Source organism: Schistosoma haematobium, chromosome 1, assembly GCF_000699445.3.
Source record: "Schistosoma haematobium chromosome 1, whole genome shotgun sequence".
NCBI classification, from domain to species: domain Eukaryota; kingdom Metazoa; phylum Platyhelminthes; class Trematoda; order Strigeidida; family Schistosomatidae; genus Schistosoma; species Schistosoma haematobium.
In genome coordinates this window covers 37391715-37463803 of record NC_067196.1, presented here as the reverse complement: position 1 = coordinate 37463803, position 72089 = coordinate 37391715, and the positions used below count along the sequence as shown (strand labels likewise).

The following is a 72089-nucleotide window of genomic DNA, read 5'->3' as shown; positions in this document are numbered from 1 at the left end:
TCCGTGTATTTGTTAGCTATATTCTTCTAATCAGAAAGGGGTTTTGTGGATATTATAGTAATTTAATAGTTGGATTCATGAGTCAGTTAAAGCTAGACCACCAGGTAAAACCTGCAAATACTGGACGTCCATTTCGTTCTATTATGGGATGCGCACTGCTGAGAAGTCCCATATTAGAACAAAACGGCCATCCAGTGTTTACAGGTTTTCCATAGTGGTCTAGCTTCCATTGACTTAAATATTTTTCTAATTATTAGTAAATAGGAATAAATTAAATATGAATTAATTGGAAATCAAAACAATCCAAATGGTGAATTAATATACTTGACTCGAAATACATTAACTCAATGAACTATTTCTTTGCTTAAACTGCTGAACTACAATATTAGTTAACTTATATTTTGAACTAATATTTACAAATAGACTGTTCGTTATTCAGTAGAAATAGACAATGATTTCATATATATATTGAAATGATTAGTCAATGTAAGTTTGTGATTTCGGAATATGGAATAGGGATTATTTCAAATTGACTGATCACTGTATCCTATGTATACTTTTTCTGATTTCTGTTTAACCTAGAACTAAAACTGAATATTTGAATTTTCGGGATAAAAAACCTAAGTAATATGTGATGTTTTTGCTTTCTTCCTTACTAGTTTATTTGAATGTTTTGAGAAATAGCTATATTTGTTTAAAAAATTTTCTTTGGATAATGTAAACAACTAATTGTCTTAGTAAACTATCAGAATCGTACAAGGTAAATGGGTTTCCACGTTGTCTACTAAACATTTTAGTATATTTATATTACAGTTATTGAACGAAGTATTTCAAATACTGTATTTGTATGAATAAATGAATTACACCATTTTCATGAAATATCACCAACCATTTAATGTTGTTTTATTCATACAAACAATAATTTATTTCCTCTTTACACATTTCATTGACATGTAAAAGTTCTTTCAGCTTTTCACATAAGAGCAAATTATCTGGAATCACCTTTGAACTTAATTATCAATATCGTTATTGTTTTGATTTCTCACTTGTACTTTTTTTCCGTAACCTCGATTCCTATCACGGGTGAAATTGTTCACCTCAATCCAACATTTCTAATGTTAAATAGATAAATTCTAGGTTGACTGAACTAAGACATTTTGTTTTTCTATACCAGCTTATCAAATTTCTTGATAGACAAAAAATAAACTTTCTGTCTGTCTGAATGAACTGGAACTATATCATATGTTGTTACGGAAACAGTGTATGGTATATGGCCTTTTCTCTGTTCGTTCAGTGATTAATTCAAGTGTATTAAAGAATCAGTTTTATTAAATTTTCTAATTCATTTCAAGGTACGTATTTTTTATTTCTTTTACGATACATCACACATCTCAACCTTGCTTGTGCCGTGTTTGATTGGTTAGTGGTAGGGTGAGAAAGTCTAATGAAATGGCTTGTAGGGAAATTTTGTGTATTCTCGAAGCTTTCTAAGAAGTTTTAAAGATATGTACTGTTCATTTAGTTCTATGACATGCACATGTAAAACCAAATTATCTATCAATATAGGTAATCGGTAGACAAATATGCTTAGCTTTGCCATAGCTTAGATTAATGAGTAAAATATAGGATTGGACAAATGCTATTACGAACATAACAATAGTAAAGATTGAAGTGTATTATTGTTCTTCTATAGTTATTACTGCAAGACTTCTATCTCATTTCGCATGTTATGTGAAGATTTTATATTAATATTCACTCTAAATATATAATTACTAAACCATATAGTCTAAAAAAAGATCCAAATAAGTTGAAAAGCTTGGTGGACATAAAAATGCATGTAATAGGTCAAACTTTGATGTCTTACAGCTCATAACAAGTTTGTTTCCTTTTCATCACATATGTTTGTGGTTAGTGAAAGGAGGTTGGCCTGCTGTCTTATGCCCACGTGAAGATAGTTAACGGTCAGACAGTGACGGCGGCGATTGTTTCTAGCCAATCAACAAGCCATCTCTTGCATATCAGAGATGACGTTTCTTGCTCTAACCTTTTAGTCGACACAGGCGCAGTGACCAGCACAATTCCGACAGCATTATCACGGCGGCGGCACACTTCAGTAACACAGTGTTACTGCAGACGACTAGCGAAACTGTAACTAGAACAGTCGTTAATATTAGACTTCGGACTTCGTCGACATTTCTCATGGATTTTCACAGTCTCATTAGTGAAGCAACAGATTATTGGGGCGGATTCTCTCAATGCTTATAATTTACAGGCGGATATGAATGAAAAGAAACTGGTAGGTAGGAACACTGTCATGCAGGCAAATGGTACTACTGCTGATTGTGAAATTAACGGTATTCACGTAGTTAAACCGGCAAATAAAGTCCTCAATGATGTTGTTTTAGAGTACGAGTGTATTAAAAAAGCCGATTATCAAAATGGACGCACTTCACACCATATTAGACACCACATAACTACCACAAGTTAACCGATCAGTGCCAAATCACGTAGAATACCTCCGGATAAGTTAAAGATTGCAAGAAGAGAATTCGAACAGACGATACAACTGGGCATCAAGCAGTCTAGCAGTCCGTGGGCTTCTCCTTTACACATGGTGCCCAACAGGGACCAGGACTTATATTTATGTGGTCGTTACCATCATCTGAGCCAAACAAACACCCAATTTACATTGGATTTCTCTTTGAATCTGAATGAAAAACAGGTTTTTTCCAAGATGGACCTCATAAGAGCATATCATCGAATTCCGGTGGTATCAGAGGATATTGAAAATACATCCATAATTACACTCTTTGGTTTGTTTGAATTTTTGAGAATGCCATTTGGACTAAAAAATGACTTCCAAAAGGTTTCAAAGATTTATGGATGAGGTCGTAAGAGGCCTGGACTTTGTATTTGTTTATATCGACGATGTTTTGACCACAAGCTCTTCCATAGAAGAACGTGTACGACATTTACACATTCCTTTAGACCGCTTCAAAATGCAAACTTGGCGTTCCAGCTTTGAAATTTCTGGGACATTAAATCGACTCGCATAGTGTTGAACCACTTCAAGAGAAGGTCGAAGCATTTATTAACTATCCGTAACCCATTCAGTAAAATCTCTACGAAGATTTCTCGGAATATGTAATTTTTACCACCGTTTCTTGCCCAGTTGTTCGGCAACGCTACAACCTCTAACTGATCTTCTGAGGCTTGAACGAAATGAAACGAAGACGGCGAGGAACGAAATTTTCACCTTACCGCTCGGTACAAAGTAGCTTTTCGTCGTCCAAAGTCTATGATGGCAAGTGCTTTCATGTTGTAACGTTAAAACTCTAACCCTACAGTCCACGAAACCGCACTCGGAATTCGAACTCAGTACCTTCGGTCTCGTGCGCAAACGCTCGACCTCTAGACCACTGAGCCGGTATCCAACGGCATTAGTGTCTAACATCAATCAATCCATGATCTCGCGCGACCATCTCTCATTGTCGATTCATGATCACAATAAAAAACCCACAATCTCCACAACCCTATACTGATAGTTATCATGTGCTCACTGGTGACTAGCTTCGACAGGTAACTCTCCGAGTCCTAGCGAGAAGCCGTGACTAGTGAAGCTTAAAATGTATAATAATTCTCAAATTAAGAAAGAATAAATATCGTAGCAGAATAACATGAATTCATTTATTTTGTGGACTCTACTCAGCTTCGTACAAACTAAAACCATAGTATTAATCATTAAAACGAAACAACTTTACATACTTTATATTGGAACCATCTATAATAAATCGATTTAATATGTAGAGACAGAATAATAGTAAGAGACAATAATAAAGAAGAATCAACATTATTCAAACGTTCAATGATTATTAGACTGAATATATGAATATTCTCGAAGGGCATAGAAACAGAAATTTCGTTCGAAACCGAAAATAGATTAAACAATATAGAGTAGTTGAGTAGAGCTCAGAATTAAGAATTAAAATATTAGAAATTTTAATTACAGTTTATGGAAAAAGGTCACCAGGGTAAGAAAAGATTAACAACTGTTTCGTGTGGGATACATAAACTGGATTTAAGTTTTTCTTAATTTAACAGCTTAGGTAAAGCGTAACGATTTTAGATTCCTTTGTTTATTAGTTATTTTGAATGATTTCGAAACATCAAAATGATAGTCATCGCCGAACAATTTCTTAGTTGAAAACCTTATGTTCGTTGACTTTCGACTTTTGTGAAATACGTTCGAAGATGCGGACACAAACTATGAAATATAATAAGTTGGCTAGGTTTTGTATAATACTCTGCTGGATAATGTTCCATTTGTTACGTACTAATTAGTGACAACTGCATATTATATGCCTAATTGTTTTGAATTAAATTTTTTTCTCCGCAATACTGTACCCTATCGCTTGTCATTATTTTTACTCTTTGAATAAACTGAAGTAGCTAAAAGTGAACCTATGAAAAATGTAAGATAGCATTACCTGAATAAGAAAGTGTTTTCGAGAATGTTTTCAAAGTTCTGATTTTAGTACTATGAATGAAGCAAAATATCGTAGAATAATCTTGTAATTCACTACATGCATAATACCAAGACAACCTAATTGTATTTAAGCGGTGCTTAGTTATCTATGCCTACATCTAGTAGAAAAGCTTTCCACTCCTACTTGCATTTTCTGTTATGTCACGTTTGTCTCTAAATACAGTCATGATAACAGTAGATTAGCTATACGAATCCTTGTTGAAAAAAGATATGATCTTGGGCCAAAATTAACTAGCTATATCAAAAGTATATTAGCCTTTGTATTATTGAATACAAGTGGTACCAGTCTTAATGTTTAAAATTATCCATATGATGATGACTGTATAAGCGATGGTTGCTCAAGTACTAAACCTATGATAACAACTAATATTTGTAAGGTGCTGATCATTACTTTATTAGTTTGTTATCTGTTACTGAGATAGTCTATCTGTTGTAGCCTAAAGCCGCCAATCAGAAGCAGCGAATTATCGATCAGATCAAGGACGCGTAAAACACGTGCGAGCAGCCTAGAGTCCTGATTGGTCCTGCTTTCCGCTTAGCCCAGCCAGTTAAGTCCACAATACAAGTCTCAGCCTCTGCAATATGAATCCTTATATTTCAAACATACTGAGTTTATATACCAATCAAACAGACCACAACGCAGCATAAAACAGAAAATAACATTTGTACAAAATTTGGCCAAATGTGGCTGTGAATGTGGGAGGCAGTGACTAATAGACAGGGCATAATTCAAGAATGGTAATACATATAATAATGGTTCATAGGTCAAAATAAAGTTTATAATAAGAGGAATATGAATATCAATAGTTTAGTTATTTAACGATTATACGATAAAAATATACGTTCAATATTGGTCCATAAAAGGATCCCAAAGTTACCATTCATTATGTTTGTCGGGACCTAATACTAACCCAGTTTATTTATTGAGATGCTAATGGTTACAAGGCTAATGGCGTAAAAATGGTTTCTCTATCAAAAAAGTTTCCAGTGCCAAATTCTGAAGTTCTTATATTGTAGCGGTGCAATAACGTTTCTGATTAATTACAAGTTAGCAATCTGTCGATAGCCAATTGATGCTTAAATAGACAAACCTTAAACTAATATTAAGTTAATATATTGCGGTCTACACAGGCCAGTTTACGTTTACATTTCGCTTGCATTCCAAGTCTAGATAGGTGCCAAACAAAATCATTACCTTCTGGCAACATAAAAAGTGAAAAGTATATATATATATAGTAGTATGACATAATGTAGACAAATGGAACGTAATGATACTGAATTAATCGTAAACAACATAACAGAACCACTGTAATAGTGGAAAGCAAGAATCTGAGAAAAAAGTTATTAAAAGACTTTCTGTGAATTACTCAAAAAGTTGAGGGCAGTACTAACTTCATACAACACTGTATGAGTGTTATAATAAGGTTTATAGTCAAATCTCTGCAGTGTGCTCCAATATATTTGAAAAGATAGTAATATACTAAAGACCTAGTTGTTTCGAATCTTTATTACATATAACCATAGTAGTTGACATCCAGTAGTATATTGCCAGTATATCGTATTCAACAAGCACACGAGTAAACCCAGAAGTTTGCATGCGCGTTGATGACACGAGTCGATCAATGTCTATATGACCGAAACACTTCACAGGTAAGGCAGGTTTCCTACATAAAATCTTTGATCGAATGATTTCTATCAAAAGGAAATGTCTCTATGGAATATCTACTTTCGAATTACCAGGCTCCATTCTAAGACAGTAACCTATTAAGGCAATTCCAAATAAACACTGACGTCAAAGTCCGTCAAATTAAAATCAAATGATAACCATTAGGGATTAAACGGCTGCTCCACATGGTGTCACTGACTCAGTCTCAAGGATCAATAAGGATGATATATGGGAATGCATTTTTAGGCATATATATTGACTTAAACGAATAAACTTAATGTGATTGTATGAAAGTAATTTCCTGAATCGTTTGGAGCAGATATTATCATTCTAGAACAAGGTTTCACAGTCCAACCAACTATATTTTTAATGCATCCAAAGAAAAAGTTGAAGTCGTTTTGTTTCATTCTTTAACAGATCAATTTCCAACCATTCGGTATATATAACTCTGAATTTAATGCTCTGGAATATGGGGAAAGAAAAATTAATCAAATTCCAAAACCTTCAAGTAGTTTAACTTGTCATAATCCTAGATCCTGAATTATTATTGGGAAAACTTAGTTCAGTTAGTCTTGTATCAATTAAAAGTTCACAAAACAGTAGGACATTAAATTTCCATTAATTGGTGCTTTTCATTAACCTCCAAACAACGATGTTTTAGCATAACATTTATCTGAGGAGCTAATTAAATACTGGCTAAATTGATTTAAAACACGCTTGAAACTCATTACTATGAATATAAGCTGGTTCACTTTGTAGTAGTTCAACCAGATACATCTTTCATAGTAAAATGACATATAAATATATGTAGGTAAATGTATGTAAGTACTTTACCAAGGAATATTGCAAGGTAGCCTCTGATTTCCCAGGGAGCCCTACGATTCTCTTGAAGATAAGAAATCAAGACAAGTACAACCTCCCTTACCTAAATTGTGGCATGCGATCGATTGACTCCAGATGAATAAAAACGATATTGTGATGAATTTTCTCGTTTATCTTACTTAACAGTAACCTTTAAGGCAATTTAGACCTATATCACCAGTGACATCTCACAAACTGTATGATAACGGCTCCTGACCAAGTTGAAGCACTCATCCGTAAAATATTGCAGAGAATAGTGAAAGTTCCCTAAGCAGATTGCATTGTATTTGAAACTGATGACTTCACCGTGACATTTAATGCTCGGTCATAAGAGATCAGATATTCGACATGTTACAATATATATTTTGCATTCATGACATACTGATGGATCCAATATTGTTTTTCAGAATTTTTATTCGCAATACTAATAGCTTTTAGGGAATGAAGCGAACACAAACAAATCTGAAAAACAAAAAGTGCGTACACAAACAATATCGCCTCGTGTTTCAGTGGTTGAACTAGCTGTTATCACAGCAGTGACGAGACACTATACAATAAGAAACAAACACAACTTTTGGAAGGATGAAAAAACTCTTTATGAAGTTTAGAAATTGAGAACCCATAATACAATCAACTCATCATTTGTCCATGATGAGAAACAATGACAAGTTTTATCGAGCTCACATAAAATAATGTCAGCGCTACAAAAACAGTATAAATAAACATATTGAAGTCTTTTAAAACGCCAAAAGCTGAAACAAAATTATTAAATAAATGAAACAGAAATCAGAATGAAATAGTGGCTTAAAAATTATCGCAGAAGTGATTCACATAGTACTATGAGCGCACTGATTTGATCGGTCGCTATGATAAATGACGGGAACATACTATATAATCACAGTCTCTGAATGTACATGTTAGTGTAGATTTTCCTCTACTTTATCCGATTTCAGGGTACGTTACCATCGTTTTGTTGAAAGTATTCATGGATCATGGTTGATATTAATTTATTAGTATAGGGTTGTTGAGATTATTGAGTTTCGACTGAGATCATGAACCGATCAATGCTAGACCACCATTGAAAACCTGTGAGCACTGGACTGACGTTTCATCCTGGTATGGGATCGTGGATGTGCACTTCTGAGTAGTCGAAACGGTTGTTTAGTGCTTCCAAGTTAACAATAATTTAGTTTCGAACTCACTAATAATTTAATAACTCTAATAAATAAATATATTAAAAGTACAGCAGTTTCATATGACTTTATAACTCAAATAGAATGCTGATTTCTATGTGATTTTTTACTATTTTAAATTGTCTTTGAAATGAATGTAAGTGGAAAATGTCAAGAATAGTATTGTGATATGTGCTACTGGTGTCGACAGATATAATTAGCATGTATCAACAGTCGGAAGTGAAATATCTGTAGACAGAAGGTTAAAAAGATCAAAGAATAGAAAGTGAGAACAAAGAATGATTACTGTGGAAATAAAAGAACAATAAAGTTTGAGACGATTGACTGATATTTGCAAAAGGAACAGTCAAGTTTAGAACAATTGATTGACATTTCGCAAATGAAGTATTTACTGTATGGTTATCAAATTTTACTAAGATGTTCCGTAATTTTGTCCCCACTTGTGTTCTCATTCACTACAGTATAATATGAACATATGCAAACTAAACTTAGTTTAATAGTTTAATTGAATTCTGATGTTAGCGAATTCCGATCTAGTTCAATGTTTAGATTATGTAGTACAAATATTTAAACAAGACATATAGCGTTATTTTGTCTTTTGTCATTTCCAAAAAAAAATATTTAATAAACCACAGTTTTAAATCTTTTACTTTAACACTAACGTGTCATTAATTAAATATAATTTATTCTCTTATGTCCTTTACAACAATTACGGTAAACTGTTTTAGTCTTCTTTCACAGGATCGATTAATCACATTCATTTTTCTTCTTATTTTCTTTACAAACATCAACATGAACTGGATATACCCCTTCCCTCGTTGTTTCCTTTCTTTTTTTTCTAATTTCCAAACAAGAAGCATACGAAGAAAAATTATTGGTGATAAGTACTTCTTGTTATTTTAATTTATAATACATATAGTGGTCCAAATAAAGTACAACGTAATAGGGTATATTTATGTATAGGTTTCTGTAAGTGTACAGCTAAGACATTTTTTTTAGTTAAACCTATCAGTAACTACTTATAATTAACTGATCATTTTATTTAGTTGATAAACGATACAGTTAGAGTTATTGTAACAAAAGAAAGATTAAAATTAACATTAAATAAATATAAAATTATAAAATTATGCTTGGTGCCAATCCTTACAAATATACAAACTAATTAATTGAAAAATAACTATATAAATGTCATTTCATTTTAAGTCTTCTTTACCAGTGAGACGATAATTTATGGATAACCTTTGAGCGACACTAAACTGACCTTGTGAGTATCCACTTAATAACCAGAACCAATAAGGGTTATGAACCTATGTGATGAATTAGAATTATAATTTACAGTTGATGATTAAGCTTAGGAACTAGATTTCGGGATTTCATCACGAACTAACATAAGCTATAATGCTAAAACTATATTTATCTAAATAGATGAGTGAATTTCGTGCCGAAATCCGAGACCTGTTATCTTATGCGTGATTGGTTCGTCCATGAATTATAGTCTTGACGTACGAATAAATGGAACTACATTGAAGAAAAATTATCATCAGTTTTATTCTTACAATAAGTTATGCTTAAATCTACAATAAATAATGTCAATCAATAGAAGATTAAATTGGATGATTATATTTATCTTTTTTTTCTATGATAGAGAAATACAACTGGTGAGTTAATCGGTAAACATTAAATTAATTAATCTGATATCTCAAAAAAATATTAGTTGCGTGTATACTTCCATAAAACAAGCTACGAAAGAAATCCATTTTGTCATTGGAGAAGAAAGAAGGCAATTCAACAATGAAATTCGCTTTTCGATAGGTTCATTTATTTAAACTGTACATTCGTATTTATAGTTATATGTTTATTTCTTAAAATAATGTTATATAGTAAGGTAGAAAGGTGTTTATTATTTATTCCAGTTCACTGTTTTATTGCTAGTCTCTTAAACCCTATACTAAGACTAACAATTGACAGATTCTATCCATACAAGAGAAATTTAGATGACACTTTCATTATTCATGATAAAACTATCAATGTTAACGACATCCTGGACGCATTCGATAACTGCCATTAATCAATTTAGTTCACAGAGGAATCAGAGTAGGACTAAGAATCCCAATTCTCAGATGTTTTGGTGAAAAGGAGGATCGATATATACAAAGTCGACATGAAATGGCCAATACACGAGTTTTCAAAGTTGGATCCCACTGAAGCAAAAAGGAAACCTGATACACTCTCTCTTTACGGAGGTTAGATGGATCTGTATCAAGGATACAACCGATATCAAACTTGATAAACTGCGTCAGATACTGATCAACTATGGGTATCCGGCTAGATTTCCTGAGAAAAACCTGAAGCTAAAACAACAACATGAATGTCCACAAAACCAAAGAAGACTCTCTCAATGAACATTTAGGTTAAAGGAGATACTACAGAAATTCTGAGACACAAACTTTCAAGAGCTCTGAAAGAAATCTTTTATTCATCTGAAATTCGCATTATCTTTTCTAGTTAGCCTAGAATTCGAAATTTTGAGAACTTGAACTCCCACTTTGGACAAAATTAATATGCATCTATCAGTTTACTCGTTCATGTGGAGCAGGTTATATTGGCCATACTAAACGAGCTCTTTCGAAACGCATCTCCGAACATTACCCTACCTGAATCTCCATAGGATTATACGATTCAATCTAAAACTCAATCCTGGAGCATCTAGTCAATTTCGGACACTGTGCTTGACCAGAAGCCTCCTTAAAAATTAGACACTCAGTCAGAAGAGTCGGATCAATAGGAACGCTAGTTTAAGCAAATGAAACCGTCAAAAAGCAAATTTTCTTCGTTGACTTGCCTAATTTCTTCTTACAAAAATTAATTCTACATGAAATAATTAAGACAATTAAAATTTGGTAATTTTATGATGTTTGTATTACAGCAACTTTTATCATAAATTAATGTCAGCCCATCTTTTTTACATTTTACAATAAATATGACTTTTATAAGCAAAGATGGATAGTGGCTAGCAGTGGAATCCAGGACGCGCGTCTCGTCCTGTTTGGGACTCGTCAGCTGGATGTACCTGCATCTCAGAGTTGATGTTCACTCTGGGACTCGAACTCAGTACCGTTCGCTTCAAATGTTAACGCGTTATCCACTTAGCTACTGAGTCCTGATAGCCACTTGCTTGTGCAATGGGTTGAAGTTTAATTCACTTGATATTGTTTTACTTGAATCTTCCCATTGATGTTTTTGGACTGAAATTGATCAGTCTCTTATTGGCATATGTGCATATCAAGTGAATTAAACTTCAACCCATTGCACAAGCAAGTGGCTATCAGGACTCAGTAGCTAAGTGGATAACGCGATGGCGTTTGAAGCGAACGGTACTGAGTTCGAGTCCCAGAGTGAACATCAACTCTGAGATGCAGGTACATCCAGCTGACGAGTCCCAAACAGGACGAGACGCGCGTCCTGGATTCCACTGCTAGCCACTATCCATCTTTGCTTATAATGCTTGTAAATTAAGGCAATATCGAGGCATACGCACAGTATGCACATATGCCAATAAGAGACTGATCAATTTCAGTCCAAAAACATCAATGGGAAGATTCAAGTAAAACAATATCAAGTGAAATATGACTTTTGTTTACATTGTATTTATTTCATTTACTTACTTCTGCATTAATTAGTACATTACTAAAGAAAAAATGTGAATTCTGAAATTTACTGTCCTTATTGATATTTCACTGTTACACTTTCATTAGACAATGAAAGACGTTATTATATTTCAATTTCATTTACTAGTCAAATTCGAAATGAATGTTCTTAAGAATTGTTCATTAAATATTCTCAGTATAGAATTGTGGAGATTGTTGAGTTTTTAATTGGGATCATCAATGGATCAATGTTAGACCACCATTGAAAACCTGGAAGCACTGGAAGGACATTTCTTCCTAGTATGAGACTCCTCAGCAGTGCGCATCCATGACCTCGCACACGTGACTCTAACCCAGGATCTCAATTAACAACTCAACATTTCCACAACTTTATATTGATAATTATCATGTGCTCACTAGTTACTAGCTTCAATATGAATTTCCTGAAGTTTTAGGGAGAAGCCGTGACCAATATAGTTCATCCATGTCTATTGTGAGGCAGTTACTCACTAAAAACAATGGAGGACAGTTGCACATTATCGTGGATTAGTTCGTGTTAGATATTAACACTGTTTGCTGCCAGCCGGCTCAATGGTCTAGAGGTTAAGCGTTCAGGAGCAAGACCTAAGGTCCTGGGTTTGAGTCACTCACACGGGGTTTTGGGTGCACACTTCTGAGGAGTCTCATACTAGGACAGAATGACCGTCCAACGCCCTCAAGTTTTGAATTATGGTCTAATAGTGATCAGTCAATGATCTTCATTAAATATTCATCAACATTACATCTTTGTCATTAGAAGAAGTGTGTATATATGAATGTGGCCTTAGTTTTCATTTATTTTTCAATTGTCAATCTTTAGAAAGAAGAGAAGTAAAAACATTGAAGCATGACGATATTCATTAAAAAGAGCAAACTTTTCTATACATTTCTATTAATAGTTAGTTAAATAACTTTAAATCAAATTAACCTCATGATAATTTTACTAACATTTATGTTTATATGTACCTACAAATAGCATCATTCTGAAATTATTCTGATGGACGCCCACATTTAAAATACATTAGTACTAAAAATTAAAAACAAAAAACATTTTTCAAGAAAAACATATTCAGATGTGATGTATCAAATCCAAGTTGAATCAATCTATACCAAATATACAGAGCAACTTGACTAGTTTTAAGCTAACAGCTAACTTCATTTGATTTATGACAAATTACTAATAACCAGAGTAAAAAATGAAACAGTTTTACTCTACTGGTTATCATAGATTAACAAACACTGATAAGATTTGAAAGGTGTCAGCAGAAAATGTTTATTACTTATTCTGGGAATAACATAGAGATTGTTTTGAAATAAGAAAATATCTTGTTATTTAAATCATGATTATCATCAAAACTGAAATTCAAAATATTTAAGGTCTTCCATGATTGGATGATGATTCTCTGTTTATTAGATCGAACTAGTGTCGTCCTTCTTTTCAAAAGTTGGATATGATTAAAATTAACCTAATACTATTTGAATTCTGTTAACTATCATTGTATCAATTTCTCATTTATATAACTAAGGGGTATTTGTGCTGTTTTATCTTCAATTATATATCTTGTTATTGGGATACAGAAAAAATATCTAAAGCAGACTACAAAAGCAACATGGTATGACATGTTGATTAAATTTCTGGAATCAATCTGATTTTAATCTCATAATCCTCAAATGGTTGTCGAAGTATTCTATTCACAGTTAGATTAACTATTGATCGATCGAGTCAATGATTAATTTACAAAATCCAAGTACACATTTACACATATAAAAAGGAAGGTTTTTTCGGAAATTTATCACGGTAACTACTTGAAAATACACACTGAAGGTCGACTAGAAAAACAACTTGGTTTTTTTAAAACTACTGATAGAACATTTTCAGTTAGTAACTAACAACATTCTCTGGTGTTTAAGACTTATATTTTGTAATATACAGTATAAGGAGGTACATAATTCATAATAAAAAATACCCATAACTGACTGCTACCATTACTATTAATAGTGGAACACAACCGTGCTGCATTATTCATAAACTATTTACCTCTTTTCTTATGCACAAAGGAAACAAATATCACACTGTTTTTTCTCATTTATAACCAAATTCAGTACAAGGTAATTTAAAATATCTATTTTTTGAGTTGGTTAACTAGGTACTAAATGTCAATTATTTGATAAAGTTTTACGAACATCTATCTGGGAATACATTAAACAAAAACGAACTATTTTATATAGTTCATTATAAAGTAAATTCATAAAAAAGAAATCCAGCCTGGCTATAGGTTTGTTTTCGAAATAAAATCTTCACATTTATGTGTTACCTTCCTAAGAAATAAACATTAATAGTAATGTGTAAAAAAAATAATGATAACTCGACATACTTCAGACATTGTTATATATAATACATGAAGTACATTTATTATTCTGTAAGTAAACTCTCCACATATCTTTACTTCAATTCAATTATACTAATTATATTTTTAAGGATATCTATAAGTTGTAATTGTTTGGATATTACTAAACAGGAAATTTGTTATGTAATATGCAATTTCGTTATATTATCATTTATTGATCGTAGATGAGCACTGCTGAGGATTCCCATACTAGGATGAAGCGGCCGTCCAATGCTTTCAGGTTTTCCATGGTGGCTGATTTATGAACTCAACTATGAATAATAGGTTAAATTTGTTTTATGTTCATATATTCCATCAGTTAATTATTATTTTAAATCCCAATACTATGACCGAAATCAATAGTTAGGCTACTTCAGTTGATTTAGCAATCATAACTGGATTTTAAATTGAAACAGAATGATACAATTTAATTGTCTAACCAAACAGTTTTTGATAGGAAATTTAAAGCCATTAGTTCGTTTTATAAATTTTGAGATGATAATGAAAAGATGGAGTTTATCTGAAAAATGTGATATATTTACGCTCTACATTTCGAACAATCTGGTCACATATATATTTGTCAAAGCATTTTATATGAAAATTAATAAAAGTAACTTAAATACAAGTTCAAATACAGAAAGTGATAATTGTGAATGAATAAGAGAAGGAATTAACATTTTATGGGAAGAAGGAGAAATTGTCGTATTACCCTAGACCATAAAATGATTTGAGGACCACCAGGACAAATTCATCACCAAACTGCATCACGAGGCAAGCCCTAACTTGGAATCCTGAAGGGAAGCAGAAAAGAGGAAGGCCAAAGAACACATTACGCCGGGAAATAGAATCAGATATGAAAAGGATAAATAACAACTTGAATGAGCTGGAAGGGATTGCCCAGGACAGTGTTGGATGGCGAATGGTGGTAAGCGGCCTATGCTCCTTCGCGAGGAGTAACAGGCGTAAGTAAGTAAGTAAGGACAAATTCGAGATTACAACAAGTTTTTTTCTGTACACTTAAGTAGTGTTTGGATTTACGAATAGCCAAGACTTCCAATAAACCTAAGAATTCATATTTGACAATTTCTATACAAAATTTTAAAAGTTGTATTGATATTTGTTCTATGCCCCGTTTCAATCATGTGCTTTGCTATCCATGAATATGGTTTTCTACTTCCTACTTTTCCCAAACATTTTAAATTAATTGATTGTAAAGTCCGATGGAAAAGTAATGCTTCATTATTACTTATGCAAATAGTTTGAAACAAATGTGAGTCTTTCACTAGTATCTCAAATGTTAACTAAAACAATCATTAAAATGTTACCACTAATTTACCTTCTAGAACTTACTAAAGTAAACCTTTCAATTTACTTCCTTAACTAATCAAAATTACTCATAATGATCAATTGATATTTAGCATGTCAACCAACTAATAGATCAATGGCCTACGATTAATATCATTTCACTAATGATGACTTAAATTAAATTTGGAATAATAAAAATTTCATACTGTTATAACGCTCGGTTTTACTTCGTCTAACGTTATAACGGTTGGTTTACCACGTTTACACGTAAGGGACGTTAATTTACCTTAGACGAATATCTACACTAGATTCCCTCCCACCCTCTACTCTACAGGACATCAACACAACTCAGATTAGCCTGACCACAACGTAATGTATTTCCACACCAAAAACCCGACACAATCCAACAACAATGAACAGTTAATAATAAGTGAGTCATAATAAGAATAGGAGAATATATAACTCATTTGACACCTGTCAGACTATCAATATGTCTGACTAAGCAGACAACTAATGATTATCATTCTCGCCCACACCACATTACAATCCACAGCTTAATATCCTCTTAACTCTTAATTTTATGATTTTATTCAATGGAAAGATCAAAGAGTGTTATCTTTTCAATAACAAAAAAAGAAAAGACTAGTCATGTTATATAACTCAGTAATATTAGTTTTCATGAAAATATCACCAGATATGTCTATGAGTTCAATGTAAGGAATTTTTTATCTACATTTTTTAAATGTTTCTTTAAATTAATGAATTTCATTTATTGTTCATAATAAGTAAAAAAGGATAATATGTTTCTATGTTATATTATCAAAATTGAATTTTAGATATATTAGAAAAATTACTAAAGTCCATAATTAAACAAATATAAATCAGAAGAGGTTTTTGTGGATATTACATCAATTCCAATGGTTGAAATCATGAGTCAATTGAAGCTAGACCACTATGGAAAATCTGGAAGTACTGAACGGCCTTTTCGTTCTACTGTGAATCTCCTCAGTAGTGTGCATCCTTGATCCCGCCTAGTGAGATTCGAACGTGGATCATGGATGCACACTGCTAAGGAGTCCCACAATAGGACGAAATGGTCGTCTAGTGCTTCCAGATTTTCCGTGGTGGTCTAGCTTCAAATGACTCATGATCTTAACCATTGAAATATAAATCATTCAATTTGTATCGTAATATGCGATTTGTCAAAATTCATATGCTGAACTTTTTCTAATTTACTAAAACACTATGTATCACAAGAAAAAATGAAATAATTTTATCATTTACTTCCTACAGCATAGTTAATATAAAACCTGTTCAGTAATTTATCGTCTAATAGCTTGAATTCCTTTGTAATGTCCTTTAATTCCACACAAATAAATGTATAGTAATAAAGTCGATTAGCAAGGGTAGTATCAGATATGATTGACTAAATCAACTAAAAGGAAGTCATTTTCTGATTACAATCTATTGACGTATATTTTACCAAAATGTCATCTATCTTATAGTCGCTTCTTAGTTATGACATAGGCTAGTGAAATGTACACAAAAGATAGATATTTCTGTAATTAAATAACTACACTTTCAGTATAATAATTTCATATTCAAATCTAAATTCTGATCAGTTAATAGAACTAAACAACTGGATTGTATCCTATTTTTATATATCACACTTTTAAATAAACAATTAGAAATAAAATTCTTTCTTTTTTAAGTGATTTCTGATAGATTTGGCATATACTTATTTAAATAAGAATACAGTAACGAGCAAATTTAGCTTTGTCTGCGAGACCGTGGTATATGAACGTGAACTACCTTTATATGAGGTCAAGGTCGTAGTAAGTTAAGATGTCATTATTATTCTGTTATTGTGATTCAATGTAGAAAATAAATACGGGCTCATTGAAAACCAAAATATAGTAAAATCCTATTTAAACTACTTAATAGTAAAAAGGAGTATCAGATAACTTATATCATTTTAGTTATCGAACGATTAGAATAATAGAATCTTAATGATTTAGTTCACATCCATAATACTGAATAATTTGGTTAAGTGAATAGATCCGACTTGGTAAACTCAACTACTGGGACTTATGTTTGTGAACTCGTCTCTAAGCCATAGTGTTTGTTTGAGAGCTACTGAGCCTATCCGTCTAGCCAACCCTATCAGGTGGAGCTGGGTTAACAGCTGCTATCTAAACGTATTAGAGAGGGAGGTCTAACAACATAAACTATCTTATCTACCCAAGGTAGAAATAAACTTTGGGCATTTATCGTTAGCTGTTAACTTTGATAAAATTACTTAAAAGTAACATTGATTTTACACTAACCCGACAAATTTAGTTTTTGCTACTTAAATGATTCAGGGTTCAAATAGACTATTAAAAAACGGTTAAATGTTTATAACTTTAGGTGTAAATTCACTCAGAAAGCAAATAACCGAAAACTAAATCTTTATCGCAAAATATTTTCAGTCACTGGAGCCTCATTGGAACAATTCTATGGTCAGATCCATTTAATAATAGCCTTTCGACTTCACAACAGAAACAATGACATGATTAGGCCATCAAAAGCTGTTTATTTCATCTTGCTGGCTTGTAGTCTGGAGGTGTGGAATTGCATGAGTTTAAACTTCAAGAAAACCATTATTACATTAAAAGTTCGGTAATTTCTAAAGTTATGTTATTCAAAGTGGATAAGAGATAGTCTCTCATTACACCAATTGATTTGCAGGTTCCTTTGAGTGTAGAACTATAGAACAGTAATATTATAATTTAATAAACTGTTGATACCTAGTAAATTTAATGAAAATATCATTTCACTAATGATTTTAAGGAGCAGCGTCACATTGGTGATCGTATTTTATGAGCATACAAATGAATAAGTATTGGCTTCATTACCGATTTATATAAGGCGTATTTTTCACTAATGAGATTTCATTCTAAAATCTAATAAACAACTCTTCTGAAAATGTATTGATTAGAATAATGAACCACAATGATTACTTCTCATCTTATTGCAGTAACTCCAAACTTTTTCTTAATTAAGAAGAAAATCGTTATAAAAACTTGGATCGTCTAAAATATTGGTCTAGACGTTAAACATATGAGGTCTTATGGAACAGATGATGAGTTTGCATATTAGAATAACTTTCAACAAATTGTGCATACATTCACTATTCTAATGACGTTTAGAATAGACAAAATATGGATCACAGATTCTACGGCTACCCACAGATAGAGTACTTATTTACGGAATCATTCTGAAATTTGTTCTTTAGCTCAATAAATGTTTAGGAATTAACACTAACTGAATGATTTGAAGAATTAAGAAGGTTTTCACTACAATTCCAACTAGCAATAATGAATCAAAATGTCCTCCCAGACTTGTGAGAACCTCACTACCTTGCTGGAAACTGGAAAGTAACCAAGAATTTGTACAGCTATGAAGTCTGATAATATGTTAACATTCATAAGAACACACATTTTGACGTTTTTTTTATTCAATCACTTATATGTGAGTGATCGCAAAAATTTACTTATAATTTAAGAGGCTGGGGAGCATCGAACTTCGGATACATTATGTTCCTTTTATCTTGATCAACGCTACAGATTTCTCGTAACACGTTTTAAATGGTAGAGCAGTGATTGCTGAGGTGAAACTTAACAGAAAAATTTTAAGCATAAACATTTAACTAAATAATCGATCTGACAGTTGTAGATCTATGAATTTTTCAATCTTAATCAGAGCAATTAAGATACGGCATCAATTACTCGACGTATTCCTGTGTTTATGACCAAACTACTTTACCCTCGCCCTAACTTTAGTATTTCGATCCGTACTACTTGACATTCGTAAGTAGTATGATTTTCAGTCAAGTATTTACGATTAAAAAATAAACGTAATATACATATATTTTCCATCAATGTTTAATACGGGCAGTTTGATAAACTGTAACTGGAATTTCGTTGTCACTTGTCAAAACCTTTATTTTAGATAGGACAAAAAACACAGATTCTATTGGAAGTACATCAACACAGATATTGCTAGAACACAGGAAGCTTAAAAAATTTGAAGTCATGTAAAAAAATAATCTTGACAAATACGATTTGAATGTTATCTGTAACCTTCTATAAACAGTTTTATTACTTTAATTCTTACATCTGAAATACTGAGCTATTTCTGCAACCATGCTAGAATCGACGAAAAGAATTTTTCCAAATTTTGATTCAATGCAACCCATAGAAAGCTACGAATAGATGAATGACATGTTATTTATGATTAAATCTATCAACATGAAGTGCTGTATTTATATAAATAAAAATGCAGCAGAATTAAGCTAAATCTGGTAATGAAGAATATTCGCTTTTTGAATGTGACCAGTTTCGTAAGGTTTACAGAATCTCTTAAACAAACCCCACTACATATGGCTTTGTGCTACCTGTGGTATTCAGAAGAATAAAATAAAAATTATCCGATTATAAAACAGAGTTTACATAATAATCAAAGAGATTTTCAAAGGGCCTAAAACACTCTAAAGAAAATGAAAATAGAGAGTTATCCACGGAGTAAACGTTTTGTGGTGAACTCAAAGACTAGGAATGTTTGTATATTGTATATCCAGCAATTCAAAATCAATATGTTAGCAAGCAAAGGTTGATAAAATCAAATTTTCTTTCACCTATTTAGTATGATCTTTGTGATCATAACTTCAATTACTGGTAGTAGGCCCTTAAATTATGAAGTTTTCATCAATAATATTACTATCTTAGTTGTAACGATAACCGCAAACAACGTTTTTATTCAAATCTCTTCACGACCATTGCTGTTTACTAACCACTTACTATTAATTTTAGCTGACTGCCTTTAGCATGTCTCAAAGGTCATAGGTATTTTTATGAATACAGAGTTGTTCTACTTCAGATTTGACTTCTAGAATACCAAGCTATTTCTGCAATCGTGTCATACACTTCGGTTTCATTGTTCGAGGAAAATTGTTGGAGCCTTTTTGTATGTCATTGGCCGTACTATTGGGTTCTCATTGGCTCCTGATCATGTTAAAGGAGTCCCCATCATTCATTATTTGAACAACAACGTAGACCAATCGAATCGTTTATCGAGATTCAACAATTACAGGGACTAATTATCCCAGTTTATTTAGCCAGAAATTATTTCATCACCAGGCCTTCTCACAAGAGAACAATTGATTCTTTAAGCTTCATGTATCAACGGAAGTATACATAATGAATGTTAATTGATGAATTAGGTGCATACATATCTTGAACGCCTACATGAAATTCTCATAGTTTCATGAATAAATAAATAACCTCAGTTAGCAAAACAACTTTGTACCCAGTCTAAACTGTTGCCACATTGTTCACCTAACTAATTTCCAACAATCCAATAACTTCGCATTTTTCAGCTAACATCATTAAAACATTTCATTCTTTCATACACATACACGGCATTCTTTTGTTTACCAGAATAGCGAAACAATCAAACTTTATTCGGAATCCAAAAATTAAATTTATTCACGTATTAAAGTTTATAATTTGAACGATAATACTGAATACTTCAATTCAATGATTTAACTTCTATGACGTGTTTTACTTTAAAGTAATCGATGGTTAACTTATACATATATCTGTTTGGTTAATATTGAGCAGTTTGTTTCTAACAACTACAGTTTCATGTATCGCTTCTTGTAAATTGGTCAAAGCAGCAATTAATTCGATGTTGAAGGCTTCACTATGACGGAATTATTCTGAATACCTGTGCGAAATGAAGATAAAAGAAAAAGACTTTCTGAGAAAATATTCCGTTTGCATTCACTTTTCTAAAAACAATAAAAAACTATATTGTGAATGAAAACAATATGTATCAGGTACGCGAATGTCATACGCAGGCGAAATTACCCGACTGATGTAGTTCGCCGAAAACATTATGGTCCCACGAAGCGCTTTTGTTTTCGAAGTTGCAGTAAATAAAATTTATTATCTCAATAGATACATTTCCTTTTATTTTAATTAGGTGCTGATAACACTTATTGTCTTTGTATCAAACATAAAATAGAATTGGACGTGCTTTGATTGATTGTAATCAAGTATTTTCTGATTAGTTTGAAAGTGTTTTTCGTTCAAATCACGAAACAAATCTTTTACTAGGTTTAAATCACCATCATATGAAAGCAAACAACCAATCACAACGTCAATTTACATGTAACACAGCCAACATTTTAGAAAACAGTTTGGATAGAATGATTCAGTACAAACAAATATAGATATTAGTGTCAGAAAGCATTGAATTTCAATTTATTTAACAAAAATCTACTAGTCCTCCTCCATGTTAATGATTAAATAATAAATTGTGGCAAAATTGAAGTCGGTAGTATCATCAAAAATCATAAGGATTCAACTTATTAAAATTCATTCGAGTAAAACAAAGAACGTGAAGTTGAAGAAAGAGAAGATGATAAGAGTTTTAAGAATATTCAAAAGTATATTGCCAATACTGAGACCATACATATTGGTTAGTGGAAAGGGAGTAACTGTTAAAAATCCTATGACTATTGATGTAGTTGCAAGATAAGAACCCATTATCCTACAAACTACCCATGTTACATAATGTTATCAGTGTTCAAACCTCACTGACTAGTCCCAAATATAAAGTCAGATAGATTCAGATAGAATAGGTATTTACCATATTACTTGAAATATTTAGGTGTGTGTTGTATCATTCACAAAAATAAACAAAGTATAAAATGAAGGTGAGTAAGGAGGCAAACGATCGATAAAATAAGTAAGTGTACAGACATCAAAAACAAATCAAGTACATATGTGTACTATAGGTTTTAGATAAATACAAGTAAAGTACTCTGCGTAAAAGTCACTAAATGCTTGACCAGATTTCAATGACATTTCATAGCTCATTAATGGCTACAAACATAACTAGATTCATGTACGTCTAAGTGAATAGCATGTGACAGCATAGACTTCAAAAATTTCATTACATCAGATTCATTAGTAGTTTTCAACAGGCAGTCAGTCAGTAACAACGTAAGACCAGGCACATATATGCATAGGTCCAAGTTGCCATACCTCATTAGCACAACAAGATGAACACCAAATTTATAGAAGTAGTTACTTCAATGATAGTAATATATAAAAGAAAAATTGTGTATACAGATATAGTACAGGAAGAAAGAATTAGTCCGTAAAAAGAAAGGTATGAGGGAATTCTAATCTCACGGTTTAAGAGAAGATAAATAGTGTATACACCTACGCCATTGTGATCGATTCTGATCCATGTTAAACAGAGTCTCCAACCATTGGTTACGGTAGTCACGCAGACCCCAACCGAGTAGTCTGCATCCACCAACATGGTTCAGTATAGAAGTTAGTGACTTCAAGCACTGATGTCAAAATTTGGTTTAGCCGCCCCTAACCTAGTTCCAGCCGTCTCCAACACTAGTCAGGGTTGCGAGACGTGGTAATCAGTGTTCAGTCAACTCAACCAACCATCTCAGTTGATGAAGATTCACAACCTCATCAACTGATTTACCATCATTCCCTAATACCATGCGTCTAACCTCACTATTACTTACCCGGTGATCCCACAAGATTCGAGTAATATTTCTGAGACATCTATGATCAAATACTAGTAGCTTACGAGTATCTTCTACTCATAATGACCACGTTTCACAGCCATAAAGTAGGACAAAACGAACTACCGCCCAACATACTCGTCCCTTAGTTGATAAACGGATATTTCGCCTTCGCCACAAGTGATGTAAGTTGACAAAAGCCAAACGGGCCTTCTGAATCCGTGCTGAGATTTCATCAGACACCAACCCGTTACGGCTGATCGGTCTTGCAAGATAAGTGAAGTTGTCCACGCGTTCGATTACTTCACTCGCTATCTATAGTTCAGGTTATGACACTGACCAGTCCTGAAACAACAACTTGCATTTAGAGGGGGAGAAATGCATCCCAAACATTCTGGCATTGTTGCTCAGTGCTACCAAAACACTGCATTTTATCAGCGTCTTCACCAAACAGGACTGTGTCATCTGCGTATTCTAAGTCAATAACTGTACCTCCTAGTACGAGATCGATCTTCGAAAATTTAGTCGACGAGAAAGTTATTTCCATCAGTAGGTCTATGATGAAGTTCAACAAAAATGGAGAAAGTGGACAGCCTTGGCGGACACCATTTGAGGTTGCAAAAGCAGATGACAGTTCGCCATAAGCTCTGACTCGACTAGTAGTGTTCGAGTAAAGAGCCTTCACAAGGTTTATGTACTTCTGAGGTACGCCTTTCAATGACAGACAATGCCACAGAATCTCGCGATCTACGGAGTCAAATGCTGCTTCTAAGTCAAGAAAGACTACCATTGTCGGACGCCGATAAGTATGCCTGTGTTCTGGAACCTGACGAATGGTGAATATGTGGTCGATGCAGCCACGACCAGGTCTGAAGCCAGCTTGATTCTCTCGTGTTTGTAGTTCACGAGTCTTAGTTAGGCGTCCGATAATTATTGAAGCTAGTATTTTAGATGCAATATTAGTCAAACTAATCCTACTATGGTTATCACAGGATGATTTTGACCCTTTCTTATATCCAAAAATGAAGAATATTTGAGCGAACAATTGTTTTCAATAACTTCATCATCAGGCTCTACAGTTATAAGTCCATAATTATGATATTTTACAAAGGCCAAAAATAAGGCAAGTGTTAATGAATTTGACAGTGTTATGTGTGGGAGTCCCACAATAGGACGAAACGGCCGTCCAGTGCTTCCAGTTTTTCCATAGTGGTCTAGCTTCAACTGACTCATGATCTTAACCATTAAAATATTATTGTTGTTATCTCAATTGACAAGATTAAATTCCCCTACTACGCATTTTATTCACACAAATTTTTTCCATTTTCATTTTTGCTATAATACTATTCTACTGTGACTGGTCACTACTCTAAATCGTTCTGACCTTTATTAAATGACCTTTCTAATTTGCAAATAATACAATTTTAAAGTATATATATATCGTAACAGATGCAAACGTTCACCATTTTTAACACGTAACATTGTCAAATTCATTAATGCATGCTTTATTTTGGCTTTTGTAAAATATCATAATAATTATGGACTTATAACTGTAGAACCTGATTATGAAATTCTTCAAAACAACTGTTCACTCAAATATCCTTTCTTATATATTGGGACGATCAGTGATTGTGACCAGTCAGATGGAATTACGTCCAACTCCAAGATTTTAGCTAAAATATTAGTCAACTTAATCATTGAAACTAGACCACCATACTTAAAAACATCTGGAGCCAATCTATCTGGACCAGCTGCTCTTCCTCGTTTCAGATTAGCTATAGCCTTTTGAACTTCAGCTAGAGTCGGGGGACCTACTTCAATGTTCCATTCAGGCTGTCTGCGAATGGAGGGTAGTTGTAGAGTAGCTGAAGGCCAGCTGAACTGTTCCACCCATCGTCCAAAACGTCTGTACTGAGAGCAGGTAGGAGTGTAGCATTTTTCTGAGATCGTCGCATTTACACTTGACTTGGCTCTACGTTATGAGTCCATAATTATTATGATATTTTACAAAAGTAAAAATAAAACATGCATTAATAAATTTTACAATGCTATATGTTGAAAATGGTGAACGTTTGCGTCTACTTCAATATTGTGCTATTTGTAAATTAGAAAGGCCATTTAATAAAGGTCAGAATGATTTGTCATAGTACTTTCAAGCCAAAATCAATATGATAGCAACATAATAAATGTTAATATAGGTAGCAATAATATTAATAATGATAATAACGTTGTGTGAACAATAACGTATCATTGTGGCTTGCTTGTCTAATTAGTTTCAACAGAGGTCATTAGAATTTCCGCAAAATTTATGAAATCAGTTAAAACGTGTATAGAGAGAAAGAAATGACTCATCCGGCAAAGTACAATTCTGAATAAGTAAATAAATAACACTTTGTACAACCTATTGATAAAATCTATCTTTACAGAAAATACTTATTACTCATATGCAATAACAAAGAAATACACTCAGGAAGCATATGTATGAAACAGAAACAGATCAAAATTCATTTCGAAGATCAACAAAGAGAAGATACTAAAACAAATTAATCATCAATATTTCTTGTATTTAACTTGATAGTGTCAGATGTAGATTTTAAAAACAAAACCATATTACAGTTCAAAGTATTCTCATTAAATGATTTGAAGTTATTTTAACACTTTAGTCTCTATTGATTTTTACTTGAGAATAGTTTGTGTGCTAAAACTATCGGTTGATTTCATGTACAAACATCAGAATATTCTTCAAAACTAATGCTAAACTGAAGTATATATATGTGTGTGTATGAGCAAATCTAAAGGCAATTCTGTTTATTCACTGTAAGGGATAACATCTAAAAGACCGTGCAATATAACAAGCACAAGAACAATCCTGTGAATAAAAGATGACTTTTCTAAATGAAAACGGATCAACCGTTTCTTCAATCATTATACTACGAAATGGATAAATAAATCAGTTACAATAGAAATAAATGCACTAGGTTGAGTCAGCAGAAACTGCCAGAAGTCACTTCGACTAGTAAAACAGATGAGTTGAAGCTTCGTCATACTGTAGACAAGGCTAGGCAAAAATAATAAGAATTGCCGAATCAACTCTTCAAACAAAATACTAGACAAGATTAGCACATCGATAACGATAGATTGAAAACCACGTCCTTCAACCTGTAATTTTTGCACAAGTCAGGATATGTATTTCGAAACATGATTGGACACCGTTGATAAAACATACTTCTCAGTTTCACTTTAAGTATTTTAACGCAAAAGTCAATGTATTCAATTCTTTCTTTTATTTCACAGTGTGTTCTTTAATTATCTCTACTGTTATGAAACTTCCTGTGATCGACATGTAACATACGTGAGGTGAAATTGGTAAACATGCGCATAAGCATCATAAGTGAAATAGCTCACTGAGTTGATCATCCGAAAACCTAGGTTGAAGTGTTTCCCATTAGAAAGTATAAATGGATTGTTATGGTTATCATGTGGACATCTCAACGTTCGACACCCAACAATGAAGAACCTCCTATCTAGAGAAAAGTATTTAAACCTCATTAGAGTGATTGTCAGTAGAAATTTCGACAACTTTCCTGTAAACACAGAACTGTGTGTAGTCTTGATTATTTATGACAGAATCTCGTCCAACATTTCACACAACGATTAGAAATGTTGTGAAATAGTTATGAGGCTGTAAGTGCTTTATAATGGAGGAAACAAGGCTAATCGTCTTCGAGAGTCACCATTAGTTGAGTGTTCAAAAAATCAGTTTCTCAACCATTCAGTAATGAATGTCCACGCAGTGTTTTATCCAGAGTGATGAGTTGGCACGTTCTAATATTAGCCTATCACTGAATCGCAGAATATTTATCGGGTCTAGTTTTTAAAGCTTATCGATTCATCAGTGCATTTGGTAGAAATCAAGGTCATTATCGGTACACTGGACTACAATAAATTTTATCTCTCTGACTCAGTCCACTTTAAGTTACTGATCTACGATTCTAACCAGAATTAATGAAGACTATTCAAAACATTCTGTGGATGTTTTCACATATACAAAGTGCTGGGTCATAAGATGTTTGTCTTTGAAGTTTCTTGAGTGTTTGCTGTATATTAAAGAAGATCCACCTAGAACAATCCAAATATAATGCTTGAAAATTTCACAAATATCTGGAGTTAGACAACGCTTTAATCAGTAACACCTTCTTATATGAATCGTACCCACCAAGTGAAATCAAAAGACAGGAGCGAGGAGGTTAGAAAATATATTTGATTGGTTGTCTATGTACCGAGGATCGTCTGATCTAATCTGGCTAGCGATTGCAAGGGTTGTTGAGCACGGCGTTTCCACTCGTGATCTGGTGCTGATGCACGACCGAGTACCTTCAGCTAGGTGAGTCCATTAAGACTAATGTGATCAGCATCGGATGTCGAAGACTTACAGAGCTATTTATTTTGGGGATTTATTTACCGCTACAGATCACCCCTCCCCTAATGGGGTAGTGATGACTCTAAGACGTGGCCAGGCAAAAGTTTAAACCCAACGAGTTTGGCGTTGATAAACACTCTTCTGATAGCTTTCTAGGTTTAGCAGCGTCTGGTCATCTTTCCTTACGATGAGGGACCATGTAGTATAATATAATAATAAAGAAACAGCGTACAATGAAAATTTCGGTTCATCGTAAACTTCGTCGTTGTTTTTCGTCTTTTCCCGCCGTTCTGGAAAATAAAAAAGCATATGTAAGTGCATGTCGAAATACACACGTACGCGCGTATAAACACAAAGTGGGCGAACAAGAGGAAAATGAACTCATGCACACGTGATAGCGTAGGATTTTCACAAAATGGTCTTTTTGAAATAAAAATATAAACAAATAAGCATATTGAAATCGTTTTATATATAGTACAAAGAGAAAATCGAGATGATATAAAATGTCAACTAGTATCTTACATGTAATAATCGTCCAAATGTTCTATCAATCTTACTCTTCTTCCAGAACGCGTTGTTTTAAGTTTATTTTCAGATAATAACGAAGTACCACGTTGGGCTCACCAGTGTTTTTCACTAGCGTAGATGACCTTTATCGAATGATTGGGGGCCTATTAGAATTAGACGGGAATGGTGTGACAAACAAGCTAACGACGGCATCACACCTGGCGGTCACCACCTTATCTGGATTGCCCCATAGACGTACCAAGTTCCTATAGATGCTTTGAAGACTTTACAATACAAAGGACGTTATTACACAAATATATTTAAAGTAGATACTAGTGAAAGTAAGACCCCCAACACATGGGCCAGTCCATGGCATACGATTAACTGATGCGCTTTGGTCTTCCTTGACCTTGACAGGGATTAGTGACATTTCGCTGGCACTACATGCTGGTTAAATTCAGTTGTGAGAAAGAGTAGTTGATTTCTTTCTCCATGTACATACATCTCATCGGTATGATGATTTCGTTTCATTATTCGTTTAGTTCTACATTAAACAACAAGTTACAAACCATAAACATTTCACGATTACACTCATGTGGTGTTTCAATGAACTAATGATTACTTTGTACTTGTTGAATGCTTCATTTCGAATTGTAAATACAGTACATTCGTTTGTGGTTATCTAGTACTTCTTGATCCTATTACGTTATTTCTGTGATTCTTAGTTCGTACTATAATTCAAATAATCCTGATTATCACAACTCATTCTGTTAAATAAGTGCGCGATGAATTTCGTGTAATCGAACCGTTACTTACCATCCAAAATTATACATCAATAGTTAGTCGGTCAAAAATACTACAATCGAAATCCGATAAGGACAGCATAGGATGACTGAGCTACTAACAATCATCGCTTCTTATCAATCATAATTGCATGCATAAATTCACTCTGCATCTATCTTGAAACACTTAGCATCTTTATCGTTCCGTCTCCACTGAGGTCGCTTGCATTCGTGCCTCTCCTGTCTCACTCAATGTTTGTATATTCGTGTTGACATTGTCACCATTTGAACGATGTAGTTCCATCTTGACGGATAATAATTTCCTGTTAACGTTTCTAACCTGCAAAAGTTATTGTCATTCATTTCATCGATAACTAACATTGATATCCCATCTGTTCTAATGGATCAATCCAGACTTATTATCAATAGTGACAGTGAATGTTATACATACCATTATTGTTAAATATATTGAGTGATACAAGTTGCAAATTTTGCTTTATTTATGTTTTGAAGTGATCTCTTAATAAATTAAATTTCCTGTTCATTGATTTTCATCGACTGTAAGATAGTCAGTCATAGACAATGTAGAATTTGGCAAATACCTGCATCGGTTCAAGTCCATAAATCATTTAGGCACCACCAGATGAAACTGCCAAGATGAATACGAATGGTAGAATGAGTGATAGTATCAGTAATAGTAGAAAATATCGGGCTTAAACAACATGGTCCGACAAGAATAAATGAGACTGTATAATAAACGGTATAAGATCATTTTAAAGTTCAAGATCAAAAGAAAGATAAATATTGAATGCATATGTTTCACTGTAACCTTATCCGAGTCAACCCACACAGGCCTCCAACCTTGATCCCGGTCAACGAACGTATGCCAAAGAACGAGTTTGAACCTACTAACATGGCTTAATCCAATTATCAATGAGTACATGAACTAATCCCATGTCTTGGTTTGAAAACCTGTAGCTTTCTTCCAACCGACTCCTACAACAAAAGATCCCCTCACGCTGGGTTTCTTCAAAATAAATATATGATTATGTGCGATCTGATCTGAAACCCCAACAAATAACTCAGCTCTCTGCAGAAATCAAGGTTCGTCATTACAACACATGTAATCATTTTGTACACCAATTATTTCAACTGTCGATTGATTGTTTGAAATTTGTAGTCAGAGCAATTTTCACAATCATATGACCAAAATAAATCTCTGAGCAAGCGTAAGAATAACCTCCAATGAGTCGCAATATGCTCCTAAATCATGTAAGCTAATTAGATGAGTTACATATTTATCGCCTTAAGAATTTTCAACCGTGTCAAGGTCACTTTAATTGTACATCCTTTCAATGCTATCGGTCGCTAGGTTTACATTTGCAATTGTATCATACACCATCAACTACCTAATCTCCTTCAGTCTTTCTGAACGGCATTCTTGTTGTTTAATATACCTTACCACCAATGATAATACTATTATTGATCCGACTCATTTGATTTCAAACTGGTCCATTCCAGTTAATTGTATTGATGTGATGTGGCTACTAGGTCACTTGTATATTTGTCTCAGAACAAACATCGGTTATTACTGACTGATCCAATTCTTCAAAGTTCCACAACTGACTATTAACACAATCCTCATGCTAATTCAACCCATCAAGCAGTTTTAATACACTATACACTGGTTAAAAATGAGTAGTTGAAACTATGTCTATCTAATATATATTTTGTGAAAGCGTATGTTCACCCTGACAATCTTTTGCTGCTTGTGAAACACTCAATTATATTCTGAACAACAGCAAAACTAATACAAGTAGAAACATGATAAATAAAAAACACACTTTGGATAGCACAAGTATCACATATTTTATTAAGTATTCATTTGAAGAAATCGTCACAGCCAACCATGAAAAAAGTATGCTGAAACAATACATTAAAAAATCAAGCAAGTATAAAGAAATAGATTAAAGCAAAACTCATGAATGCAAACAGTAAATATCGATTGAGCTTCATTTTCCATCTACGTTGCCTGAAACCTCTGAAGCACGTTTACGAGAAGAACCTTCAAACACTGAACCAATTAAACCATGAGCGGTAGTTAACAAATTCACTGGTGTCGTCCCATCTGTAATTAATGTACTTTGTAGGCCCAAAGCGTTCAACATGCTCAGATTATGGTCTGATTCGGCTGTTGCCATTGCACGTAGTGTATCTGCACCTAATGCATTCACCATTGAAATGAAACGCGATTTCTCGATTTCTGTTTCGTCTTCCTTATACTTTAGAGCTAATTCATTCTTTTCCTTGATATAGGCGATCTCTGCAGCTCGAGCCAATTTGAGTCTTTCTAATTCTGCATTCTGAAAATATTGTTTAGATTCATAAAACAATACGATCAATGATTGAGATATCGGGATAGGGAAGATTAGATCTGACATCCATAAGTGGAAAACTTTCGAAGCACCAATGCGTCCTACAATCATTATTATCATACTGTAGGATTATTCACATGTGGTCTAATTGTAGAATACGGGGATATGTCTACTAATGGTAGAGGTCGCTTTAGACCGCTAACCATAAATCAACTTCGGTATTTCCAGTAATTTGAGTACATGAAATCCCAGAGATTACATTTGTAAAGAATATTGTTTGGAAAATTTAAGAAATCTTCAAAAACAATGAGGATATGATTACCCTATGAAATTTAACTGCCAGTTCAGCTTCCTTATGTTCTCAAACGTCGACAATAAAAACAAAACGTGACAGCAATTCTGCAAATACATTTTATGTCATTCCTTCTCTCCTCTCATTACATTCTACTACTATATTTCCTCATTTTATTATTGAGGTGTTTATCCGGCTACATTCCCAGTCTCTGTGTCGCACTGGATGTGTTGAAACACAACTCCGGTTTGCACGCTTAGAAAGCTTTTTTACAAACAGAATCACAAGTCAGAGCACGAAATTTAGTTACGCAAACTCATTGCTGCCGGATGACATTACTGAACATGTGCCTGACGTCATTTTTAAACCGGATTCAGACTCACCATACGATTGTCTAAAAACGTAGGTCATTCGTGTTACATCTCTCACCGACCAGCAGACATTTGACGTGTTTATCTGGCTACATTCTTAGTCTCTATGTCGCACTTATTTGACAACAGATGTCTTAGAAATATTGCTGGCGTCTGCTGGGATCGCCGGGTAATTAATAGTCAGGTTAGACACAAGGTGTTAGGGAATGATGGTAAATCAGTTGATGAGGTTGTGAATCTTCATCGACTGAGATGGTTGGGCCACGTGTTACGTATGCCCAAATACCGATTACCACGACGTGCAATGCTAACCGTTGTTCGGGATGGTTGGAAGAAAGTTAGGGGCGGCCAAACCAAAACGTGGCATCAGTGCTTGAAGTCACTAACTTCTAGTCTGAGCCATGTTGGTAGATGCAGACTACCTGGGTGGGGTCCGCGTGACTGTCGTAACCAATGGTTGGAGACTCTTGGTGATATGGCTCAGAATCGATCACAATGGCGTCGGTGTATACACTCTCTATCTTCCCTTAAACTAAGAGATTAAAATTGCTTCATATGTTTCTTTCTACGAACTAAATCTCTCTTCGTGTACTATATCCTTATTGCAATCTTTCTTTTATATATTACCACCTCTGTATTAACTACTTTTATGAATCCGGTGTCCATCTTGTTGTGTTAATGAAGTATGGCAACTTGGACCGATGCATATACGTGCCTGGTCCTACGTTGTAGCTGACTGACTGACTGACTATGTCGCACTGAATGTGTTGAAACACAATGACAAATTATGAATACTGAACAATAATTATTGTTTCAAAGTCTCTTCATCAGTTTATCACGTTGAGTTTCATTACAAGTGCATGTAACAAATCCATGTATAATGTTTATGAGCTGAAACTCGAACGAAATCAGTCTTTCACGATATATAATTCAATCTAACATCGAACAAGTTTTCATTACATCCACTTACTATCATGTCAGAAACTATAACAAGACTAACACAAATATTCTCACAAATTTGAGTCGCAATTGTAGATAGAGAAAACAAATTGAAAATGTAACTGCAAACATCCTCACCGTTTCAATAGATAAGGCTTCTGCTCGAAGTTTAGCTTCTTCCACTGCAGCTTGACTGGAAATACGATTCGCCTCAGCTCGACTCTCTGCTTCGGCCTTCGCTTGACTACTACTTTCCAGTGCAGCCAGTTGCACTCGGATTTCAAGCAAATTACGCCTGGCTTGTTCAGCAGCCGCTTCATCCTCAATTCTTTGACGCTCTAACCGACCTCTGGCTTCCTGTTCGAGTCTTTCCGCTTCGTGACTAAAATACAATACCACAGAATAAACTTCACTATCGAAAACTTCATTCCCGGTTCTCAGCATGACAATTAAATACCTTACCCCTAGTATTCATACTCGAAATGAAATTTTCAAAACAGACAAAGGTAATGCCCCATTACACATCAACTATACACTATAAACCGGGGAAAAGAAACAGTGGAAACACGTTATATTGTAAAGAAAACTTAACCGACTAACACTACTGACTTCATGCACACCTTTACGAGTATTGTACACATGACTAAACAGTTCAAAATATTTTCCAAAACGAATGCAGCTTGCTTACCGTGCAGCTGCCTCTTGCGAATTGGTCGTTATCTCAATGGCAAGTTGGACTGACTTCTGCAACGAATCCCGAGTTCGTTGATCCACTGGCTCCACAGACTGTACATCCACGCTTGTAATATGCAGGTTATTTTGAGGAAAAACTATTCGATCCCGAACCTTTCCAGCTTCATCCAATCCGAATACGGAGGCACGAATAATTCGTGATGAGTGCTAAATAAAAATATAGAAGAAACGAGTATGGTTCATGACAGTGTTTCCGCCTACATGGGGACTCATCAATCAGATCTAACCAAGTCCCGGCTAGTATTGAAGTTTCTCTTGAGGCTCGAAATCAGTAATCAACACTTACAGTACCAAAATCTAGTTCACAAAACCACCATACCTTTCTTTAAAAAATCTAACTGGCAGTAGAGGTATAAGGCTCCCCACCGAAACAAAACCCGTATGATTACACTAATTTCGTACTCAGACACTGGTGGTGTTTTAGCGTTAACGCACGAATTTTGAGCAACTTTTGCGGCTTACCACTAATTTCCTTAAACAAAACACTGAATGAACCATTTTCTATTCTCATAGAAAGTCCTGATCTTTAAGATGTCCTCAGCTGACAACCATCACTGTAGCTGTGACCTATCTACCGTCAATATACACCCATTAAAGTCAGAATAACATCGTGTTGACGAGTAACTACTTTGAACGATTCTCCAGAACTACGTCTCTCTTCAAATACAATTACTTGACCGATGCATATATGTGCTTGGTCCTACGTTGTAGCTGGGTGACTTACTGATTCAATTCTTATTCTTCATCACCAAAATTTATCTTACTGTAAACCAACCAGATCATTTTGATGAAGGAATCTTCTTACTACTCCATTCTATATTTGAGAAACAAGTATGGTGGTACGCAATGTGAATATTGAAAGTGGAAAGAATAATACATCATTTAACAAACTTTCTGGGAATCACAATGACTCCTCTCTCCATAAAATTCTACACAGTTCATGTGACACATTTTGTTACAACTCGGTACACTTTCTAGGATGGAGATACAAAACAGTAGTCATTGAGAAACAGAAGCTTTAACTCAACTACATAAATAACTGACCTATGTAATACTCATGGTCAACTTTAAGTTTCTTATTAAATGGTACAACACCACTAAGTATGTTTATTTCGAATAAGAGATTGGATTTCAAGTAAATTTTACTGGCTCTCAGACTTGTCCTTACTAGTCTGCATTGAACCATGGTATTTTGAGCATTTTGGAACGAAGATTCTTCAACTCAAGCATCACACATTCAAAAATAGATGCTGAAATTCTAACCGTAAGTAGCTAATTCAACATGAAGATATGACACTCACCAACTACATCACAAAGCACAAATCGCTGACACATTGAATAATGAATTTTGATACGGTCTTTAAGTACCGCATGCATTATGCAAAAGTGCAAATCTACAGCAAAATGATCTGGTCTGGCTGTATCACTTTAAGAGTGAAGATTATGACTCCAGAAGGTGAAAGAAACAAGTTGCCTTAAAGTGTCCAACCAAGGTTCTTTTCAAATCATTGCAAATTTACAGTAACAGAGCCAGGTGAGCAATTCTGATGACATTGTGCACATTCATTGATTGAATTGCTTTGTTATAGGTAATGCATGTTCACTGAATACATTGCTGTGCTATGCTGGTTAAAATAGGAGCACAATTGTATAACTAGGTACTGACGTCCAAGTACAAATGCACTGAACAAATGCTATTAGTCGGTGAAGAATTTAAACGACATCGCTCTATATCGGTATCAGTATCAGTACCACACATTCTATCATACTTTAACTTTCCATAGATTCTGAACAACAAACTATTCTAGATTTTCACTCAACCATTCTACTTGTCTTTCTTTCAGTTTCCTACTACACTTGGTATTACTATCTTTCCTCCAACTACTTGTTACTCGTTTATTTATTCTCACTGTGTGTATGTATTCGATAGTAATTGAATAGATATTCATTCGTACTACATTGTACGTTGTTGCTGTCCATCTTCCCACCTCCGAAAAACTCAGTCAAGTTTCTAAGATATGTTTACTAAACGTTTCTGAATAGCTCTCGTCCGCGACAACATGCTAACAAAGGGTGTAAAGCATATATGTTGTTGCATGAAGTTTGGTCATATCACTCTCTTATCACTAAGAGTCACAATCACACTACAACTTAACACCACAAATCAATCCTTCATTTAGATATCGCAGTAACTAATAATGTCTCTAACAAAACGTATACAGTTGCTACGAGAATTTCGTGAGAAGGCACCTAAACGATTGACGATTAATTGAGGCTTCATCCACCTGCATAAATTTGCAATATGATCAGTGTACTGATCTAATAAAATCACTAGACTGTAAAATGATAAACCTTACCTTATGAAAATCATCGAATTGGACAGATGCAACAGTGCCACGAACACGAGATGCAATAGCTTTACAAGCATCTCCAACAAAATCAGGTACTGAAAATAACTTAGCAGCATCGGCTGCACTGCATGATGGAGAGACATCGAACACCCAATTGTACGATAGTTGCAAAGACAAGCGAGCATGGTCCGCAGTTTCAACAATTACAACATCGGTACAAAAATCTGGACCTAACAGTAAACATAGACTTTTAATCACATTCGGTTTCTTCGGTTTCCCACCACTCAGGCTCAAACGAGTAAATTGTTCATCCGGTCCTAACATAGCTAAATTTGGTCCAAACTCGACTCTTGCCCTTTTATTTTTATAGTCATAAATTTGAACTGCAGCATTGTGTGGAACACGGAAAGTAACTACACGAGTTGGGTCAAGACGGTTAACTGAATCTGGAGAAGATCGAACTCCGCGGTCAGCAAATGGGTCAATATTACTTTCCAGCAACTGAACAACCTCGGGTGGGAGTTTCTTCTCCCATAATTCTTCATCTTGATTTAACATATAAGCTTCACCAATAACAGCACGAACTTGTCCTGTTTGCATATTACGAACATAGATCCCTTCATTACAATCGAGAGGAATTACATCACGACGGTCTATCACATCCACTTCAACAGGAGGTATGTATTCGATGGGTCCACGTAACATCCACCGATCACCAGGACGACGTATCTAAAACCAGTGAGGTGTTAAATAAAATCAAAACACTAAGTATGGTAGTATTCAACTTAGCAGGGTAAACATCTCTACCAAATAATAAATATTTCTTTAATAAATTAGCGCTCACTGAAGAGAGGAAACAATCATAACGAACGGGAAAATAATAAGTGGATTGATTCGAACTGGATCAGCAAAATAAACACAACAATAACATCTTGAAAAGGCGAGTTCGCCCCCTGAATGCCCTGGTACGGCCGAGAGTGGGGAGAGTCCGCTCTCCCTCTCGAAATACTCTCACACGGCCACGCGTATACAGCCTCTGCCAGGGAAGTCCTACTCATTGCCTTCTCGTGGCGGGGGTGTTGTTTACGAAAATGAGAGGACGAAAAGCGAATGTCCGGCGCTTTAACCGGACTCCAAAACAATGGTGCACATGGGCTGGCTCCAGTATCCTGCGGGAACAAATGGCGTATGAACCAATCGTTGGTCACCGGCTACCATGGGACTGCATCTCCTTACGATGCTCCACTGCCTTGTGGGTTAGACCTTTAGGTCAAAGGCTCGGGGAGTGGCCCCCTAAGATAACCACCTGCTTCGGTTTGGGCACCCGGGTAGTATCACAGCCCACACACAAATTGATGAACTCTTTATGCCTATGGAAATTACCTTTCTCGCTTTGAAAAACAAACAATTGATTCAGATTATTATCATTACAATTATTGTCATTATTAATACTATTATTATTATTATTACTACTATTATTGTCATTATTATTATTATTATTATTATTATTATTATTATTATTATTATTATTTCCCACATTATTCACCCTCTTTTATACTTATACAGCGGCTCGTCTTTGGTGGAAATTCGACTGTATCTAAACGTTCTCGAGTCACTGTCCGGTTGAAAATTGTATGTTACCACCGAATACGAGGACTGAAGCAGTTTTTCTGAAACCACGTGCACCATTCAAACTGGATGACTTCAACGTTCGCACATTTATGCAGGTCGGACAACAGATAGGGTTGGCTATGTCTTTGGAAAGTCTTAATATTGAGGTTTGTTGTCTATCCGAGACCCGTATTCAAGACTCTGGAGAAGTACTACAAATTCGATCTCCATCTGTTGCTTCGAAAAGCTTGTTTTGCGTGCGCTTATCCGGGTACCCTGTGGCATCTTCGTCTGGTCTTGCTGGCGTTGGTGTCGCACTAAGCGCTAGAGCTGAGGCAGCACTAGTCGATTGGATCCCCATTAACAGTCGGTTATGTGCTGTTAGATTAGAAAGTTCCATCAAAGTGAGAAGAAATCGGCGTGAGAAACGATGTCTTTTCGTCATCTCCGCCTATGCCCCGACAGATTGCAGCCCGGATGCAATCAAGGATGAGTTTTACCACCAGTTATCTGTTCTTCTCCAGAAAGTGCGTTCGACAGATATTGTAGTACTAGCCGGAGACTTGAATGCTCAGGCCGGGCGTCTAGGCACAGAAGAGGGTCGTTTAGGTGGCCGATGGGGACTCGTTGGTCGCAGGTCAGATAACGGGGACCGTCTACTGCAACTTTGCACAGACCACAACCTGTTTCTGGCTAGCACTAACTTTCGGCACAGTCATCGCCGATGTGCCACCTGGCGTCCTCCCTCTGCATCTCAAGCCTGGACTCAGATTGATCACATCGCGATCACCTACCGCTGGCGTGGTTGTGTACAAGACTGCCGCTCCTTTTGGAGTACCTATCTGGACTCTGACCATGCCTTGGTCTGCGCCAATCTTGCCTTACTTTTCAGTGGCCAACGAAGTGACCACCACCAAAAGATTGATGTTAGCAAGCTGGTTGCAACTTCTGTTGCAAGTAAGTATCGAACCGAGCTAGCCTCTAGGCTAGCTACCACTCCACCGAAAAGTATAGATCAGCATTGGTTCCAATTGCATGACGCCATGAAAATGGCGGGTACAGTCAGTTGTGGGTTTGCGAAACGTCCCGCTTTTAAGCACTGGGTTTCTTCAGGTTCCTTACAACTCATTGAAGCCCGACGGTCTACTCCTGGTGACCGTGAGTTTGACCATAAATGAAGGATGTTACGTAAGGAAATTGGGCAAAGCTTGCGTAAGGACCGAGAAGCCTGGTGGTCGATGCGTGCTAATGAGCTGGAAGCAGCAGCTGCATCTGGTAACTACCGGAAGCTCTTCCAGCTCATCCGAGCCACTGGCAGCAAGAAGTCGTGTGAGTGAAACAATCTGCGAGGATGATGGGATGCCAATCACTAACATCCATCGACGTCTTGGACGATGGGCAGAATTTTTTGAAGGGCAGTTCAACTGGCCTGCTGCTCCGGCAACATCGGTCAGACTGGCCTGCCCTCCATGGCCGGTGACGACTGATCCACCAAATGAGGAGGAAGTCCGCAAGGAACTCCAACTCTTGAAGCGTTACAAATCACCTGGCCCAGATGACTTACCTCCGGCTCTTTTTAAAGATGGTGGTGACTTTTTGACTAAGGAATTGACGACTTTGTTTACAAAGGTTTGGGAACTAGAGTGTGTATCAACGTCATGGAATGAGTCGATAGTTGTCCCTATCTTCAAAAAAGGGTTCACGTCGTTCCTATAACAACTATCGGGGGATAAGTTTACTTCCGATTGCGTCCAAACTATTGGCTTCCGTCATTCTTCGTAGGCTGTTCAAAACCCGAGAAAGATTGACTCAAGAGGAGCAGGCTGGGTTTCGTTCTGGTCGAGGATGTATTGATCATATCTTCACCCTCTGCCAAATGTTAGAACACCGCCATACTTTTCAAAGGCCAACAATCGTAGTGTTTCTTGACATCAGGGCTGCCTTCGATTCGTTGGATAGGACTGTTCTCTGGGATTGTCTATTGAAGAAGGGTGTGCCTGAGAAGTTTATTAACATCCTAAAAGCCCTATATACAAACACCTCAGGCAGAGTGAGGGCATACAACCACCTCTCTCCATTGTTCCATTCGAGCAGTGGGGTTAGGCAGGGTTGCCCAATCTCACCATTCCTCTTCAACTTTGCCATCGATGACATTCTGGAAACAGCTCTGATGAATGTAAGTAATGGTGGTGTGGATCTGTTGCCTGGAGAAAGACTTCTCGACTTTGAGTATGCGGACGATATTGTCCTACTGTGCGATAATGCCCAAGGCATGCAATCCGCACTTAATCAGTTGGCAATCAGTGTCCGTAGGTATGGTATGTGCTTTGCACCTTCGAAGTGCAAAGTACTTCTACAAGACTGGCAGGATTCTAATCCTGTACTCACTCTGGATGGTGAGCAGATAGAAGTAGTTGAGAAGTTCGTGTATCTGGGTAGCTGCATAAGTGCTGGTGGGGGTGTGAGTGATGAGATCAATGCACGAATAGTGAAAGCCAGAGCGGCTTATGCCAATCTGGGCCACCTTTGGCGCCTTCGTGATGTTAGTCTGGCTGTAAAAGGCCGGATCTACAACGCGTCGGTGAGAGCAGTTTTGCTCTATGCTTGTGAAACCTGGCCTCTCCGAGTTGAGGACGTTAGACGACTCTCTGTGTTCGATCATCGCTGTCTCCGAAGGATTGCTGACATTCAGTGGCAACACCATGTCAGTAATGCAGAGGTCCGGCATCGTGTGTTCGGGCACAGAGATGATAATTCAATTGGTGTCACCATCTTGAAACACTGACTTCGGTGGCTTGGACATGTTCTCCGAATGTCGTCCCAGAGAATTCCACGTCGTGCATTATTTGCCGACTCTGGGACTGGTTGGAAGAAGCGGAGAGGTGGTCAGTGCATGACATGGTGTCGTGGTATGAAAGAAAGCTGCAAAGGACTGGCTTCTGTTGGTCCTTCACGACTCCCTGGTTGGGGTCTGAGAGATGGTGCAACACAGTGGCTAGAGACGTTATCAGATATGGCTCAGAATAGAAGCCAGTGGCGATCCTGCTGTAACCTTCTTTTACTTTCTTCATAAAAAGTGGTTGTGTCTCCTTTACCTGAAAGATTTCTTCTGATTGTACCTTTTCGTTCCGTCGTTACTACCACACTACCTTACTCCAATCTCTTCGAATTCTCATTGTTTTGTGTGGCGCATATATATTGGCGCTCTCTTGTACCAATATTCATGTGTTCAAATAAATAAATATAAATTTCATGAATATTAAAACACCGAAATGGCAGGACTAACATGTTGAATCTCCGCCATTCGTAAATATTCGATCACCAGACGAGCTCGAGAACTCCGTATGCTAAAGTTACTTGTCTTCGCATATTGCGTTCCATAAACTACATCGCGAAGCCAAACAATATACTAATAATAAGGAATTTTACTAATCAAGTCTCATACTACTGGAAATCTAAGTTCCATGTGACTTAATAATCAAGTACAAGTTCATATACTCAGACTTGAGTCACATTGTTTTGTAAAAATGCTTATTAAGCTACTTGGCTGGTGGAATTCCAACTCAAATTCGAACAATCAAATCTTTCTACATATGAGGCACAACTCTACATAGTAACATACGCACACGTTACCTTAATTATTAGCACTATGCTCTTATATGAATTGTCCTTTCTCCTAGTCAGCCCTAGCATCGATTGAGTCAACAAATTACGTAGGAGATATGCAACCAATTTATCAACACCAAGAACCGCAATCCAGTAAAGTGAACAGACTATAGTTTCACTGACACGCAACACATGCAAAGTCAACATCCAATTCCTCATTAACTATTCAAAACAACAAACCACAAATTCAAATTGGTGTTTAAACTTTTCTAGACTTATGACCATTTTAAGTGAGGTAAATATTAGAACAAATAGACCTGGTTGACAATACAAATTAGAAACTTACACATTTCTGCTTTACAGAGTCCCCCTCAGATATAGCGTCCCCACATATATCGTCAACAAACTGTTCTTTAGCTCGAAGAATAAGGCCTTCGTCGTTCTGCAAAATATAAGCATCTTGAACTCCCGTTTCCAAATACTCTCCTGGTCTCAGAAAGAATGACTTCTCACCACGTACTAATAATTTTCTCCCTAACTGAGGAACACCGTTCTCATCCCAAGGGTTGACTACCACACAAAACTGATGGACACGTAGGATTGTAACATCAACCTCTTTCACAAACTCCTCAAGTGCGCTGCAAATGTGATACTCCGCATCTTCATGTGTAATTAACCACTCTTCACCAGCTTTGCGATATTTCCCGAACTTGTCACAATGAGACTTAACAGCTTTGACACATATCGCTCGCTGAAAATGAATAATAACGTTGACTAAATAAAATATTCAATTGTCAAACCGATACATAATTTTAGAAGCATTATAACTGTCCGTACAGTCTTGGCCCCACGTTGTCGAACAAAGGCATGCACAGACCTATATATCATTCAGTCAAATACACAATACATTACCTATGTAACATACGGGGTGTCAACAAACAAAACACCAATTCTAATTTAAAGGCCTTCACGTCGGGTATCTTTACTTGAAAGTACGTTTGAAAGTTGAGACCATTGTTTAGTCATTGTTTTTATACAAACTTTGATAATCTTTGTCTACTTTTGGAGGAACACCGACGAACAGTAACTGTTCTACAACGTCAAATAAAAGCCTGTGCATGATTGAAGAGATGGCAGACTTCGTACGACTTAAGCTTTGATTTTCAAACCACTATCTTTTCCATTCCGTTTGGTTTGCGTGAAGTCATTACCATAACCTTCTAACGCGAAGCGCACGAAATCCGATACATGTAAATAATTATAGAATGTATATCTGCAAATACATTATGTCGATAGCTTTTAGATTTCTGTAATACGTTTTATAAGTTGGTTAAACAGAGGAACAGATTCATCACCGTTTTGCATCGGTTTAAAAACAATAACAGTGTTTGGTAACGCCTAGTAACAGAATCCAGAATGCACATTCCTTCTCATTTGGGACTCATCAGATTTAAAACGCTCGTGACTTAGTTCCAATATAAAGCCAATCTGGTCAGGAGGCATATATGCTAGAGAGACTGATCTATTGCAGTCCTGAACACCAACAACGGGACAACTCAAACTCGGACAAATAGAAAAGAATAACATGATGTCATACTCATCACAAAAGTCAGTAATATATAATAATAAGCAAAGAATATCTCATTCTGTGGACAGTAGTTTCATAAACAAATATACAGAAATTTACTCTTCTGACCAGTAATCACGTCTACACAGGTTTACACCGACTAATTTTAGTCTCATTACCACAACTTGGTGAAGTATACAACCAGAATATGAGCAATCAGAAAATAGCTAGTTACAAAAGGTTACCTAATAGTTCACGTACTCTGTCTGTTAGTGTAATCGCTTTGCGTTCGTCGACAATTTGCTCACAGACACCAGGGAGGTATGCACCTGGTGTCGTCACTAACCATCGTTCACCGTAAACACGAGGAACACCACCTCGATCGACGCAGTCTTTCGTGGCCTCCATTACAAGAGCAGAGTTGACAAGAATTACTTTGGCTTGCTCGCATTTTATGATTTCAACCTCTTTTCTAGGGTAATAGGTACCTACAGAGGAAAACAAAAGAAATCCACATACAAGTTATACCAACTACATGAATAAAACAAGTTTATTTAAATATTTAAATGGAGTCAGTTTGTTTTCTTTCACTTACATATGGTCAAAACATATATAAAAAACACGAACTTTGATAGCAGCAATTTTAAAAGTCATATGGAAGCATGTACAACTCCTAATTTATAGCACCTCAACTAAGTTCGATACACCGTCTTAACAAGTTCAAATAAAAACAGACACAAAGGCAACTAAACTAATTGTAAGCAGGATCTAGCTACTGTCGACAGTTATCAAGAATTTGTGATGCGACTTGTCCACCTCAGAGAATCCACTGTCTGGTAATCAAAGGCCGATAACTGTACCAAAGTAATACTTCCCAAGATTTAGTGTATTCTAGAAAAGTTGAGTTGGTGATTGACAGATGGTTAATCTAGTCATCACATTTAATAACCACGAGTTCCCGAACCCACAATAAATTACCAGGCAATTCAGGTTTCTTCTGGTCTACAGAAAGTGAATCTTTTCACTAGACACATGCCACCTAACTTCGACGAGCAAAAGTGAGTAGAGTCTGGAAAAAGCTGTACACCAGCGCTCCTGTACACAATTAAATTTATCTTGTATGTAGGATGAGTAATTAGCTTAACATAAGACTGTACTATGACACCTTTTGATCCGAATATCTATGCGTCAATATAATGTAGTCACAGTATGTGTGGAATATACTTACTACAAAGGCGAAACGTTTAACAATTCTACATACAGAACAAACAGCTAGGGATCAAAACAATTCGAAACCCTATAACAATCAATGTGACTGAAACACTCAGTTACTCAATCAGTAATTAAGACAAGCAGATTTTTCAAGAGTTCAAAACCGTTCGTCATACTTTCTCGTTGTGTCAAATATTTTAAACAGCCGAAACTTGCTTCTGGCAGTTTTCACATCCGCGACCATGGTAATAATATCCAGGTCGAATAAATTGTTTCCAAACCAACCACTGATCAACCGGGAAATAAAATACTTACCAGGTCCTTCAAACAACCATTCCTCTCCAGCTATTCGATTAACGTTTCCATCTTCGAAATCCGAAACGGCTCGTAATCTGAGTGCCGAGTTTGGCAGAACAACAGGTAGAGGCCTAACGATATCCTTTAAAGCTTCACCTGGATACAATGGGAAAGGGTCTTGGGCGAAACGGTACTCCTCGTCACCCATTCGAACTTTAACCTGTCCATATTTATCGACTACTGGAACACCATCTTTGTCTGTTATAACAGGGTTTCGAATCACACAGTACATCATCGTCGGGACGACAGTTAGTTCCTCAGGTCCGAGAACAATCCTAAGAAATGATAGGTCGATAGTAAGCGAACTCACTTTTCATCCTGTTGGCAAACATATGTTTTAGGTCCAACAACAAGTGAGGTGACATGAGTATTCAAGTTTAGCACATGAATATAATGCCTCGGACTGATTGAAATAATCGGTGAGTCTGGATTAGACTTCATCTTGAACCTTCAAATATTTTAGTTAGGGGCATAATGCTAATTACTTACCACTAAATTTGTGGAGTAGTTTTTGCTGTGAAAAGGCAGAACTCTATGTTGAGTATCACGACCTTCTATGTAGCAAGAAAATACAAATAACAGAAAATTTAAACACAAGAGTATCTGACTAATAGTGTAGAAACAGTGAGAACTTTAGCCAATGCTTTGACTGAATTTCACATCAATATATTACAGGTGTTGAATTTTATTGCGAAATTAATCCATTCATTTGGCTAAGTAGTTTTGGAATTATAGCTGATCTGAGTTTGTGATGTAAACCCTATATCTAATTCCTAATACTAACTATCAGCAGTAAATATTAATCCTAATTCCTCACTCTCATTCAACCGTAGTATATAGATAGACATTCTCAAGGTCTTTTTAGCGTCGCTCAAAAGTCACACATAAATTATGGTCTCGCCAACTCTTTTTGTTTTCACTAGATCGGGACATCTCAGGCGAGTAGAAAAGCCAACAACGAACAAAATACTCGTGGCATTCTGGTTTTCACACCGAGTCATCAATTCTTGGAACCTGTTACTCAAAGCAGTGGTGTCCGCACCTTAAATTGACTCATCCAAGAGAAGACCAGACACAGAACTGCACTAGGAAAGGAATGGTTCAAATGGTTGTGGACGGAATAGAAGAAGCTTTCGCTTAACAGGCTTCCGTGTCTAGTAGCAGGGGATCACCAAATCCTCCAGGCAGGAACCTAGGTATGTTAACAATAAAAAAGGAAAAGAAATTGGTAAATCATAATGTGATGCTGTCCTTGGTCCTTAAGAATAGGTCAAGTTGCCTCTTGAAGGACTCCTGAGAAGTCGCTTGGACTAGCTCGGCCGGCAGCGAATTCCAGCTTTTGACAACTCTTAAGGAGTAGAAGTTGTGTCTACATTCCGTCTTGCTATGTTGTGTTTCCAGTTTCTGGGTGTTACCCCTTAGATTATTATTCGAACTAAGCTTAAGTAGGTGTTTAAGAGGATGTCCAGAAGTGTTAAGAATACTATAAGCCATTAGTAAATCACCTCTAAGACGCCTATATTCTAGTGGGTAAAGGTCTAGTGAACGGAGGCGTTCTTCGTAAGGCTTAGATTTGAGTCCTCGAACTGATTTCGTAGCTCGCCGTTGGATACGCTCCAAAGTGACCTTGTCCTTATGGAGTGAGGGGGGAGTACTATGTCTCCGTACTCTAAATGGGGACGGATGAAACTATTGAAGATTGTATGGAAAGTTCGTCCGTCAAACTGTCCAAAAATGCGCTTCAACGTTACCAGTGCAAGGTTTGCTCGGAAGGCATTTTTGTCACAGTTAGCGTAAGACTTTAAGTCATGGGGCACCAGGACTCCTAAATCTTTTTCGACTTGGGATACTACTAGAGAGGAGTTTCCTAAGTTGTAACTGTAGTTTGCGACATGTCGCAGATGGACTACTTTACACTTTGAAGTGTTAAAGGTAAGTCCGTTATCGTCTGCCCAACTTTGAAGTCGCGTCAGATCCTCCTGAAGTGCCTGTGTATCGTCTTGGTTGCGTATCTCTCTCCAAAGTTTCACGTCGTCGGCAAAAAGTAGTAAGTCTGACGTTACCTGTTGAGGAAGATCATTTATGTAGATCAAGAAGAGAAGAGGCCCTAGTACTGAGCCCTGGGGGACCCCACTAGGACATTCCATAGCCTGAGATAAAGTGAAATTAACCCTAACCTTAAAGTGTCGATTTTTTAGGTATGAAGTAAGCCAATCGATTAGAGGTGGTTTGATACCTAGTCGTTTGAGCTTGTTGCAGGATATGCCTTTTAAGAGAACTGACCGTACTGCACGAATCCAAACCTGAAATATTAACAGTCCTACACACTACTCCGCAGCTTTAACCTTGAACGGCAGCACGAAAAAACAGTCTGCGAGAGTTAGAATACTCATTGAATATTCACTTGTGAGTCGTATATAAACGTTAAATCATACTTCCCACCTAATTTCACAGATATTTCACTGACTTGCATGAAAAAACAGAATCCAGACACCTAGATGAATAAGAGATTGATCGAGATGCAGTAACAGATTCAGTTTCAGGTTGGAATGGACAGGAGTCTTGATGGCCTGTGTTAGTCCTGGCAATGGTGGTCTCTCAGTTGATCTAACTTCCATTTGAAAGATGCGACGGATGAAGCCTCAACCACGTGCTAAGGTAATGAATTTCACTCGCTAACAAGTAAATTGTTCTGGGCTTGTGGAAGATTTTTTGAGTGTCCTCGTAAATTCTGTTTTGAAAGGCGAGAAAAATGAAGGTACACCAAGTGCAAATTTATCACCAAGCACTTTGAAAACTGCGATCGTGTCGCCTCAAGCTCTAGTACAGTGTAGTACATAAACATTGTGAAGGCTCTTTACTCGAACACTACTAGTCGAGTCAGAGCTTATGGCGAACTGTCATCTGCTTTTGCAACCTCAAATGGTGTCCGCCAAGGCTGTCCACTTTCTCCATTTTTGTTGAACTTCATCATAGACCTACTGATGGAAATAACTTTCTCGTCGACTAAATTTTCGAAGATCGATCTCGTACTAGGAGGTACAGTTATTGACTTAGAATACGCAGATGACACAGTCCTGTTTGGTGAAGACGCTGATAAAATGCAGTGTTTTGGTAGCACTGAGCAACAATGCCAGAATGTTTGGGATGCATTTCTCCCCCTCTAAATGCAAGTTGTTGTTTCAGGACTGGTCAGTGTCATAACCTGAACTATAGATAGCGAGTGAAGTAATCGAACGCGTGGACAACTTCACTTATCTTGCAAGACCGATCAGCCGTAACGGGTTGGTGTCTGATGAAATCTCAGCACGGATTCAGAAGGCCCGTTTGGCTTTTGTCAACTTACATCACTTGTGGCGAAGGCGAAATATCCGTTTATCAACTAAGGGACGAGTATGTTGGGCGGTAGTTCGTTTTGTCCTACTTTATGGCTGTGAAACGTGGTCATTATGAGTAGAAGATACTCGTAAGCTACTAGTATTTGATCATAGATGTCTCAGAAATATTACTCGAATCTTGTGGGATCACCGGGTAAGTAATAGTGAGGTTAGACGCATGGTATTAGGGAATGATGGTAAATCAGTTGATGAGGTTGTGAATCTTCATCAACTGAGATGGTTGGTTGAGTTGACTGAACACTGATTACCACGTCTCGCAACCCTGACTAGTGTTGGAGACGGCTGGAACTAGGTTAGGGGCGGCTAAACCAAATCTTGACATCAGTGCTTGAAGTCACTAACTTCTATACTGAACCATGTTGGTGGATGCAAACTACTTGATTTGGGTCCATGCGACAATCAAAACTATTGGTTGAAGACTCTGCGACGTGGCTCAGAATCGATCACAATGGCGTCGATGTATGCACTCTCTGTCTTCCCTTGAACTGAGAGACCAAAATCACTTCATATCTTTCTTTCTACGAACTAAATCTTTCTTCCTGTACTATATCCTTATATGCAATCTTTTACATATTACCACCATTGACTTATATACTCCTATGAATCCGGTGTTCATCTTTTTTTGCTCATGAGGTATAGTAACTTGGACCTATGCATATATGTGCCTGGTCCTACGTTGTAACTGACTGACTGACTGAAAAAGTCAAAAATGTTTTAGCATCGACGTGACTAAAGGCCCTGCGTATTGACCATAAAGTTCTAAAACCTTGGGCAGCTATTGCATGGCGGTGTGCAGTAGTCTTTAAGTCTTGGCCAACAATGATTCCTAAGTCCTTATGTGCCTGGACAAACTTGCCCGCGCTATTTAAATAGGAGCGTTATTTTTCCTCGCTGAGTAAATTTTATTGTTTTGATCGTTTATTACGTATCAAGACTACTGTCTACAATTCAACTGACTTTATTTCAGTTAAAGTATTCGGTTAGAGTATCGTTTTTGTTTCTAAAGTAGTTTGTCGTCGTTATTCTGAGTGCTTTGTTTTCCATTGTATTTGTTAGTACTTTTAGTCCTAAAAATTTCTACTTTTTTGGTCACAGACCACTTTTGTCTCTGGATACCATTGTATCTACTTTTTTAAAACTAAACCTCTGTTCGATGACTGGACAGTGCGAAAAAAGCAACTGTCAACGTCCAGGCTGTCGATATCCCGTTGAAAGTGGCATGCAGTGCGATGAGTGCAAAGGTTGATACCACGAAGTTTGCATGAATTTGACGCCTGAGGCTTTCAAACGGTTCAGTAAAAACGCTTGCGTATGGCTTTGTCAGCTGTACTGTTCAGACGCAAACAGCTTGCTAACTGAGGCAACCAGAATAGTAAATACTGCAAAAAAGTGTTTCAGCAAGCGCGGTCGGGATACATCGGACAGCAAATCGATCTGGAGCAAACTCAGGTGAGCTCGGAGACATCTGACCCACGTTGATCAAGGGGGAAAGACAGTCTTCAAAGAGGTATGTCCTAATTGAAAACTCGGGAAAAGAAATTTCCTCTGTCCCCGTCCTATAAATGGTACCCAGCAGGAAACACCTAGGAACCGCAATTGCAGTGCTCGATCGGTTTCTAGCGGGAAACACAATTTGACTTCTCAAGTCGTCGAAACCCTCCATGGGATCTCACAGTATGTTTGAAATGACTGTGGTTGCCACTCCAACCATAGTTGACGAATGAATATCCATAGAATGTCCTAAACCTTTGTATTCGTATATAAACCAAAGGACGAAAAGGAGAGGAAGTATTTCTGCACGATGAGGAGACAGTACTGCTTCATCTTTAGTGAAGGGTGGCTTTGGTGGGGCTCGAGCACTGTATATACGATAGAAACACCCTTCTCGTCGGTCCGTACAGATCCCCCCACACAAACACTGGACAGTGTGAGAATTAGGGACATCGATGTCTTTGGTCTGCTTAATAAGCTTGACATAGCTAAATCCATGAGGCCTGGTGAACTTCATCCAAGGTTACTAAAAGAATTAGCTAACTTCGTCGCGAACCACTTTAACATGATATTATTTACTTCACAAAATCTGTTAACATAATTAAAGACTATGTAGCGGTAAATAAATCCCCAAAATAAATAGCATTAAGTTTTCGACATTGGATGCTGACCATATGTTTTAGTGGACTCATCTAGCTGAAGGCGCTCGGTCAGGCATCCGCACCAGATCACGTGTGGTAACGCCGTGCTCAACATCAACCGCAATCGCTAGCCAGATTAGATCAGAGAATTCCGATATATTGGTCATCGCCAAATATACTCTTCCGATCTCCTCGACTCTGTCTTTTGATTTCTCTTGGTGGGAACGAAATATATTAGAAGGTGTTACTGGTAGAAGCGTTGTCAAACACTGAATACCTGTGACATCAACATTGGTGAGACCGACGTGATCTGGTACACCTAATTGTAACTGTGAGTCTGTTCCTTTTTGGGATTTTTTTATATATCATTGCCTTATTTTTATTTTTTTTTGAACATTGTGATTTTTTTTTTCGTGTTTTTTCTTGGATATATATATTTTTTCCCCTCGTTCATTATCGTACTTCATACTTCATCATGACTGAACAGACACCTAAAGTACTCAAGCTTAAGACTTTGTCCCCACCTTCGTTTCAACTGATGCCTTTCTGGCCCGACAACATCGAAGCCTGGTTTTGCTACGCAGAAGCCGACTTCCACGAGCACGGCGTGATCGACACACGTGCACAATTCCTCGCAGTAGTCAAGGCACTACCGCGCGAATTCAACAGGTACGTAACACCTAGTATGTTTACTAGTGATGTTTCCGATCCTTACGAAATCTTAAAACGCTCGATTCTTAAACGAGGAGATCTAACCGATCGACAAAGGTTAGATCAACTCTTCAATAACATCGACCTGCAACACGGTTCTGCGACAGACATGTTGCAACGGATGAGAGAGGTTATAGGCCTAAGAACTTTCGACGAAGGTCTATTCAAACAACTCTTCTTGTCAAAACTTCCCCAACAGGTGCAAGCAGTTCTGGTCTCGTTCCAGAACAACAGCTTAGACGAGCTAGCTGCATCTGCCGACCGCATTCTAGAAATTACGAAACCTTCTACTACCGAGGTATTTTCAGTCAAAGAAAGGCCTCACACGACTCAGAATGATATAACCGACTTATGTCACACACTCACGCGTTATCTTAGTCTTCGTACCGACCGTAAGAGATCGCGCACACCACGTAGAAGCATTTCTCGTAAGCGATCTGTCTCTAGACCACGAGAGACAGATAACCCCGACTGGTGCTGGTATCATAACCAGTATGGAAAGCTTTCCAGAAATTGCAGAAAACCCTGCAATTTTCCCAACACGAAACCGACTGATTCGAAAAACAATTCGGGAAACTTCCAAGCCGGCACGCGTTAACGGCAACCGTAGCCGGCGAACAAAGCCGTCTGTTATTCGTCACAGATGTGACAACGAGAGTTCGCTACCTCGTCGACACTGGCGCAGAAGTTAGCGTTCTCCCAGCAAATCCTAACGACCGACTACACGAATCGACCCTAAACTTACAGGCGGCAAACGGAAAACCGATCGCTACATATGGCAAAAGGTACGTTTACCTTAACGTGGGTTTACGCAAACCCATCCACTGGATTTTCGTTGTTGCAGATGTTTCTATACCAATCATTGGTATGGACCTTCTACTACATCACAATCTCATCATCGATACGCGCAAACGGAGGCTAGTAGACGGGAACACTAATTTGTCCGTTTGCGTAACTTCTTTACTGGTTGTAGAGTATCCCCAGTCACAGTTAAACATATGATAGACCCACTCTATCAACCACTACTCGATAAGTACCCTGGGATACAACAAACGCAACCGAGATTACCGTGTGTAACCAGCAATGTTACACATCACATCACGACTACAGGACCACCTGTATTCTCTAAAGCACGACGACTAGCTCCTGAAAAGCTAAGGTTAGCGAAAAACGAATTCGATCACATGATGGACTTAGGAATCATACGACCGTCAAGTAGCCCATATGCATCTCCGTTGCACATGGTCCCTAAAAAGGACAGCAACGATTGGCGTCCAACTGGTGACTATCGGCGATTGAACGCGAAAACCATTCCCGATCGTTACCCGTTGCCTCACATTCACGATTTGACAGCTACCTTGAAAGGTACAACTGTCTTTTCGAAAATCGACTTGGTTAAAGCGTATAACCAAATCCCTATGGCTACTGACGACATACCGAAAACAGCTATCATAACTCCTTTCGGACTCTATGAATTTTTGCGAATGCCTTTCGGTCTAAGGAATGCTGCTCAAACATTCCAAAGATTCATAGACGACGTTTTTCGAGGTCTCAACTTCGTACACGCGTATGTTGATGACTGTCTAATCGCAAGTCCGGACAGAGAAACACATCTCAAGCATCTGGATCTTGTTTTCGAACGACTTCAAAAACATGGCATTACTGTAAACGTTCAGAAATGCCAATTCGGAACCGACTCGTTAGACTTTCTGGGACACACTATCGATGCTCAAGGCATTCGACCTCTTAGGACCAAAGTGGCGGCCATTCTGGATTACCCAGAACCGACCACCGTCAAGCAATTACGCACGTTCAACGGCCTGGTAAGTTTCTATAGACGTTTCATACCCAAATGCGCATTACTTATGAAACCTCTGACCGACCAACTTCGTGGAAATGCGAAATCCATTAATTTGGACGACACCGCACGAAAAGCATTCTCCACAGTCAAGGAACTGATCGCTAAAGCAACAATGCTCGCACATCAGGACACCCGAGCACCCATTAGCATCGCAGTAGACGCATCCGACTCAGCAATCGGAGGAGTCTTACAACAATGGGTTAACAACTCCTGGCAACCCTTGGCATTTTCTCTAGAAGGTTGCTAGACACCGAATCGAGGTACAGCACATTCGGTAGGGAACTCCTAGCTATGTATTGTGCTGTACGGCATTTCCAACACTATATCGAAGGCCGTGAATTCACTCTTTTCACGGACCATAAACCGCTCACTTTCTCGTTAAGCTCTCCTTCTGACAAGTACTCTCCTCGTGAGTCTCGACAACTGGACTACATTTCGCAGTTTACTTCAGATATTCAACACATCTCTGGAGCAAACAATGTAGTTGCAGACGCTTTATCTCGTATAACTTCCTTGAACAGTTTCCAAGGAATTGACCTTCTTAAACTCGCCGAGCTTCAAAAAGAAGACAGTGATCTTCAGCACGAGTTATCGTCCACAACCCTTAAACTACGCATCAAACAGATGGGAACAGGTAAAGAAACCTTACTTTGTGACACATCTACAGGTAGGGATCGCCCAATCGTGCCGAAACATTATCGACGCAATGTCTTCAACACATTGCACAAACTTTCGCATCCAGGTGTTCGTGCAACCATCAAGCTTATAGCAGAAAGGTTTTGCTGGCCTGGAATGAATAAAGACGTGAGGGAGTGGGCACGCTCCTGTGTAAGCTGCCAAAAATCTAAAGTTATCAGACACAATAAATGTCCCTTAGGCTCGTTTAAAACTCCCGATGCCCGTTTCGACCATGTTCATCTGGATTTGGTAGGACCTTTACCAGATTCAAATGGATACTCTTATCTCTTAACCTGCGTTGACCGTTTCACTCGATGGCCAGAAGCAGTACCTATCAAGGACATCACTGCTGAAACAGTGGCCCGCACATTCGTCGAACGATGGGTAGCAAACTTCGGTTGCCCTTCAACCATCACTACAGACCGCGGACGTCAGTTTGAATCCGATCTTTTCCGTCGTCTGACCACACTTTTAGGAATCACTCGCTTCCGAACGACCGCCTACCATCCACAAGCAAACGGGTTGGTAGAACGTTTTCACCGACAACTGAAAGCTTCGCTATCAGCAGCAAACGTTTCACAGTGGACCGACGCTCTTCCACTCGTCTTACTAGGTATCCGCAATGCAGTGAAAGCTGACATTGGATACACTGCGTCTCAACTCGTTTATGGAACGACACTTCGACTTCCAGGAGAATTCGTGGATCCTTCATCCTCTTCAATGAACATGGATCTAACCTCCTACACGAACAGGCTTACAAACGCAATGCGTTCAGTTAAACCTGCTTTCACTCGACCTCAACCAACTGATGTTTTCGTTCAACCTGGCTTACGATATAGTACACACGTTTTCATTCGTCGAGACTCGCATCGACGACCATTCGAATCAGCATACGAAGGACCCTTCAAAGTTCTTCAACGTGAATCTAAGTACTATATAGTCGATAAGAACGGAACAAACGATAGCATCAGCATCGATCGCTTAAAAGCAGCGTATTTAGAAGGAAATCCTATCCACGTCGATTTTCCTTCGGTACAATCGAACGACACGACTCCAACACTTACAATACCTCATCCGACAACCAACACACACGATGATACTTCGACAGTATCCGAAAATAAACTTAAAACGACGCGTTCTGGAAGAAGGGTGAGATTTCCAGAACATTTAAACGACTATTGCACGTAAGGCACTTCTCGACATTTTATATTATTTTTAAAAAAAAAACAATTTTAATATGCTTATATATTTTTATTTCTATTTAAAAAAAACAAAACAAAAAAACAATTTTTTTAATGCTATTACGTGTTCATGAGTTTATTTTCCATTTTTTCCGCCGACATTGTGTTTTTACGCACATACGAGTGTATTTCGACATGCACTTACATTTTCTTTTTCTTTTCCAGGACGGCTGGAAAAGAACGATGACGTTTATGAGGATCCGAAATTTTCATTGTACATTTTCTTTTTTACTATGTTGTACCTCCGTCCCATATAGTAAGGAAAGACGACCAGACGCTGCTAAATTTAGTAAGCTATCAGAAGAGTGTTTACCAACGACAAACTCGTTGGGTTTAAACTTCTGGCTGGCCACGTCTTAGGGTCGTCACTGCCCCACTAGGGGGAGTGATCTGTAGCGGTAAATAAATCCCCAAAATAAATAGCATTAAGTTTTCGACATTGGATGCTGACCATATGTTTTAGTGGACTCATCTAGCTGAAGGCGCTCGGTCAGGCATCCGCACCAGATCACGTGTGGTAACGCCGTGCTCAACATCAACCGCAATCGCTAGCCAGATTAGATCAGAGAATTCCGATATATTGGTCATCGCCAAATATACTCTTCCGATCTCCTCGACTCTGTCTTTTGATTTCTCTTGGTGGGAACGAAATATATTAGAAGGTGTTACTGGTAGAAGCGTTGTCAAACACTGAATACCTGTGACATCATCAACTAAAACAAGCATTTGTACTCCGTTATCTCTGTCAGTATATCTTGATATTATTAAAAGAAGGAAGCGGCTGAACTGAATTTGGACCTAAAAAAGTTGTGCAACAATAATAAAATCAGATCTGGTATTATAATGGTGGTCGATCTTTTGTTTCTATCGATCAATCGTGTTAGTTGAACTCGAAAACCAATCAATGTTGATGTAAAACCAGGAATGATTACGGTTATCTACACACTTGAGAGACGATGGAAACGAAGGATATTTTTATCGAACATTTTGATTCTCAGGTCTTTAACTATTTGGTACTGTATTTTGTTGTTTAGCACGCTAATTGGTGTTTGAAGAAGTCTTCACTTTGTGACACACGCTGTACCGTTTGAGATAATTCGTATTTTGATATGATTTGTTCCGTTTCCTAAATTAGAAGCGTTTGAATTGATCAAGAGTTTGAGTTGTGATATAATTTATTACAATGACTCAAGAACGCTACATGTGCTATACAGCAGAACGTAGTCTGGTCTAATCGAATAGATTTAGGTTGGTTAGTTTTGCGTTCAAACCGAATAATGGTATTTCGGTCGTTACACTTCACAAACGAACAATAATCACAGGTGACAAACATTGGTATTCCTAGCAAGCGCAAAAAGATCACCGAAAGCCTAGTGTTGGGCCAAAAAGAAATGCAACCAGATGCACCTCCGGACATAAGACAAGTCCCTTTAGATGCATTTTATGTCATGACTCTAATGTTAGTTTCCTAAGTGGATATAGCAAAATTAGTTCTAGGATCAACTTAGTTAAAAGAAAGGCAGTTGAGGGAAAGGCAATTATTAGAAATTAAACGCCTCAAAAGAGAACTCCGGTCTCTGAGGCTAAAAGAGAACATGTGTGGTAAATTATCATCTGCCTCCAGTTGTGATGACAAAAGACAGGAGTATGTTCGCGATCTCGTAAGCCATTCTCAACATGGCATCATAAATAAATCTCCAGAAAAGTCAAAACCGTTTGACTATCCGGAAATAAGGAAGAGTGAGGTGACCGTGTCATACCTTAGTGTGGGTCTTAAGCTTACGAAGGTAGAACGAAGTGGTTTTGATAGTCAACTAGCAAAATACTGGAAATCTATCAGACAGTTCGAGTTGAATGTTGTACCCAAGGTCGAAGATGATGATGGCTCTTTTTCTTGTCACATCATTGTAAAGGAAAGGCTCGAGAGGCCATAGAGGAATGCATCATGCTCCCGCCATTTTCGGGTCACCTTAGAGAATGCAATATACGAAAACGGTTGTTTGGTAGGACACACGAAGTAAGCCGGGCTTTGCTGAAAGATTTGACTGAAGGTTCCAATATAGAACAAAATGATGAGGAAAGTCTTTATAGGTTAGTAGTAAAAATGAAAAATTGTTCTCTAGCCTTAGAACAAATGGATTACTAAGACGATCTCAACTCTGTAGGAACTACAGAAGGTATAGTAAAGAAGTTGTCCACGGCGTTACGGATGAAATGGGATGAAACGACCGGAAAGGTAACAGCAAATATGAGAGATCCTACATTTGCAGAGTTAACGGAATTTGTATCGTCTAGAGCAGAAATATTACTCAGCAGATTCAGGCAGATTGCAACAACTTGAAACCTGCTGTGAGCAAGGTAGCCCGTTCCACACAAGGGTTGTCGTTCGGTAAAACCGTTAGCAAGTCAATTTGTGTTATATGTGGAGAAAGTCACGTGATTGATGAACGTTCCCAATTCTTCACTTTAACAGTCAGCGATAGGTAAGAGAAAGCTAAAGGAAAGGGCCTGTTTTTTGTTGTCTCAGACGGGGCCACAGATCAGTGCACTGTAAAGATCGTACTGTGTGTACTATCGACGGTTGTCGAAATCGGCATCACCCACTGTTGCATAAACTCACTAAAGTTCAGAGCGCTTCGGATGAGCGATTGGAAGAAAGTCGTTATGGATAAACAGAGTCACTACTGGAGGTTGTGTTTCGTGGTCTAATTTCTGCACACATTAGAGTTAGAGATAAAGAAGTTTGTGTATGTGCCTTTCTAGAAAATATCTCAGATACAACCCTAATCAATTCATGTAGCGTACGACGTTCAGGTTGATCGTCAAAGAGTGTATCAATTACCATCAAAACAGTGAACAGAAATAAGTTGATAAGATCGACAATCAAAGTCTTTGAAGCCTACTCATAAAACGGAAGCGAATGTGTACTTATTGAACAAGCTGTTATGGTAGATGAGTTGCCAGTGCATAGATTAATATAACCTGTGAAGGACAGTGCTAAGAAATAGTTCCATCTTATTGATTTAACTTGGCCAGAGTTAGTAGGTGGCGGAGTTATGTTGCTTATTGACGTGCCTGAAGTGAATTGGGTCCTGGACCAATGGTTAGGTGGAAGGAAGAGTGCTTATGCTATTAAGACACTGCTAGTATGGGCACTATTCGAACTAGCAGGTCACAACAAACATAAAAAAGGGATTGTAAATTATATTTCTCAAACTGATGACCCTGTGGAGCAGTTAAAGAACACGTATAATTATGAGTTTGCTGACCTCCATTCCTCTAATAAATCGTCACCCCTGAATGATTCAAAGGTAAGTAGCATTGTAGAACGCGACACTTATCTTGATGAAAGTCACAAAATTGTTCATTTACCTAGATAAATGGCTGAGAAAGACGTTGCTGCCCCTGTTATCGACAGTGAGTCCGGTATTTGTGGAGCTGGCTTCGCCGGATATGACGCTATCAAAGCCATATTCTCGTCAAATGTCAGGAATACTTGGACTTCAGGGAGTGATGGTGGGAATGGGTCAAAGAGACAATTATGTGGGAGACGAGTCTCAGTCGAAACGTGGTATGCTGAAACTGAAATACCAAATTGAACATGGTATTGCAACTAAGTGGGATGATATAGAAAAGATTTGGTGCATGTTGCAGTTTCAAAATGTTTGGTTTAATTATTAATACTCGCATAATGGAAATATATGTCAAAACTATTCATGAGTTAAACAAAGCAGGGTTATTATAATTAATATTTTTTTCATGTAAACATATTCGAATAAGTCACAGAAAGATGAGCAGTAATAATCGTTAGATAATAGCTTAGCAGATGGTCAGTACAAGCAATATGTGTTTGGAAATATTAAAGCGATCGATGTTATATCGACCTTGATATCGGTATTACCTTTGGCTTAAATTAGGAAGTCAGTTGACGCTTATGCCGGTATACTCTCCGTATAAGTTGATTTCCGATTGCATTTGCATTAGTAGGCCTATTGAAGGAACAAAAGTATGACCATGAGAAGAAGAATTCCAACCAATGTTCCAGTTAGTTTGCTAAGTTTAATACGGTCTATTTAGTTGTAGAGACACTTTCCCGACTTCATTATTGTCTAATCGTGATAGGATGTAATAAAACTACCAGTAAATATGAATGGTTATCGAATATTCTTTCAATACTATTTCTCCAAAAATGGCTCAGGTTCAATAGGCATGAACATTGTCTGCTCTCCTTCTCGTCCTTCCTTTTTTAATCTCCCTTTCAGCTCTCTTGGGACATGCCTCTCAAAACACAATACGAAACGAGTGACTTTGTAGTGGCATTGGACCATAACCACACAATCTTCAAAGCTGAACACAACACTACTCGGAAAATAGATATTCAATATTTAACACGGAGAAATACCTAACAATGGAGAAGGCGCGAACAATGAATTGAATGGACTGGGTTTGATCGGATGGCATGGCACGTCCATGCAGGCGTGGTCCATCTCAATGTTACTTTATATCTTCTATTCATATTAAATATATTGTTCTTTCTCTAGCCTAACCTTGTTCTACATCATGTATTGGTAATTGATACGATACAGTGAGTTGGTGTAGTCGATGGTGTGACTTCCACGTAAGATCTTATAGATTAGGCAGTTATATCATGACAAATCTACAAATTTAGGATTAGGTCTATTATTAGAGCAGTACTAATATCATAGTAGACCATAATTCTACAACTTCACCCTGTGCCATCATTAATGCCTCAGATGTTCCAGAGGAATATAACCTTCGGTTTTTATAAAATCTAGACTTTACGTTGGTTTATTCTCGACCTCCAGTTGCTCATCGCAACGCAATCTTCATAAAGCGCGCCAAGCGTCATACTGACAATACGGGTCTCACTAATACTATTTACATTTATATACGAGAAGCGTTATTCACCATAATTCTATGACCAATATACCTTATAAAATATAAACTGAGTAACTTAATACAGTGAAAACTGTATCTTTGGTAACCACTTGATCTCACCTGTAAACTGACATGCCTCATGTAACAGACAGTTATATGAGAATAAAGTATCATTGTTAAGTGATTGTTATGTGGATTTCGGACAAACAGCTAAGAGCGTGTAGCGGTAAATAAATCCCCAAAATAAATAGCACTAAGTTTTCGACATTGGATGTTGACCATATGTTTTAGTGGACTCACCTAGCTGAAGGCGCTCGGTCAGGCATCCGCACCAGATCACGTGTGGTAACGCCGTGCTCAACATCAACCGCAATCGCTAGCCAGATTAGATCAGAGAATTCCGATATATTGGTCATCGCCAAATATACTCTTCCGATCTCCTCGACTCTGTCTTTTGATTTCTCGTGGTGGGAACGAAATATATCAGAAGGTGTTACTGGTAGAAGCGTTGTCAAACACTGAATACCTGCGACATCATCATTGGTGAACCCGACGTGATCTGGTACACCTAATTGCAACTGTGAGTCTGTTCCTTTTTGGGATTTTTTTATATATCATTGCCTTATTTTTATTTTTTTTTGAACATTGTGATTTTTTTTTTCGTGTTTTTTCTTGGATATATATATTTTTTCCCCTCGTTCATTATCGTACTTCATACTTCATCATGACTGAACAGACACCTAAAGTACTCAAGCTTAAGACTTTGTCCCCACCTTCGTTTCAACTGATGCCTTTCTGGCCCGACAACATCGAAGCCTGGTTTTGCTACGCAGAAGCCGACTTCCACGAGCACGGCGTGATCGACACACGTGCACAATTCCTCGCAGTAGTCAAGGCACTACCGCGCGAATTCAACAGGTACGTAACACCTAGTATGTTTACTAGTGATGTTTCCGATCCTTACGAAATCTTAAAACGCTCGATTCTTAAACGAGGAGATCTAACCGATCGACAAAGGTTAGATCAACTCTTCAATAACATCGACCTGCAACACGGTTCTGCGACAGACATGTTGCAACGGATGAGAGAGGTAATAGGCCTAAGAACTTTCGACGAAGGTCTATTCAAACAACTCTTCTTGTCAAAACTTCCCCAACAGGTGCAAGCAGTTCTGGTCTCGTTCCAGAACAACGCCTTAGACGAGCTAGCTGCATCTGCCGACCGCATTCTAGAAATTACGAAACCTTCTACTACCGAGGTATTTTCAGTCAAAGAAAAGCCTCACACGACTCAGAATGATATAACCGACTTATGTCACACACTCACGCGTTATCTTAGTCTTCGTACCGACCGTAAGAGATCGCGCACACCACGTAAAATCATTTCTCGTAAGCGATCTGTCTCTAGACCACGAGAGACAGATAACCCCGACTGGTGTTGGTATCATAACCAGTATGGAAAGTTTTCCAGAAATTGCAGAAAACCCTGCAATTTTCCCAACACGAAACCGACTGATTCGAAAAACAATTCGGGAAACTTCCAAGCCGGCACGCGTTAACGGCAACCGTAGCCGGCGAACAAAGCCGTCTGTTATTCGTCACAGATGTGACAACGAGAGTTCGCTACCTCGTCGACACTGGCGCAGAAGTTAGCGTTCTCCCAGCAAATCCTAACGACCGACTACACGAATCGACCCTAAACTTACAGGCGGCAAACGGAAAACCGATCGCTACATATGGCAAAAGGTACGTTTACCTTAACGTGGGTTTACGCAAACCCATCCACTGGATTTTCGTTGTTGCAGATGTCTCTATGCCAATCATTGGTATGGATCTTCTACAACACCATAATCTGATCATCGACACGCGCAAACGGAGGCTAGTAGACGGAAACACTAATTTGTCCGTTTGCGTAACTTCTTTTACTGGTTGCAGAGTATCCCCAGTCACAGTTAAACATATGATAGACCCACTCTATCAACCGATTCAAACGGCCGCTGAATCTGGTGGGGGAGTATTGTAGGGCCAGTGAAATGTCACTGAGCCCTAGCCAAATCATCCGACAGTTGGATCACTGAATGTCGAACAGATCGTCGCTCCCTGCCAAGGTCATGTACAACCAACGCGCATTAGTTAATCATACGCCATGGACTGGCCCATGCGGCAGTGGTCTTACTTTCGCTTGTATCTTTTTTAACTAATATATTTCTGTAATAACGTCCTTTGTGTTGTACAGTCTTCAAAGCATCTATAGTACCTTGTTACGTCAATGGGGGTAGTCCACGTAAGGTGTTGACCACGAGGTGTGACTTCGACGTTAGTTGGTTCGTCACACCATTCACGTCTAACTCGAGTCGGCCTCCAATCATTTCGGCATAGATCATCTACGTTGGTCATCTACAAGCGATTAGTTAAACATGAGTGTTTTTGTAAGAGACATGCTCTGAGTTTACTGTTTTGATGTAAAAATAAACCGATTGTTTATATACATATTTGTCGGCTGATGGTGCATATAAGTTAGTTGCATGTATGGAGCTTGACATAAGTCAGAAAACGACTTATTTTAAATATAGTGAGTAAGAATTGTTGAAATGGACCAAGCTTATGTGCCACAAACATAGGTGATGTGGTGTTGTGCGATGATTCCGTCTAAATAAAACTTTACAAGGTGATAAACAGTAAGTAATGCACATGCAATTATCAGTATCGTGACGTCTGTCTTCTCAGCGGTGTTTGTCGAGAATCTGTAGATCAACAAATTCAGGACAGTTTCAACTACGTTACACAGTTCCCTATGATCAGCAGGAAAGTTGCTTTGGGAGAATATGCCGGTAATTCTATTACTTGAAGTATTAGGTTCAGACTGTTTGCGAACTATTGTTTGGTGAGTAGTCAGTCTATATTCGGCTGAGCAGTGAAAATAATGGTAGTCATAGCAATCTACCTGATTAAAGACTAGTGATCCAGTGCAAGAAAAGGGTGAAGGATCGGCTAAACTCAGAGCATGGTTGTAATAAGTGTCGGCTTGAGACAATGACCATTCACGACGTTATTTAATAAATGTGTCCAATATCAAGTTCACTGTCATCCGCTTATATTCAGTGAAGTTAAAATGCGCAACAAGTTGAAATTGTAGGAATACAAAGATACTTCACAATAAAGATTTAAGGAATGGGTTGTGATCGGGGTTACTTCGCATTATGTGATACATTAGGGTTGGAACACGTACTGGCTCATGTAGTGGTGGTCGCACTCCTTTCCTTGTACCTACCTTTACCTATATATTTCCGTGATAACGTCGTTTGTGTTGTACGGTCATCAAGGTAGACAAAGTCCCTGGATATAACGAAAGAGTAATCCACGTTAGATGCTAACCATGAGGTATGACGTCGAAGTAAGCTGGCTGGTTTAATCCAGGTAAGCAAACAATCATTTAACACAGCTCATCTACATTGGTGATTTACACTGGTGCGCAAGTCTTAGAATAACTCACCCTATTATTATGAACTTTATTATTGAATTCTATACTTGATCTTCGTTTCCATGGTCGCTCAATGTATACATAACTATAAACATTCACTGTTTTATCTCACTGTTAATCGGTTTTTGAGTTCAACTAACGTCATTGATCGATAAAAATAACAAACCGACCATCATTATAATCGGATACAATGGTTTTTCAACAAGTATTATCTGCACGTAAGTGCCCCTGCTAGAATGTTCTGTCATGCCATCTAAATAAAGACCTATTCACTACCAGTTCGGTTTCTTCTATCGAGAGAACGATGAGGAACCAACCGGCACGAAAGACCTATGCACTACAATAAAGGAAAAAAGGCCAAAACTGCCAAATACAATTACACTCAAAAATGTGGAAGACCGTACAGATAATATTAGAGCTTCTAATTTTACGACCAGTTTGGGTAAGGCGTCCCTAAATCAATGTCCTCTTATTTTATATTCCGATTACTAAATTTTAGTATTCTATCCGCGGTGAAATTTAGCCTAGCGGAAACATTTCTTATGACTGATCAAACTATTTTTGTTTACTGTTAAAGTTAAAGCACACAGATCTATAATCGATAACTTTATATTTGAGATTAAATTTCTCTGTTCATTGTAACCTAATGGACGCTGGTGTACACCGCTTTAGTCCGTCCCAAGAAATTATACATCAGTAACAAGAGTAGCCCATGATGTCGTTGAACAAACGTATAGGTATTTCAGCTGAGAAAATTTCCTTTCAGACAGAATCATTACAATAAGATGTCGTTCACGTTTATAGTAAATTTTCGATCAACGAAGTTTTTTTAAAAAGGAGAAAGATCGTACTATATGACGTGTCAAGCAAAAATGTCTAGTGATCAAGAAATCAACGAGAAGAAATAAGATAAGTATTCATTTGAGGAGTGTGGGAAGTGTGAAGGATGAGTAGAAAACGTGGCGAAACTGATAAATACTTAGAGTTTTGAAGACTATATATATCAGATATATCAGATGGTTCCGAGTGACTAGAGCCGACAAGATGTTCAAATATTGATCTATTGGTTGTTGTATTGCCACTATCCAAACGTACCCGTTTTGTGTGGCCAGTGTAATATACTCCGACATCTGTAACTAATATCACCATGCTTTTTTACTTCTAGGAAGATAATTATCTTCCTGATCTGCATATAACCATCACCCAATATATAACGCGTGTGTAGAGACCGAACCGCCAGTATTCGGTTTGAACGCCGAACTAACGAACCCAACTTTATTCGATTAGAATAGACCACTTTCTTCTGTATAGCGTATGAAGCATTTTGAGTTACTTGTATTAAATTATATCAGAACACAAACTCTGTTATCAGTTAAACGGTTCTAATTTAGGAAATAGAACAAATTATATCAAAATACAAATTACCTCAAACGGTACAACTTGTGCTATACAGTCAAAGGTTTCTCTAACACAAATTAGTGTGCTCAAAATCGATAAAATTATTCCCAACAAGATGGGATCAGATATCTATCTTCAGGGAAGCCAGTAATCTTTCCAAGCAAACAGTCGAAGGTTAACAGTCACACACTGAACAACGCCGTGACCTTTAGCTTATTCAAACACGACCTTACTGTCAGTAGTCCGGCAACATGCAATAGAAAATTAAGTAGCAAAAGGTAAATCATCAATCAAAATCACATAATAAAGGCCCAGACGAGGAAGACTGAAGAACAAAAGTTGTGGTTAGAAGAGATCCGAACGAAGGTTAAAATACACAACAGGGTGAAGAAACAAATAAATGACAGTACTGTTCAACAAAATGCTATGGAGGGAATTTCAATACTTTCTTTCCGTTACAACATATGCTATGGAAGTACAAGAATTCATACAATCAGTCGGCTCTCATCTTTAGTATCAAAAATCTATCACAATGTCCACCGTCTTTCTCTATAGAACACACCATCATGGGCTTCCTGTCCCGGAAGGTAAATGTCACGAAACGCTCAGTAGCTGATCACAGGCTACTGTGATTTACTCCAGTCTTCTTTCTGTTAGTGCATCGATTTCCACATCATATGTGGAAACAGGTCTGACAAGCTTATTTTGCAAATAGTTTTTAATATTATTTGTATTTATTTTGCCAATCATTAACTGTGTGTATATTTATCATTAAATGATTGTACCTGTTGTTTTAGTAAATGACCATGAACACACTTTCCGTTGTGATACTGACAGTGTGACACACTTGTGGTTGTTCGGCAATACACCACTACACACACACACTCCTTGTTCTATTCTCACGCGTTATCGAGCCAATTGCATTCTAAATCGAATATTATCCACATTTTAGACTATTGTGCCATCTCTATTACATCCTACGTCAAGGAAACTTACTGGAGTCACACTTACCTCATCGGAGTTATTGCTCATTTATAATTGTGGATTTCGGTACCAAAACTCAACGGAATACGCGACAACTAGCTGATTTAAGTGACGTCCCTGAGCTTTTATTTTGTGTTATTAATTTATAAATTATTAGTGTTACATTAACTTTTGGACGTAATAACTTTGTTGCTAATTTTTGGTTAATATACTTTGTGGTCCACCACACATATCTGTTGCTACTCCACAACTGTTTTATTTCTACACTTATTATTAAAATATTGCCATACTTTACCATGCTCTTCCTGAAACCCCTGGACAAAGCCAAACCTTTTTAAAAAAATATGATGGACGTGTCTCGCTGTGTCACTCCATCGGCACAAAAATAGCATTATTCTTACTACTTCGAGGGAGTAAAGCGAAGTATTCAACTTATGGTGAACTATCACATTACTTATTGATCCCTGTTGGTAAGTTGATAATTTTGGGCTTGATCTTTAGGTTTAATTCCTGTGCTCTCATTGTTGTCTCGATTTACAGCTGATAGTAGCTTCAATATGTAGGATGTGTGATGAGTTTGTTTTTAAAATTGTGAAAACGACTCAACAGGTTTGCAATTGGGATCAGTGAATTCCCATTATTGGGACCATGGACCGATCAATGTAAGACTACCACTGAAAAGTGGAAGGCACTGGACAGTTGTTTCGTTCTAGTATGTAACTCGTCAACAATGCAGATCTACGGTCTAGCGCTCGGAACTCGGTGCGAGGACCTGCAGTCTCGCACGTGAACTCTCAACCCATGAACTACGGCGCCAGTATCCACCGGTGACAATGTTGTAATCCGGTCAATGGTCGCTCCATACCGTGGGCCGAAAACTTTACTCGTTCTTATCATTGTTAGGTTTAGGGTCGTTGATTTGTCATATATGAGTAACTCACGCATCCTGCAGTCTGAAATTTTGTAAATTACGTGATTGATTACATAAAATATCTAGATGTTTTTCCCTTTTTTGAGATTTTCCTATTGGTTTTCAATATTATGCCCCCCCTTGGTTAGTTAACTAATTCAAGCTTCTCTGTTGTCACTCTTGATTAAACAAATGCCAGTTCTTTTCACAGACAGATAGATTTTTTTAGCACCGATACAAAGGATGACCACCACATCAAAAAATCAAACATTCCTAACAAACTAACTGTCGAAAAACAGTCGCGTTTCAACGCTTACAGCTGAAAGCCAGAAGCCATACCTAAATCGGTCAGCCCTAGAACTTATAACATCAACAACAAGTAACCATCTTAAACCGGCCTCAACTGCCATTAGAAGATATAGTCTTGTAATATTACTCAAGAAAAAATATACTTTTCGGCCACTACATGAGTTATTTCATTAGCACACTAGCATCTACTCCAAGTACTGTGATGATTAGGAGTATTTGAATTATAGAACAAACTAGGAATCCCATAAATAACGCAATTTAACCAAGTAGTACTATATATAAGCGCGAACAAACGTATTGTATTTGGCATTCGAAACCAAGCAGTCATCAAGTACAAAGGAATCATTAGTGCATACAAACATGCACCCAGTCTAAAAACCATTAATTATTCCCAATATATGATGATCGCGGAACAGAACAACTCTAGCGATTAACCAGCAATACGTTGGCTTCTTAATGGAATCATGGGATTCACCACATATCTGCACACCACTATCAGTGGACTTCATATCTCAATATGCAAAGTCAGATAGTGTATCACTAGGAGCCGCATATCTCCATGGATCTTCTTCAGTAAAACCATGAATTAGTAAAAATTGGTTTTCAACAAATATCTTGAGTTGATTGTTTCCATTACTGATGTGATGTAAGACAATCGTAGAACCTGTCCAAAATGTCACATGTTGAAACCTCACATTTTACTAAACATGTAACTGACTCCATACACGAGCCTCAAAACTGCTACCTCATGCTCTAAATGTGGCATCGCCCTCGTCATCAAGGATTTTACAACTGCTCTCCCTACGATGAACTGAGAACAGGCTTCCGTACCAGGAGTATTGCAGCAGACATTGGACACAGCCCAATAACCGCTCCAAGATTCAACATGTAACGTTTCAGGCTTCACAAGTGAATGGTTCATAAGTAGCGCTAACGTACACTGAGGAAATCTAATGTTTATCGCGTTCCGAAAGTCACCCACAAACTCGAGTCAACAAAGTCCCCTCCTCATTCGGAAACTCTATGTTGCAGCCTAACGCTGACCTGAACAAGGTGAAAATCAAACGGTACAAAGTCAGAAGTACAAATAAGCAATTTTAAAAGTTCGAGTGAAACAAATGCACCTAAAAAACAAAAAAAGAGACAGCATTCTAAAGTATTAGTGATAAATATAAAGGGTTAGACAGACAGGTAGATAGATAGTGATAGCTAGGGAATTGGTTAAAATTATATTCGACAGCTTCATATATATTGCCTTCAATTTAATCAAAGAACTGTGTACTACTTAACCTACAGAACTGACGTAATGTATTTCATGTTCAAATAGAGTATTCCAAAATTAGTATACAGATGTATTTTCAACATATCTGTTTCAAATACCCTGATTCAATAAACGTCGAATCCCTTTAAATGTTTGCTAATTCTCCTAGTATAAAACTGCTATGATTGAACAAGAGTCTGATACCTCTTAATAATACTATGATGAGTCCTTCCCAAATTTAACTCAACTAAAAACAATCATAACCAAAATAGTTTGAATCATCCGACAAATGCAAACGTTAATGGATACAGTACACATGTCTATGTACAAACACTGAATAAACTACTGTGCATTAACTGTTATATATCACAGCTCAATCTGCTGGCTTGATGATTTTCTTCCACCACATACCAAGCCTTAGAATTAAAAGAACCGGTACCTAGCATTAGACCAATTCAGTGTTTCTAATTTAAATAGGAGGATTTGTTTTTTATTGCATCCGACAGTTATTCCAATATCCAGTGTCTCACGACCGTATTGGAACATAATTTAGCAGAGAATATACCCTAAGATTCACGCCCTAGTTTAAAACAGTGATCTTCGTCACTGAACTCAGTACTCATACACGAGTTTGAGAATATTTTGTATTTTTGTCTTTCATCACCTCTTGCTTAGAATGATCATTTATTTTTCTGATTCTGCTCCGAACTTGAGTCATAATATATGATCAGATTTAACCTCGCTTAAATATATGGCGAGCAAATGCATCAGCCATTAAGGAGTATTGTCTCAACGCACTGGTAGGATGTATCAACTCCTTCATATATGAAGCATGGTTTATGTTCAAAAATACATTTAGTTGCTTAACACCCACCCCCTCTTTAAATCACAATTAATCCCATTTGAAATTAACGGTCCTCCGCCATGGATAACGAAGGAGACAAAACATCTTCGTATACACGGGATGAGATTTCGAAACACGTTCATTTTTACCGGCTCTGGACAGTTCAGAGTCACTGTGATGATTAGAAATAGTCAAATTGTTGTGCCAAATAGGAATTACCGAAATAACTCAATTTAAGTGAGGTAGAACTAGGTGAGCACAAAAAAACATATTGTATTTGAAATTCAAAATCAGACACTTATTGAGTACAAAAAGAATCATCAGTTCATACAAATATCACAGTCACTTACCGTAAAGCTATAAGGGCCTACCCAGAATATTAAAGGAAATGACAAGCCAACAGTTGTGAAAATATGAACAAATTAAAAGGACACTAGTGACAGCCAACGTTGTCAGAATAAAAATCACCAAGCCAGTATTGTGTCATTTAACCGATTCGTTTAGAACACGCACATTAAATTTAAAGTCGTTTCGACTTATAGTGGTTCCACCGACCACAGTCAGCGTTATAGTTTACCGTACACTAATTATTTTAAAGCTAGTTAGAATGGATATACGGTAACATATGTAGGTGCTTATTTCAATATGGCGATTAGGATTAGCAAAAGTAAACTGTTGGTATCGATCAAAAAAAGAATTTTTTCCAAATTTTGATTCAATGCAACCCATAGAAAGCTACGAATAGATGAATGACATGTTATTTATGATTAAATCTATCAACATGAAGTGCTGTATTTATATAAATAAAAATGCAGCAGAATTAAGCTAAATCTGGTAATGAAGAATATTCACTTTTTGAATGTGACCAGTTTCGTAAGGTTTACAGAATCTCTTAAACAAACCCCACTACATATGGCTTTGTGCTACCTGTGGTATTCAGAAGAATAAAATAAAAATTATCCGATTATAAAACAGAGTTTACATAATAATCAAAGAGATTTTCAAAGGGCCTAAAACACTCTAAAGAAAATGAAAATAGAGAGTTATCCACGGAGTAAACGTTTTGTGGTGAACTCAAAGACTAGGAATGTTTGTATATTGTATATCCAGCAATTCAAAATCAATATGTTAGCAAGCAAAGGTTGATAAAATCAAATTTTCTTTCACCTATTTAGTATGATCTTTGTGATCATAACTTCAATTACTGGTAGTAGGCCCTTAAATTATGAAGTTTTCATCAATAGTATTACTATCTTAGTTGTAACGATAACCGCAAACAACGTTTTTATTCAAATCTCTTCACGACCATTGCTGTTTACTAACCACTTACTATTAATTTTAGCTGACTGCCTTTAGCATGTCTCAAAGGTCATAGGTATTTTTATGAATACAGAGTTGTTCTACTTCAGATTTGACTTCTAGAATACCAAGCTATTTCTGCAATCGTGTCATACACTTCGGTTTCATTGTTCGAGGAAAATTGTTGGAGCCTTTTTGTATGTCATTGGCCGTACTATTGGGTTCTCATTGGCTCCTGATCATGTTAAAGGAGTCCCCATCATTCATTATTTGAACAACAACGTAGACCAATCGAATCGTTTATCGAGATTCAACAATTACAGGGACTAATTATCCCAGTTTATTTAGCCAGAAATTATTTCATCACCAGGCCTTCTCACAAGAGAACAATTGATTCTTTAAGCTTCATGTATCAACGGAAGTATACATAATGAATGTTAATTGATGAATTAGGTGCATACATATCTTGAACGCCTACATGAAATTCTCATAGTTTCATGAATAAATAAATAACCTCAGTTAGCAAAACAACTTTGTACCCAGTCTAAACTGTTGCCACATTGTTCACCTAACTAATTTCCAACAATCCAATAACTTCGCATTTTTCAGCTAACATCATTAAAACATTTCATTCTTTCATACACATACACGGCATTCTTTTGTTTACCAGAATAGCGAAACAATCAAACTTTATTCGGAATCCAAAAATTAAATTTATTCACGTATTAAAGTTTATAATTTGAACGATAATACTGAATACTTCAATTCAATGATTTAACTTCTATGACGTGTTTTACTTTAAAGTAATCGATGGTTAACTTATACATATATCTGTTTGGTTAATATTGAGCAGTTTGTTTCTAACAACTACAGTTTCATGTATCGCTTCTTGTAAATTGGTCAAAGCAGCAATTAATTCGATGTTGAAGGCTTCACTATGACGGAATTATTCTGAATACCTGTGCGAAATGAAGATAAAAGAAAAAGACTTTCTGAGAAAATATTCCGTTTGCATTCACTTTTCTAAAAACAATAAAAAACTATATTGTGAATGAAAACAATATGTATCAGGTACGCGAATGTCATACGCAGGCGAAATTACCCGACTGATGTAGTTCGCCGAAAACATTATGGTCCCACGAAGCGCTTTTGTTTTCGAAGTTGCAGTAAATAAAATTTATTATCTCAATAGATACATTTCCTTTTATTTTAATTAGGTGCTGATAACACTTATTGTCTTTGTATCAAACATAAAATAGAATTGGACGTGCTTTGATTGATTGTAATCAAGTATTTTCTGATTAGTTTGAAAGTGTTTTTCGTTCAAATCACGAAACAAATCTTTTACTAGGTTTAAATCACCATCATATGAAAGCAAACAACCAATCACAACGTCAATTTACATGTAACACAGCCAACATTTTAGAAAACAGTTTGGATAGAATGATTCAGTACAAACAAATATAGATATTAGTGTCAGAAAGCATTGAATTTCAATTTATTTAACAAAAATCTACTAGTCCTCCTCCATGTTAATGATTAAATAATAAATTGTGGCAAAATTGAAGTCGGTAGTATCATCAAAAATCATAAGGATTCAACTTATTAAAATTCATTCGAGTAAAACAAAGAACGTGAAGTTGAAGAAAGAGAAGATGATAAGAGTTTTAAGAATATTCAAAAGTATATTGCCAATACTGAGACCATACATATTGGTTAGTGGAAAGGGAGTAACTGTTAAAAATCCTATGACTATTGATGTAGTTGCAAGATAAGAACCCATTATCCTACAAACTACCCATGTTACATAATGTTATCAGTGTTCAAACCTCACTGACTAGTCCCAAATATAAAGTCAGATAGATTCAGATAGAATAGGTATTTACCATATTACTTGAAATATTTAGGTGTGTGTTGTATCATTCACAAAAATAAACAAAGTATAAAATGAAGGTGAGTAAGGAGGCAAACGATCGATAAAATAAGTAAGTGTACAGACATCAAAAACAAATCAAGTACATATGTGTACTATAGGTTTTAGATAAATACAAGTAAAGTACTCTGCGTAAAAGTCACTAAATGCTTGACCAGATTTCAATGACATTTCATAGCTCATTAATGGCTACAAACATAACTAGATTCATGTACGTCTAAGTGAATAGCATGTGACAGCATAGACTTCAAAAATTTCATTACATCAGATTCATTAGTAGTTTTCAACAGGCAGTCAGTCAGTAACAACGTAAGACCAGGCACATATATGCATAGGTCCAAGTTGCCATACCTCATTAGCACAA

The 72089-nt window shown here is 37.0% G+C and overlaps 2 protein-coding genes across 2 annotated transcripts in view; both read right to left on the bottom strand.

Moving 5' to 3' along the window:
* Positions 1–29361: 29361 nt before the first annotated feature.
* On the bottom strand, positions 29362–46744 carry MS3_00009274 (uncharacterized protein). Its single transcript, XM_051217626.1, has 10 exons — positions 46624–46744; positions 44877–44941; positions 44698–44835; positions 44346–44662; positions 43080–43306; positions 41598–42002; positions 36041–36763; positions 33619–33830; positions 33069–33312; positions 29362–31316 (listed from the first exon to the last, which is right to left on the bottom strand). The coding sequence occupies exons 3-10, from the start codon at positions 44826–44828 to the stop codon at positions 30966–30968; spliced, it is 2610 nt and encodes an 869-aa protein (XP_051073950.1). The 5' UTR covers positions 44829–44835; positions 44877–44941; positions 46624–46744; the 3' UTR covers positions 29362–30965.
* Positions 46745–69198: 22454 nt separating this feature from the next.
* FIS1_3 (mitochondrial membrane protein) overlaps positions 69199–72089 on the bottom strand; it is a 6864-nt gene continuing 3973 nt past the window's right edge. Inside the window, exon 4 of the mRNA XM_051217613.1 lies at positions 69199–70751. Coding sequence (XP_051073949.1) covers positions 70705–70751 — 47 coding nt within the window. The 3' untranslated portion in view covers positions 69199–70704. The remainder of the gene's footprint in view (positions 70752–72089) is intronic.

What these genes read in the sequence shown, in the direction of transcription:
- MS3_00009274 (XM_051217626.1), bottom strand. Translation starts at nt 44,828, where the DNA reads ATGAAGTCTAATCCAGACTCACCGATTATTTCAATCAGTCCGAGGCAT. An exon ending in ATGGTTGTTTGAAGGACCTG is followed by an intron (nt 43,307 to 44,345) that starts GTAAGTATTTTA and finishes TTTCCTCTGTAG; the next exon opens with GTACCTATTACCCTAGAAAA. An exon ending in AATTCGATGATTTTCATAAG is followed by an intron (nt 33,831 to 36,040) that starts GTAAGGTTTATC and finishes ATTTTTATTTAG; the next exon opens with CACTCATCACGAATTATTCG.